This window comes from Centruroides sculpturatus, unplaced genomic scaffold (assembly GCF_000671375.1).
Source record: "Centruroides sculpturatus isolate CEXI.00-Female unplaced genomic scaffold, Cexi_2.0 scaffold1065, whole genome shotgun sequence".
In the NCBI taxonomy this organism is placed as follows: domain Eukaryota; kingdom Metazoa; phylum Arthropoda; class Arachnida; order Scorpiones; family Buthidae; genus Centruroides; species Centruroides sculpturatus.
In genome coordinates, this window is record NW_019385242.1 from 141,436 (window position 1) to 213,524 (window position 72,089).

General features: G+C 31.3%; 4 protein-coding genes across 4 annotated transcripts; 2 read left to right on the forward strand and 2 right to left on the reverse strand.

Annotated features, from left to right (window-relative positions):
* Positions 1-3,547: 3,547 nt before the first annotated feature.
* On the forward strand, positions 3,548-32,501 carry LOC111636632 (nose resistant to fluoxetine protein 6-like). Its single transcript, XM_023381914.1, has 15 exons — positions 3,548-3,809; positions 7,534-7,754; positions 14,600-14,708; positions 14,916-15,003; positions 19,311-19,405; positions 19,526-19,699; positions 22,265-22,358; positions 23,213-23,296; positions 23,363-23,525; positions 23,604-23,683; positions 25,034-25,153; positions 25,582-25,705; positions 28,239-28,425; positions 30,013-30,155; positions 32,159-32,501. Exons 1-15 carry the CDS (start codon positions 3,650-3,652, stop codon positions 32,327-32,329), a joined length of 2,013 nt encoding a protein of 670 aa, XP_023237682.1. The 5' UTR covers positions 3,548-3,649; the 3' UTR covers positions 32,330-32,501.
* Positions 32,502-34,599: 2,098 nt separating this feature from the next.
* On the reverse strand, positions 34,600-37,836 carry LOC111636624 (nose resistant to fluoxetine protein 6-like). Its single transcript, XM_023381906.1, has 3 exons — positions 37,719-37,836; positions 37,501-37,643; positions 34,600-34,871 (listed from the first exon to the last, which is right to left on the reverse strand). The coding sequence occupies exons 1-3, from the start codon at positions 37,795-37,797 to the stop codon at positions 34,689-34,691; spliced, it is 405 nt and encodes a 134-aa protein (XP_023237674.1). The 5' UTR covers positions 37,798-37,836; the 3' UTR covers positions 34,600-34,688.
* A 21,037-nt stretch (positions 37,837-58,873) lies between these two features.
* On the forward strand, positions 58,874-60,334 carry LOC111636626. The gene has a single exon (XM_023381909.1). It carries the CDS (start codon positions 58,874-58,876, stop codon positions 60,332-60,334), a length of 1,461 nt encoding a protein of 486 aa, XP_023237677.1.
* A 544-nt stretch (positions 60,335-60,878) lies between these two features.
* LOC111636627 lies at positions 60,879-70,364 on the reverse strand. Its single transcript, XM_023381910.1, has 8 exons — positions 70,226-70,364; positions 68,036-68,123; positions 67,201-67,295; positions 66,329-66,502; positions 65,269-65,362; positions 61,861-61,980; positions 61,023-61,146; positions 60,879-60,911 (listed from the first exon to the last, which is right to left on the reverse strand). Exons 1-8 carry the CDS (start codon positions 70,362-70,364, stop codon positions 60,879-60,881), a joined length of 867 nt encoding a protein of 288 aa, XP_023237678.1.
* Positions 70,365-72,089: the final 1,725 nt, after the last annotated feature.

Genomic DNA, 72,089 nt, shown 5'->3' on the forward strand with positions numbered 1-72,089 from the left:
TCAATAAAAATCTCTGCTGTAAAACAACAGTCATTAAATTTCAGAATAATAAGAAGCTTTGATTACATAGAAAACCTAGCAGGTAATGCCGCGTTGCCCAGGTAAATAATAAGAATAAATCTTAAGATTATGAGATTATTTTGTAATTTTAACTATTTTATTATATTATGCTATACTATTTGATTTATATAACTGCAAAGGTATTTTACGTAAAGGTTTATCGTACCAAATGATCAATCTAACACAGTATAAAATATTTTATTCCGCTGCTGTATACAATTCATAAGAATTTTACAATGAGTTAGATTGGTCATTCGATATGATAAACCGTTACGTAACATAACCTTTGTATTTGTATAAATTAAATTCTACGATATAACGAATATTTAAACTGATATAATGAGTTTTGTTTTTTTCAGCTTATCATTATTATCTTTATCCGATATTCGAATGGTACGAAATGGCACATTTCATTTGTCGAGTAGACACTAATTGAATATGCCATACCTTAAATTGTTTACGTATCATACTTTTTCCTAATGTTAGCTCTAAGAAACTTTCATTCACAACCGACTATTCATTGGCATGGTATTTCGCCAACGAATCAAATTTCGCAAAAAACCGTCCAAATATTTAAACTGGGCATCTCGGAAAACCACTTAAAACATACTTAGTGTAGGCAAGTAACCTCGCCTGGTTTCCATTATATACATTAATTTTCTTATTCGAATGTTACCATACCAATGGCTCCAATTCGAAGATAGGACTGTTCCAAAAAGAGATTGAAGTTAATTTGACCAAAATAGTCGTTGGTCTCTTCCTGGAATAGAGGAGGGTTAAGGACTACTATTTAATACCGTTATGCTATTAATATTTGAAAAGTGATCCGTGTTGGATAGGTTGTGATTGCCTCGCAAGTGATCGAAGTTGCTAAAATTACCCTCCGAAATACTTCATATAAAACTTGTTTCAATAAAAAAAACAACCCTGTAGAAATGAGAGAATAATTGCTGATGCAAAAATTGTTGAAAACGGGTTGGAAAATAAAGCTCAGCAAGAACATCTAAGTATAGGTAACTTTGGCATAAGAATATTGTAAACAGATTTAACAGTAAGACTCAGCATATGTATAAAGTGCACATGATACAGACTACAACTGCAGTACCGTGATAATAAAGAGGAAAAATAAATATCGGCACAGAGTAATAAAGAGACTTCTAGCTCTACTTTGTTGAACATACATTAATTTAGCTGAACATTAAAACTTTTCTTTATGCAGTATCACTGATACGTGAAATAAATTTAAGGCCATGAGCTTATGAGTTACTAAGGAGAAAAAAAATCAAGGTAGGTGAGAGGTATCGAGGTTTCGTGGAAGTAGGTCTTTGTAAACATCGCGTTTATAGAAATATTATTTGAATTGGTTTTGTTTATTTGGTTACGACGACGTAAGCGATCCGTTAAGGAGAATGAAATTCAGTAAGACTTTTGTGTAGAGCAGTCTCCTATTTAGGTGTTAATAAAACAAAGAAAACCCCCGAAAATTCCATGTGGTTAGTCTGTTGGCGTCGCAGAAACTCACGACTGACACCTTCCGCGGGTTTATTCACTCAGTTAATGGAGAGTATTTATTGGGCTGCAATTTAAAAAAAAAATGTATATCTATAAAGTTACTGTTTTGTTTGCTGTCTATTCGTAATCTCGAAAACGCAGTTAGATAGTTAAATGCCGAGACCAGAGATAGAGATCTTTTATAAATTTTCGTATACAAATAGAACATTAATCGTTTCACAGAAGATTTCTAATTACACAGAAGTTTACGATCAAAATATTTTCATGCTGAAATCGTGTTTATACGTTCAAGACATGTCTCACAAGTTTCAAATATAGAACATATCTGATTTCGAAAGAATTGCAACTGAATAATCGATCCTTTTCAAGTTAAAATGCAAAATTGAAACGTACGTTATTAATTTAAATTTAAAATTAAACTAATTTCATCTAAACCCAGTTTTATTTTTTCAGTCGTTACGTATACATAAAAAAAGGAAAGTATGGAAATCGTATTAGATTTGATCCTTCGAGTTTTTTACATATCTTCACGTTCTGAATTTTCTTGAATCCAAAAAAGTCAAAAACAGCAAAAAATTTCGTGGATGTCTGTGCGTGTTGTATGATTGTCAGCTATTTCGTATAATAGCTCAATACGGGGTAAACACTAAAAATCAAAATTTGGTAGGGTGGATTGTATATAAAGGCATCGATGCTATTAAATTTTTTGGTAAAAGGTCAAGAAGGTGAAGAAATAGAGGGAATTTTCATTTGTCATAACTTCTAAGGGGTTGGATTTTCATAAAAATTTCACTTGTTATTAGTATTTAAATTTTTTAAAAATAAAATTTAACAGTTGTCTCAAAAGTAAGCTTTTTGCCATTAGATAATAATTAATAATATAAACATTTTTATAATAAAATCTCCTAAGGCATAGTACCACATATTATTTTATTTGTTATGATTAATAATATAAACGTTATTTTTTAAAATATATTCTCATAACACCTGAGGAATTACGCAATTCGTTGCTGGATTCGTTTTGTTTTAATATTCGACTATATTCACCCCATGGATGGTATCAGGAGTTTTATTTTATATATACAGTGCTTTTTTGTTATTCCCTGCAATTGGGTTTGTCTGATAGTGAAAAACAGGATATTGTCTTTACTCTTTCTATTTCAAAGTTACAAAACGTAATTTTCTATGTAGTCTATAGTAAGTTCAACCAAGCCCAGGAAGGTTTTGCTATAAGTTCAAATAAGAAAAATTAGAAATTGCTATAAAATTTTTATTGTAGACAATGTCGCTGAAAATTAACGAACTTCTAACAATTATTCTACTTGGAACTGTATTGTACTACGAAAATACTTTTGGATAAGTATCTTAAAGTCTGAGTAATCCAATAAACATTTAAACCCTATAAACATATTTTATACCTAAACCACAAAATTAATATTCAGAACAACTTAATTTTATTAATTAATTAACAAAATTAAATTGTTGTGTTCTTAAATGAAGCATTGCTATCATGCACTTTATACAACGAAAACATAAATACTCTTAAATAATATTTTAAAAATTAAATGAGAAATTTAATTAAATTCTTAAAAAATTTTAATTAATCACTTAAATTCATCGAAGTTTTTAAATAAAAATAAAATTGAATGAACAATTAAAAACTATAACAAAAATTTATTTCATTATTTATTAACTATATTGTAATAATGTTTTTAATAATTATTATTAATATTTAATCTGTCAGTAATTTATGCACTTTTTCTTACATGTAATATTACTTTTTAGTTCAAAAATTCTGTCTAATTATTCTATTGTTTACAATTCGGAATAAAATTTTTTTCCTTATCAATAAATAGTCAATATCACAAAAATTTTCCTGTAGTCTCCTTGTGTAAGCTTGAACAATACTGAATCAGTTTTACACAGTCACAAAATGCGTACAAGCATACTTTCTCCACTTTCCATTTTACTATTTTCGTTAGTGTTTCCTGGGTATTTGTTATCCGTAAATGAATCACTTGACAACGAAACTCAACCACGAAACGAAAGTGAAGAAGTTTTACATTTTATTAAAGATATGGATCGAAAAATGAAAACATTAATAAGATCCGTAGTCAAGTCTAATTTACCTTACATGTTGAAGATGTCCGAAGAGGTGACATTATCTTTTTCGTGTAAGAGTAGTTTTATGCGATTCGTGCAAGATTTGATGAAAATGAAAGTCTGGACGTTCAGCTGTGAGTATGTTTTAAAAAATTTGTAATATCAACGTAGATTTTAATTTTTCTTGCTTAATATTACTGTTTTCTTACGATACATATTACAGAAAATAAATGATAATTTTTAATATAAAACAAAACTTTTGGCCTAAAGCAAACCAACATTACTTTTTGTTTATATTATGAATGTCTAAATTTATGTATTTAATTTTGCGTGTATATTAATAATATTTCTGTAAAATTATTGCTAAAGCTTAGCTCTACGTTACATTTAACTAAACTTAAACGTTATTATAGAAATTTCTTTTTAATTTTAAATTATTAGATTATCTTCGAAAAAGCGTAATATTAACCGGAGAAATATAGACTCGATAAAAACGTCACGCATAATATTGCTCGAGTTAAAGTAATCAAATTATTCACAAATTATGCCAGCACTTCTCGCTTAATTAATATATCAAGCAGGGTGGGAATTTTGCCTTTTCGATAGACGGAAGCACAATTTTCTCGTTTACTGTGTTAATTACTTTTCCAGTTATTATGTATAACAGACGACAGTACGGTGATTGATCAAGAAATAATCCCCTTTGTATGATATATTATCGAATTTGGAGGATTTTGAAACAAATGAGTTCGGGATTTTTTCCACATGTATGAATGCTGTGTGTGGAGGGAGCGCGTTCGTTCCCTTATTTTGAAGCTTAATAAATAACTTCTGTGTCTTTATTCGAAAATTTTGTGAAATTTTGCAAGGAAGTTTCTATATAAGAAAATTGACGCCAATGAATTTCGTAGTTGAAAATCAAAGAGATGAAAAGTGGGTCATATATCCAGTTGGGTCTTAAAAAGATCTTATTCGTTATTGACATTTAAATTTTTTTAGTTAGATTCATCTCTTTTTTTCAAAATTAAGCCTTTTACATTTATATAATAATTAACAAAAATTTAAGCAGTTTTTAATAAAAGATCATAACAGATGGCTCCACACAGTTTTCAATGCCTGTGCTATGTAAGTCACTTCACTCAACCTCTTCCTAGACTTTTTTATTACATGCATTAAGTGTAAAGAATCAAAGAATCATGCATTTAACAACTATTAACGTACTTTCTATTTTCTATATGGAAATATATATTAGCGAATAATTGTTTTATTAAAAGTTTAGATATAAGTTTGACTTAGCTACTCTTTACCAGTACTCTTTGGTACTAAAAAATACTTAATTTTACTTTTATGATATCAATCTGACAGTGGAATTATATCTTCATCTACGATTTCAGAACAGTCCCTAGGTGATCTATTAATTATCAGTTGTTCTACAACGTTGTCTATTCGAATTATTAATGATCTGCCTTTTCCAATTGGGCTTACATATTAGTTGCTCTTTTGACAGCATTTTCATACAGCGTGCTACTCATTCACCCAACTATATAATACATATTTCTTCATTAATAATAGTGATTACTAGCGAACATCTCATGTAGGAACATACCTTACCGGCAATATCAATTATCTTTCCGTTTTTTATTAGCAAAATATTACTGCACATTATAAATCACCTTTCTTGTCTAACTTCGAAGCGAACGTTCATTAGCTATTCATATTCCAGTGCCGGAACGTCAAGCTACCATGACACTGTTTTTAGTGAAGACGACACATATAACAACAAATTTTTCTAAACTGACATTTTACGTTAATTGCAAAGAGGAATCCAAAAATATGATAAAAATGCGGATTTATGACTGCGTTTTCGAGTAACAGTAGAATCAAAGGGATAAATAATGTCCATGCTACTTGCCGGAATTTAGGAGGAACGACAGTATTACTTGCGCCTTAAGAAAAATAAACAAGAAACTACGAAGAGTTAATCCAAGAAAAAATCTTTGTACTTGAATCAATTTCTCATGTGAAACACTGCATGGACCGACTTCTCTGTGGCTGGCAGGTGCAAAAAACGATTTTATTTTCTATCTCCAGCTCAATTACTTCGTGTCTGAACTTACAAGCGCAATGTCCTAGTTTTAAATTATACGCGATACAGTAGAGCGTCGTTTATCCGAAGGTCAGTTATCCGAAACGTCGGTTATCCAAAGGAATGCCAGTCGACAAATTTAAATTTTCGCCAGTGCTGTGGCGCTGTAATCTTTGGCTATGTCTACTCAAATATTTTACGTTTTTGATTCTAAATCAACTTCTGAAATATAACTTTTTATTGTTTTTATATTTTTCAATATATTTATTTTGTTCGTACAAAATAAAAAAATAATTTTTAACGATACAATAGTCTTCGTTAGGCTTAACATCGACGAAAATTCAACGCGAAGCGACACGCAACAAAGAAAAATTTCAACACGGAATAAATTAATATATTTTTCCATACATAATTGGTTATCTGAAAAATAAGTTATCCGAACAACCCCAGTCACCAATTGATTCGGGTAAACGACGCTCTACTGTATTTAAACAAATTTTACGTTTTGCATCAGTTTGAATTTATTTCTGAAACATTTTATGTTGAAAAAATGTTAGTTCATGATTTTGTTTAATCTTTAATGCTTGGCTCAAGCGTAAAACTGAACTTTTTATATTAAGTTTTTTCTGTTGATTTTTTATGAAAACATCAAAAAGAATGTTTATTATGTAGAACTCAATGTTTCTTATTATAAATAGTTAACGCGTTTACTTAAACTCGCTTTGCATCATGTGAAATCTTACAATGCAATTTTCAGTCATTCTTAATAAAAATAAAAAGTCAAAACTTTCAGGACATACTTCAGTCCAATGTCAAGTTAACTTATGTTTAGAGATGGTTTACTTGATCATCCTTCTCATATCGAAACTCGATAAACATAACAACACATACTGGACAAATTATTCTAAGCGTGTGCATGTAAAGACACTAGCGATGTTTAAACTGGGGATGGCTATAACTTCCATAATTCCTCATCTCATTCTTGTAGCACACGACCAACATAATTGTTTATTCAACAATTATTTAACTGCAAACGTTATAGAGCTGAGAACAGTTAAATTCTTTTTCCGCTTTTATACATAACACAAGGAAAGAATGGCAATCAATCAAAAATGACCCCTCAAGATTTTTACATTTTGGGATTCAGGAGACATTAAAATGTCTAAAAATGCTAAGAAATTCAAAGGATTTTTATTGTATGTATGGATGTTAGTATATGTGTGTGGGGGCACAATTTGTTCATCCTCTTTCAAGCTTAATAAGTCCTGTGCTTTTCATGGATAGATTCTGAAACTTTGCATAAAGCTTTATCTATTAAGAAAATTGATGCAAGTAAATATTAATAGTTGCAGGTCAAAGGAATAGGGAGATAGAGAAGATCGTGTCATATCTGAAGTAAAGTCAAACTAAATTAAGAATTTATATAATGAACATAATGAAGACTATAATAAAGAATTTTTTTATAATTAATCATAGTGAAAATGACGAAAATCTTAATTTTCAGGTTTGAAATGTATTTTATGAAAAAAATGTAAATGTATTAACATTTACAATTTTTTCGTAATTTGTATTTTATCAAATTACAATCAAGATTTGATTTTTTCATAAAATTTCATGAAAATTAAGGTTTTTCGTCGTTTTCACTATAATTAATTATAAGAATATTTAAATAAAATATTATAACAAATGTTTTCAGTATTTGATATTTCCGAAAATGTTAAGCAATTCGTTGCTAAAATTTTTTATTTATTTGTAGTTGTTTGTTGTTTCAGTATTGGATTCTATCGGTAAACCCCCCTCAGGATTATTAAAAGGAACACTGTGGATGCAAGGTGATTATGACCAATGCCTTGACATCGAAACCATGGAAAATAAAGTTGTCAGAGGAAAATTCTGTTCAGTTCTTATGAAATTGCCAAAGTTACAACAGGATACAATACAAAGAGTATCCTCATCTGACATCACAATTGTGCAATTATTGAAAAATCTCTTTGTGAGTATATAACGATAATTTTATAACTTATTTTTATTGAAAAAACTTAAGTCAGCATGCACATAACTGAGTAAAATACAGTATAATTTGTTGTATTGTACATTAAAGTTTAATAGTATTATTAATTTTAATTAATTAACATAATATGTAATATATTAAATTATATATTACGTTATTTTATTAACATAAAGTAATGATAATACGCAAGAATCAGCCACATTGAAAAATCATGCAAACTTTGTACCAAATTGTTATTTCTATTGTTAATTTATACTCATTTAGATAATAAAACCATTAAGTAGTAATGTTTCGATACAATTTGGGGTAAATGTTGTTTTTACCATAACAATTCTTTAAATTTATTTTATTTTTTTTTATCATCAAGAATGTTACACATATAACTAAGTTGACAATTTTTTCCAATTAACGTGTTTATATTCTATAAGAAAAAAATCATATTAGGAAAATATTTTAATAGAAGTTACAATAATAATTAATTTTATTTTTTAGTACAATTTCTAGATAAATATTTATTTATTACAATACAGAAACATACACATGGCATATATAAACTACAGAAAAGCATTCGACAGTTTTCCACACAGTTGACTGCTACATTTTATAAAATTTTTTAGCAGAGGTGTGTTTTACTACAAACACTGTGTATTAAGTTCGTTTTAGAATTTTGTTTTTTCTTGTATATTATTTAATATTCATATTGGTTAAAAATTATAGTTCCCAATTTTTAAATTTCCAGTTAAAGTAGACAGAAAACAATTTAAAAATTGTTAACTGTCAATAAACTTAAAATAATCTAAAGTAAATTTTTTCTAAATTTTTTGAAAATCAAATACAAATCATAACCTAGAAATTATAACAAAACAAGTCTACATAACGATTTATTTTATTCAATAAAATAAAATTAAAATAATGAACAGCATTTTTACGACATTGTGAGAATGAAACTCAGCAATTGCTTTTTTTCTACTTGCAGTAGAAATTTTTTTATATTTATAATTAGGATATACTTTAAATGTTTTAAAAGCATTTTTTTTACAAAATTTTCGTATTCTAAATTTGTTTGACAATTAGTCTGTTAACGTTTCTAATTAAAAAAGCTTACTTTTCTTGAAGTTAAATCTAGGTCTAAACGTAGTCTTGGTGTTTCTGTGGCAATGCATCCACAGACCACAAAAGCTGGAAAACCATGCCAACGAATAAAATGGACAATAGAAATGAACGCCTTTATCATGCATACTTACTATATTATCACAAGACTTTGAAACAAACATGACAGCGTACAGACAACAATTACACAATAGATTCAAACAACAATATTTTCACCTCACTGTCACCAAACTAAGGGTTGTTGATCAAAAAAGAACAATCCCACAAACAACACTTGAACTTATGAAACAACAGGTTGCTGATCAAATACATCGACAGCGGGATGGCCGAGCGATCAAGGCAACGGCCTACCGCTCTGGGGGACCTGGAAACGAATCCGAATGGGTCAAGAAATCCCCAGGAATTCTTCGATGGGTGGTCTGTTCAGATATATAGGGTTCTGTCCCTCACTACTTGGCTGCCCCATTGTGAGCCTGGCTGAACCCATAATGGGCCTGCTATAAGAGACCCTCTTATAGTAGGCCCATTAGTGCCTACAGGGCAGAAAGAGTATAAAAAAATCAAATACATCAACAGACAAAAATATTTAACATTAATAAAGATTACGTAACCTGTCAGGATAATCCAGCAACATCCACTGATTACAGCACACACACACACACACACACACAACTACTACTACTAATGACACTACAGATACTTCCTCACAAGCCACTGATAACATAGATATAGATTTAGTTAATACGCTTTCACTTTTATTTCAGAAAACACTGACTAAATATACAGGTACAGGTTCCACACAAAGACCACGAATACTAAAAATGAACAAGTCAAATGTAGTAGGAAAAACACTAAATTATGTAAATATTCACTTACTTCCACACTACGTTTATTCAATGCTCAGGCATTCATAGTAGTGATACACTGTGGACTGAAAATACAATCGCAAACAGACACAAACAAAACACAATTCTATCACAACCTGCCTGGCAGAGAAAAATATTGATAGAAAAACAAATAAAGGATATTAGACAACAATTAGGCAGGCTGACACAATACACTGAAAACAACATAACACCAAAATTAAAGAAACAACTCTAAAGCATTTCCAATAAAATCAAAACAAGCACAAAACATCATAACACACAAATTACAGAATACATTGATACACTAAAACAAAAAACTTGCAGCCAAAGCACAAGTATTTTTTAGCAGAGATTATTCCCCCGGCGAGCCGATTCCTGGACTGTTCGGACGATAGCACTATCGTAGGCGTATAGATTAGGATGTTTCAAAATTTTACAAGATATTAATATTTTTTATTGTGAAATTTTGCCGCCCCCTAAAAAGTGGCGCCCGGGGCGGACCGCCCTACGGCACGACTCAAACTATATAAAATATGAACACTACGAAAACAACAAAAAAAATTATTTACAAACAATGAAAAAGTCTTTTACAGAAAAATTAGTACCAAAACAAACACTGATACATAGCACAGTGGCACTCCAACAGAAAAAGAACAAACAACTTATTGGTCTTCTCTTTGGTCCAGTGCTGTTACCAATTTCTACAAATCAACAAAACGGTTGCCGTAAAAATCACAGGGGATGCGAAGAACTTACTCACAGATTTAGACATTTTATGGCAAGAACACGAACAACACAGAAACATATACATGGTTTACATAGACTACAGAAAAGCATTTGACAGTGTTCCACACAGTTGGCTGCTACATATTCTACACATGTACATAATGCATCTGTCCCTCATTGCATTTTTCCAAAACACTATGCAGCACTGAAGAATAACACTACATCTCAGGATATATAACACTTCCATACAAACAAACCAAATATTCATTAGGCAAGGAATTTTTCAAGGGTCCTCTTGATTCCTCTGTAACAACAACACACTATATGGTTACAATATCAGACATGAAAAGCAATGCAGTTTAAACTGTCACATCTCATGTACATAGACGACATAAAACTTTATGCATGAAACAAAAACTACTTCAGCAGCTCCAGGGGCGCCGCTAGCTGTTTGAACTCCCGTGTGCAATCCCGATTATTCCGCCCCCTGTTTAACTACAACTACCTATGCTGAGCTTGCCAGAAAGGCTCTTTAGTGTTTTCTCATAAGGGTGTGAAAAAAGAAAAGAAATACTTTACAAAGAAAAACTATTTATTATTACTAAGTTATTTTTGTTTACTTAAGTGTAAAACCATATAAATATTTATTCACAGAAATTGAACTCTTCTTGCCTTGATGTTTGCGAAATCTGCTGTCAATTTTCTTGTATCCAAAGCTGTCTAAGATTTCATGTTNCAAATTACAGAATACATTGATACACTAAAACAAAAAACTTGCAGCCAAAGCACATAGACTCAAACTATATAAAATATGAACACTACGAAAACAACAAAAAAAATTATTTACAAACAATGAAAAAGTCTTTTACAGAAAAATTAGTACCAAAACAAACACTGATACATAGCACAGTGGCACTCCAACAGAAAAAGAACAAACAACTTATTGGTCTTCTCTTTGGTCCAGTGCTGTTACCAATTTCTACAAATCAACAAAACGGTTGCCGTAAAAATCACAGGGGATGCGAAGAACTTACTCACAGATTTAGACATTTTATGGCAAGAACACGAACAACACAGAAACATATACATGGTTTACATAGACTACAGAAAAGCATTTGACAGTGTTCCACACAGTTGGCTGCTACATATTCTACACATGTACATAATGCATCTGTCCCTCATTGCATTTTTCCAAAACACTATGCAGCACTGAAGAATAACACTACATCTCAGGATATATAACACTTCCATACAAACAAACCAAATATTCATTAGGCAAGGAATTTTTCAAGGGTCCTCTTGATTCCTCTGTAACAACAACACACTATATGGTTACAATATCAGACATGAAAAGCAATGCAGTTTAAACTGTCACATCTCATGTACATAGACGACATAAAACTTTATGCATGAAACAAAAACTACTTCAGCAGCTCCAGGGGCGCCGCTAGCTGTTTGAACTCCCGTGTGCAATCCCGATTATTCCGCCCCCTGTTTAACTACAACTACCTATGCTGAGCTTGCCAGAAAGGCTCTTTAGTGTTTTCTCATAAGGGTGTGAAAAAAGAAAAGAAATACTTTACAAAGAAAAACTATTTATTATTACTAAGTTATTTTTGTTTACTTAAGTGTAAAACCATATAAATATTTATTCACAGAAATTGAACTCTTCTTGCCTTGATGTTTGCGAAATCTGCTGTCAATTTTCTTGTATCCAAAGCTGTCTAAGATTTCATGTTTAATTGAAACTATAGCTAAATTACTTAGTCTTCGCTGGTGCATTGTTGATCTTAAATAGTTTTTTTTAATAATTTTTAACTTTGAAAAGCACCTTTCACCAAATGCAACTGAAACCAGCAATGTAAGTAATATTCTTAGTGCTATTGCTGTGTTCGGAAATGTTGAAATTAAATCATTAGTAAAAAGATATTGTAATCAGTGGCGTACCGTGGGTGTCAGCCGCCTGGGGCGGGGGAAAATTTCGGCCCCCCTTATTTAGGTATTTCAATTTAAAAAACCAAAATTCAGTTTTGTCACAGAACAAGCAACGAAAAATTTGGTGGTAATGCAGCAACCTGTTTAAAATAGTTCTATTGGATATTAGTGGTGTATATGAACGCGAATTAATCGTACAACATGAACGCGAATAAATCGTACAAGAAAAAAAAAGTCAACAGGTTTCGCAGGAACTCCTCGGATGAAAAAGTTACTAGTTCACCCGGCGAGCCGATTCCTGGACTGTTCGGACGATAGCACTATCGTAGGCGTATAGATTAGGATGTTTCAAAATTTTACAAGATATTAATATTTTTTATTGTGAAATTTTGCCGCCCCCTAAAAAGTGGCGCCCGGGGCGGACCGCCCCCCTACGGCACGCCACTGATTGTAATAGGGTTTGTGGATCATTAGACTGGTTTTCTGGAAAATGCACCTTTAAAGTATTAATTTCATTAAACAAATCAATACCGTCAATGTCTGTTTCACTAATCGAATCGTCTTTAAGCTTCAGATTTAAATTTTAACCAAATTAAAATATCATTAATTATACTTAGACCCATGTCAGAAGAATTATTAACAAAATAATTGCAATTTGATATGCGACAGATCTGTTCGAATACGTACAAGTACAAATTGAGAAGAAAGCTATGTGGGGATTCCCTATTTTTGCCAGTCCTGTCAACTTCTGTCATAGAGCACGACTATGGGTACTTGGCTTTCGGGCGCTGCCGGATGGTTCAACCTGCCGACAGACGTTTCGCATTGCATCTTAATTCTGATAAATGCCAATAGAGGCGCTGTTAACGCTATAATTTAAATAAGAATACAGTATACAGTGATACCTCGACTTACACTACCCCGACTTACGCGAACCCGGAGTTACGCGATTTTCAAATCTCGCCGATGCGTCTTTTGTTTGAGCGCCACGCAACTCTTGATTACTCACTTCCCCACACTATTGTTCGGCTTACATATTCGGACGTGTCGCGCGGAATCGACATATAGCTACAATTTATTTTGTGTTATTTCTGTGTTTGTTATATCTACGGAGACTTGAGAGACTCTATGTGGTGATTTCTTGTAACTGTGAACGAATCAAAAGATGATATAAGATTAAGGAGAATATTTATTAGCTTATATACATCCGACTTGGATTTTACACAAATTGCGAAATTATACCCTGACTTACGCGAATTCGACTTACGCGGTTATCGCTCGGTCCCACCTATCGCGTAAGTTCGGGGTATTACTATAGTAATTGCGCGCCGGTCGGATATTTTTTTCCATTCGAAGGCATCTCTTATGCTATAAGTAGGGTGGGTATTATGACAATGACTTTGAATATTACGTGACCGATCGCTCGATTTTCCGCCCCCTGAACGTGCCGCCCGCGTGCGGTGCACGCCTTGCACGCCCGCTTACGGCGGGCCTGAGCAGCTCCTACAAATCACACATTCATACACCAAGAACATACAAACAGAATTTGGCCTAGACAAATGCAAAACACTTCAGAAAATATGCAGTCCTTAAAAAAATGCAGTCCATAAAATAAGAAAGAAGATTTTGCACTTGGAAATGAAGATGTTATTGAATCTATGGAAGAGGGCGACTTCTACAAATATTTAGGATTCCAACAGTCCAAAGTAACAGAACATACAGAATTAAAGCAAAGATTAATTAAATAATACCAAAGTAGGTTAAACTGAATGCTAAGATGGATTAGTGAAACGATTTGATATTCTTATATACAGCTTTATTGTTTCATTATTCTGTTTAATAGCTAGTATCTTTTACAATTTACATAGAACAAGATTCCAAAATCCTTTATCAGTATAAAAACGATTTTTACTAACCGAAAATTTTGAATTTTGCGTTTTTAATGGTATGCTTAATATCAATTATTTGCATCCTTTAAAAAGGCATAAATCAAACGAATTAAGAATTACTGCTTCCTAATCAAGCGTCAATGTGGCGTTCTCTACTGGTTTCGAAATGGTAAACGTCATTACTGCTGGTATACATAGCCTTATGAAGGATAATATGAAATAAAACTAGAAATAATTTTATAAAAGTAGTATAATATTGTTCAGAAAACATAAAAATTAATTACAATTCTTGCATTTTCAGAAACCAGCTTCTATATCCCAATTCCTGAGCAAATTAAACACGTTGCGTTTAGATGTTTGTATTCCAAATTCCTGTAGTGAAAATGACTTGGAAAATATTGGAAAATGGCGTAAGTTCTTTACAGTAAAATTTTCAAAACATTTAATTAATACTCATTCTAGACAAAATGTTTTCAAACATTTGTAAAAAATTTACTATAATTTCATAATTCAAAGATTTCTTTATTATAACATTATCAAAACATAAACTATTACCTGATAATTAATATATTTTACAATTATTTTCAATTTTGTAATTTATGCTGTTTTTTTTTAAGTAATAAGAAAATTTATAAAAGTTGAAGTAGAATTCTGTAAAACGAAAGAAGAGAAGAAAGAATATTCAATATCGCAACTAATTTGTTTGTAAGTTATTATTTTCTATTGACTTTTTATTTATTTTGCTGCAATTTAAAGGAATTGTAAAACTATAAATTTCCACTGGCGTCCATCCAGCCGTCTGACTGTCATTGCTAAATTTCGAGAACGGAGTTATGTAGATGAAATCTGAAAAAAGCTGTAAAAACCATATGGAAACAAGGCCCCGATTAACTATATAAAACTTCCAATACAAAAAATCATGTTATTTTAATCCAAATTTTTTCCTCTGGAATATGTTAAATAGATGACTGCACGACTCTACTGTCAAAGGAAAAGTATTATATACTGGGGCAAGCGACCACTAATTTGAATACTGTATATTTTAAATTAAATAAATTAAAACTATAGTTAAAAATCATAGCCCAGCGTTGTGATGATGTTACAATAAATAGTGAAACGTTATGTAATTTCACTTACATTTATTAATATATATTCTTATCAAAATTATAACTGAATTAGGTTAACTACCAATTTAAAAATTTAATAACTGAGTTATAATTCAATTTTTCTGTTTCTTCAATCTGCCATAATAAAAAAATGGCGAATGATTCTAAATAATGGGAATAGATTATGATGTGTTTTGAGTTTTCAACGTTTATTGGTTGGATTTTTGGTTTGACTTCCTTGTCTATGATGCCCTGGCTTAGGTGAAATGTTGCTCTCTTAGTAATGTTTGATTTTAGATAGTTGTAAAAACAAATTTTTCAATAATTTAGAGCCGTGCTATTCAATGTATGGGTCGCGACCCCAAATGGGGTCGCAGAAAGTTACCTTGGGGTCGCACTGTTAAAATGTTTGAAAACCATTGATTTAGAGAAATAAAAGTTATTTAAATTTTGACACATACACCTTATGATCAAAAATTTCCAGGACTTTGCACATAACAAATGGCAGAAAACAAATAGAAACGTTGTTCAGATAAAAAGGAACTTACACTGAAAACTATTAAAATACTTCTTTGTTTTCTATAAAATAATTCTTTGTTTCTATAAAATACTTCTTTGGTTTCTAGAAAAATATATATATATATATGTTTGATAAGATATATGTTTGAAGAATGGTTTTCTGCTTGTTTTCAAAAGTAAAATATAAGATCTTTGCTGGAACAACAGCAACGTTTTTGTACGCTTAAATTAACATAATGTTATTTATTTAATGTTCAATATCTAAAGAATCAAGTTAATACTATCAACAAATTAGTTGATTGAATCAATCATCAATCAATTAAAAAAACTTTAATACAAAAATCAAACGGTTTAAAATATTACTACAATTAGGGAAATGAATTTGCAAAATGTATGATAAAATTGTACTTACTTATTAGTGCAATCTAAAGATTGGTGACACTTTGAATTACGTAGCAATTGGTTTTTGCGACAAGCACGCCTATTTGTGGTACATTTAGATTTGCAGTCACATTTTCTGAAACCCTGCCCAGTACCAAGGGATTGTTTTATTGCTGTTTGACGTAAAGATATTTCTACAGCAGGGACATCCATCTTCTTTCGTTAAAAATCTCTCTTTGCAAACACTGAATTCAGATTTTGCATACAATTGTTTTAAAATACCTGTTTTAGTATCAAGTTTATAAAAGCCATCCTCTGTTTTACTAAGAACCACAGCTAAAATTGAACGTGCATCAGTTTTTGCTCTGTCTTCTTCGGGTACTTTAATTCTCACAGCGAAACCTTCATCGACGTTTGGGTGCTTTGCATTAGAAACTGCTAACATTTTCTTTGCTTGCTTTTCTAAACATTTCTTGGCTTCATCACGCTGTATTTTCTGATCCATATTCTTTTTACAGATGATGCACAATACATTCTTACCATACCCTTCCTCTTTAGGATCTACTTCACCACAAACTGCGTGAACAAACATATTACACGATTTACACTTGTGAGCACTTGATGCTGCTTTTGAGCAAACAATACAGACTATGTCTTGTATAGTGCTCTTTACAGGCTCCGTACGAAACTGTGATGGCGATTCTGCTGAAGTTGAGAGTAACTCAGTGATGACTTCTTCAACTTGCAGAGGCGATTCCTTGGAGGTGCAGGGTAACTGAATATTCTTCGTGACTGCATCATCAATCAACGGTATAGAAGGCAGTTTAAGATTACTATCGGTAAATTCTTGTATTTCTATAGGTGATTCTGTAGAAGCGGGGGATAACGGAATGTCCTCTTGAGTAAGATTTGACTGTGATCTCATAATCACAGTCTCTTGTGAATCTTCTAATTTTTCAAGGTCTTCTTCAGTTTTTATCGAATGTCAAACAATTCTCCGGCATGGACAAACTTTTTCAAACCTTTCTCGCGCATCTGACAACGGCTCAATGAGTTTTTCACAGCCTCGTACAGTCAACACATCACACCTTTGAATTATTTGATAATCTCGAGATGATTCTTTCTTCTTGGAAACTTTTATTTGCTTTACATCTTCAATTATGGAATCATACTTTGGTTTGTTATTAAAACACTACGTATTATATTTTAAATCTTCGCTAAAGAGGTTTGCGAAGAATCTTTTCTTGATTTTACTCACCAATTCGGTGCTTGCTTGCATTCTAGGATTTAAATTTATCTACGTAAAAAGAAGGAGTGGGGAAAGGAAGTGAAAGAAACAAACTTTTGAACTTCAACGATACGGAAGCCGTTAATGTGCAGATTACCTAGATACTCTGCAAATTACCTAGGTAATTTGAGAAATTGAACAATTTTCGCAGCTTTAACGGATCACTCTAGTTAATCTGCAGATTAGCTAGGTAATGTACACATTAACGGATTTCGAGCTTTAGCGGTAACATATATATATATTATATATATATATTTTTACTTTTGAAAACAAGCAGAAAACCATTCTTTTGCAGGATTCTCAAATTTTTCATTTGATGTTGTGAAAAGATAAAGAAATTGTTTTTAATTCTGATAGAAGTGAAATGAATTTGGGGCAAAATTTATCGATCAGGTTGATTTAGGAAGTATAGAAATGTTACTTTAGCGGGAAAAAAGAACTAAACTGCATGTTTGTGGCCGAACATTATCGTGACGAAAAAATCAATTAAAGAGTCATCACTTTCCCGGAATTTTATCTCATAGCTTTCACAATCTTTGCAAAATGAACAAGTACGTTTTCTTTTTGATTTTCACTCTTTCTGGCAGAAATTTATGAAAGACCTTTATTGTCAAAACACGATACCAGCAGGAAATTTATTTTGGACTTGGATTTTCTGGATTATTTCGCTTTTGGATCGCGGTCGACCATTCATTTGATTGGCATTTGCTTCGGGATCCTTGTTGAAGACTCAAGTCTGATTGCTGGTTATTACGTTACCTGTCCATATCTTTTCTTATTCAGTCATTAGGAGCCTGTTTTGCAGGACATTTGGCGTTTTTCTTTTCGCTACTGCATCAATATCTAAGGAAGAAATATGCCTACTTTTTTTAAGCCAAACTCTTCATGGATGATTGAGTCACACAGCGTGTGTGACACGCTGATTCTTTAACTTCTCAGATGATTATCTTAAAATTTTTAAATATCAAATACTTAATTTTTTCAGAATTTTTGTGTTGCCTCATCGTTATTGATTAAATCTTGAGTTAACATAATTAAGATAAAGTACAAGGAGTTTAAAGTCGGCCTGAACTGCGATCGTTTTTAAACATTTTGTACTTTTTAGACACTGTCGTTATTTTTATTGAAGCTTAATCAAAAGCATTTTGTGTCATCGATAAACTTTAACTGGAAGATTCCTTCAGATTAAAGCATAAATTCGTGTAAATATTTCATTGAAAAACGTCACAGTTATGTATTATGTATGCTGCAAATTTACGTGACATATAAAACATCAAGTAATTGATAAGCGTTTGGCATTAAGCTCAACCAACTCAAATCAACTCAAACATTTTACTTAATTTTTTTAATATGAAGTCAGTTCAGGAATTTTTTAATTATACATTTTATTTTATATTTAATTAATATATAAATACTGCTTTTACATCTGTTATTTAATTTAAATCAATTAAATGGTAAAAATGTTTTATTAAGAAAATTAGATTAATAAAGAATAGTTACGATTATTTTCATTTTACAGGTACTTAATTAATATTTCTTAACATAACTACTTTAATTTTGATTCTGTATATGACTAGAAGCCATTAATTTGTTATAAGTAATTGGCCCTTTTACATTTTCTACAGTTTTAATTGTTATTAAAAAATAATATCTTATTTTTTAGATAAGTGTACGAAAATTAAACAGAACTATTCACAAGAAATTTATTTTTATTTTAGAGCAGTGTTTAGCAGTTTAATAATTTGCATAATCTTAACTACGACCGTTGATGCTTTGTTGAAATTACATATAGTTAGCAAGAAAATGGTAAATGGTAAGTCAATTGCCTATATTTTATAAATAAATATATAGAAGTTTATTTTTTAAGCTAACTCAACAGATAATTTATATACTTTTCATTATTATTTAATAATTTAACAATTTAAATTTATAGGAAAAATATTTGACATTGTCGTATCGCTATCCGCACTAAGCACTGGAAGTAAACTGTTTTCTAGCAACATTTACGAGGAGACAAAAGCGCTAAGTGGAATCAAAATTTTAGTGATATTTTGGGTTATATTTGGTCACATTGTAACATCCTTCGATCTAATACCGACCGTTTTGGGTAATTATGTTTTCTTATAAGCAATACGTTATTATTTTTCTAACTTCCGAAATTAATATTCACTAAACAAGTGTCTTGGCAATTTCAGAATTATATTTTATGACATTATTCTCTTAATGTTGTTCATAAAGAGACTTCAGTTTATTCTTAGAAGTTAATAGGTTTGACAATTTGGTGATGCATTTATTACCAACTTTACCAAGTGGTTTCACTAAACTACTGGTCCAGTGTTCAGTAGTTTCATCCACTCAGCCGCGTTGGCTTTGCCAAGCTTCCACGTTCATAACACTAAATAGGAGTTATTTTCCTGTAGAAAGTTGTCCTTGAAGGCGTTATCCATTTGCAGATCGCCTACCTGTGCCGTTGCCGTACACAAACAGAAACAAAAAACAAATCTCTACCCATTCATAGTGTTGCTACGTAATGCCTCATTAAATTTCACAATATATTTGCTAACTTCGATAGTTTCGCATTGTCTATTTATAAATAATTTTCGATTGTTAATTGAATAAATTATTGTTAGAGAAAATTGCAGTAATACAACTTCTTTATTAGTGAAGAATTTCCTTAACTTCATTATACTAAGTCTATCTCAGTTTTGAGAATTAACGATACAAATTCCCAATTATAAATATTGGCATATCTGAAATCTTTTATCACCAGATGCTGTTTAATTAAGATTCCACTCATTTTGAATAATAAATATACACTAGTACCTCAGGATCCGAACGATCCAGCATTCAAAATTTTCAGGATACGAGATGAAATTCGAACATATTTTTGCTCCATGGTACGAACAAAACTCACCATACGAAGTTACATTAGTTCGCAGCGCAGATAAAGGAAATCTTGAGCTGTTATAAGAAAGTGACTGATTTTATTGAAAAGAAACATCCTGAAAAGGTTCATACTGGTTATATTGCTGCTCGGAGTAATGACATTTGCCTAAGTCATTTTAGAAACATTTTAAAAAGTAGGCAAAGTCAAACCTCTTTGAATAGATATTTTACCAAGCGACCTCCATCCGGTGAAAGTGCTGATGGAAGTGAAGGAAAGAAAACAAAAAGCAGTGAATAAAAATGAAAAAAAAATATAAAACAAAAAATATAAAAAAGATTAGTGTTAAGTTTTTTTAAGTGTTATTGTTACATTATGTTATTGTTACAGATTAGTGTTAAGTTTTTTTTAGTGTTATTGTTACATTATGCTATGTAAGTTAAGTTTTAGTATCATTTTCCTTCTCCCTCTCTTCCGCCACCAGTTTACACCTCCACTATCGTCTATCCTCAAAGGTAAAGTGCAAATAAAACTAATTTTTTTTATCAATTATTATTTTATTATGGTTATTTATACATTTATAACTACAAAACGCATTTTTCAATGTTTTCCTTACTAAAATTTTTTTTCAATGTACTACTTAGCTTTAATTTGAGTGTGTTTTTCGTGTTGCAACGGATTAATTGGTTTTACATGTAATCGTATGGGGAAAAATGGTTCACCTTACGACATTTTCATAATACGATCTGAGTTTCGGAACGGATTAATTTCGTATCCTCAGGTATCTCTCTACAATCGATCAATTATAATTGATCGATTGTAGAGAGAGCTTTGTAGAGAGAGCAAGACCAAAACAAAAAAAAAAAAAAATTGGAGACAATAAAACAAAACGTTAGTTCACTTCCGGATCCTCATTCGAACTCTTTTTTTATTCTTTTTAGCATTGCCAACCTCATTCCAAAAGAAACGAGATTACCAAAGCAAATTATACAAAATATTCAAAATTTACAAAAATTTAAAATATGTTATATATATATATTTGCTCCGAGATTATTACAGTACGTAATCGAAAACAAAATTCTGCGCTACATGATGTACAAATTAGTAAACATGGCCATCTACTATTTCATAACTGAATTTAAAAAATTATAGTAGTAAGTCCAACTGGCTATTTCGATTGCCAGCTACATTTTTAGTATTTCTTGTATACTTAGGCCTATACTAATTTTATTTATTTTATATTAATTTTATTTATTTTCGTCAACCTTAATATTGTTTATCTTCAGCATTATAAAGTATCGAATTATTAATTTTATATATTCTTCCATTTATTATCAATCTTTAACTTTTACTTTGTGGTTCTTCATATGTAATTTCATTTAGGTAACATTGTTAATCGGACCGAAGAATCATGTAACCTTTATAGCAGTATTCCTCAACGGGGGCGATACGGAACGGGGTCCCCGTGTGGGCGTTTTTCCCACACGTAATAGTAACAATTTATATTTTAAGAGTCGAAAAACATTTCTCTGGACGATACAGTAAAACATTATATTAAGAATAATTGGATATTTTATTCGTTATATCGTACAATAATTTAAACAAATAACATTATACTAGTCACAAGTCTATTCAATGCAGTACGAATTTGGCGTTACATGGCTTTCGGCATTGGAATTTTGAAGTGAAGGGGGCGATACTACGTGAAGGGGACTTTATAGTTTTAAAATATAAACGTCACGTCAATAAATAAATGATATTTAAATATTATTTTAAACTTTATTGCAGAAAAATATTTGAATTTATTTGGACTGTGGAATCACATACCAATGGAAATTGCATCTAATTCATTTGTATTAATTGAAAGTTTTTTCGTAATTAGGTAAGATACAAGCAAACGTGTTTAATTTTAAAAAAATGAAGATAATTTTACCAATTTAATTTTTTGCAATTTTATTTAAATTTTAACAGTTGTGCTTAACTTTATGTCTGAAATGAAAAAGCAGCTGACCGTAATTAGAGTATCCATATTAAAGAAAATTCCTAAAACAGAATTTTATCAAATGCAATTATAATTTTTACTTGTGTTGTCAGAGGGAAAATTTTAAAGATCTTCAAATTGATACAGACGAGTTGCATCTAATAAAAAGTCGACTCCGCCATGGAATTGCTAATTTTTTCATCTGTGTGTAAAAGGAAAAAGTTAAAAGACACATTTGTATATAATATCTATTTTAAGAATGTTTTCAAATTTTGTGTGTTTAAATATTTAGCAACTTTAATTCTATTAAATTTGGTACGGTGACATTACAAGTTATGTGATGAAATGTGCAAATCGAAATAATAACACTACAGCACTACAACCGAGTACAATCATACAATATGTTCTTCCTTAATCTCGAGAACAAAATTAGATAAGTAAAACTCGAGACCAAATATAGAAAGATTGAGGATCAGAAGTCTCCGATTAACTATATACTGAAATGTCACCCAACTAAATTTGGTTTCATTTTCACTACTAATTATCTTGGTAGACAGAGTGTTCAATAACGATACTCTAATTATAATCACCTGTACTTAATGTTTTGTAACTATTGATCTTCGTGCAAATACAATGATGTAATATAAATATTTCTAATAGTAGTTGTAATCATAGTGAATTTAAAGTATGATGTTATGACTTTTTGTATAATAGAATAGCTGAAAAAAATTATCTTTTCTATTTGTTTTAATTAGTGGATTTCTGACATTTTATACACGAAAACAAAAAGCAAATTCAAAAATGCAATATGTGCAATTCGTGATAAACAGAGCTATCAGGTAAAATAAATAACATTAAACTCTTGCATAAAAAAGCTTTCAGTAACATTCACGAACATTTTTCAGGTTAACTCTACCAGTTCTTTGTGTTGTGGCCACGATGATTATTTTACCTCTTTCTGGCGATGGTCCACATTGGGAATACACTAAACGTGAAGCTGAATTTGCAGAACGACATTGGTGGGCATTTGCAATTCATATTCAGACTTATATGGGTTATCCATATAACGTAATTGTTTCAATTTTCATTCGAATCAACATTTTTATTATATTTTTAATTAATCTATATATTTTTTTGAAATTACAGTTTCTGAATCATTTATGGTTTATGAGTAATTTGATGCAACTCACGATTATTACAGCACCATTGTTATTCGTGTGTGACAGGTAAAGAGATAGATTACTTAAACGGTTATTTAAATTTAAACATTTAATCAAGCAGTAATTAAAAGAATTATTTGCAAAATAATTAAAATTAGAAATTACTTCTTTTATTTCAATTACATACCTGTCATATAATTAATGTTAAAACTTTAAGGATATTTCTAAAAACAATCTTTGTAAATCTTACATTATAGAAATTAATAATTTACATAAGTATGTACAGATGAGCGTACACCAGTAATTAGATGCACAAATAAACTTGTCCAATAACTGAATAAAACGGAAAAGATTTTTCTTGGCCGGAATTATACAAGGGCAAAATCAAATACGTTGAAGAATTGTATGAGTTTTCCAGAACCAAATACTCAAGAACAAGGAGTATAGTTGATAAAAGACGATGGAAATAAGGTGGTACAGTTCTGCCAATTTATCTTGTGTGCAGTAGCTACTAACTAATTAGCATCGAGTATACGACAAGAAATTAATTATGATTATTGGTACTGATAAAGGTTGAAGTTAAGGAGTAGTAATTAGAGTATTAAAATGTCACTATAATGCGATTAAAATTATGCGACACTAGTTTTTAGTTTGGAATTGGCTTATTCGTTGGCATGTGTGCACATGAGTACTTTACGTAAAATGCACTCGAATACCTAGCCCAATTCTTCGGGTATAGCAGAACATTTTGCAATGAAATTGTTATCAATTCTTGTATTCAAATACTCTAATTTTTGCAGTTTCAGTTACCAGTAATTTGGATTAAGTCCAGTAATAATCTTTTGGGTTGTGTAAAAATGACGAAACTTATGACATTTATGTTGTATATTTGAAAAATGTAGAAGAAAAAGAAAAATTTTAAGTTGCGAAAACCTGTTTAAAATGAAAAACTGCCAAAACGAAAAAAGTATTCAGTACTGTGCTACTTCAGTACGTGTTTTAATGAATAACTAATTTACTCGTTGACGATCGTTTGCGTATTTACAAAAAAAAAAAAAAAAATTAGAGATATTTAGTTTTATTCATAAATGTTACGAAAAATATAAGGCAACTATATTATTTGTTTCTTGTACAGGTCTAACTGGCCGGAGTACTGTTCCAGTATATATCGTTTTAGAAATACAGCATCTAAAAACATTTTGTCTTTTTCGAAGTTGAGAATTTCTTTTCTCAAAGATAATATTAATTATTTTGTAGGTTTCTGCTTAATTTATCTTCAAGAAATACGCAATTATATAGAACTTTTTTCTTAACAGTTTTGCTTTTTTCATACAAACCAACTATAGACAAATTGGAAACATTTTATTAATTTCTTATTATTTTACTGATAACATTTGTATATCTTTTTACTTTCAGATGGCCAAAACATGGTCTACTTCTAATATTTATGTTAGTTATTGTTGGCATTGCCTCATACGTGACTAACACGTTAATGTCAGACATCTTCCCTTTCTTTGGATACTCTGTTGACAGGGAGTATGTTTTAGTGATATTAAATATTTAGAATAAACTATTTTATATTTTATATTTAACTAGATTTATCACATTGCGGCATATTACCATAATAAGTAAGATTTATGTACGTATATTTTTATTTACGTACATAAATCTTACTTATTATGGTAATATGCCACAATGTGATAAATCTATTTAAAGCACGTTTATTTTCTTATGTATGTGTTACTCATTTATACAAAAGAGTTTTGATGTAATATACTGTACATGATAAATTTCTGTATCAATCAGGTTCATACAGAACATAAAGTTAACTCTGTCAGGCCATAAATTATTTTTATTAGTTTGTTAAAATGTGTAAACAAAGATAAGAATTTATACATTATAATATAGTTAGTATGCTATTTGGGAAAAAAATAATACAGTAATTTTATGAATTTTCCATACAGAAAATTTTATTCTTATGTACATAATAACTATCAAAGACCGTATTATTCGCATCTCAGCTCCTATTGCACGGGTTTACTAATTGGAATTATTCTGTCAAACAAAGTGGAGCTGAAGATTAAAAAAGTAAGTAGCTTTTTTATATTCTCTATTGTAATATAAATGATATTATAATTAAGTAGTTATAATGGCAGTAAACGTTAACTTGCACAAAATCATTAGTCAAAATATTAAAATTTAGAATATTTCTCATTATTTAATCAACTGAATTAAATACAAAATTTGACGATTAATAAATTTTATTTATTAAGTAATTTCAGTTCTTTTATAATTAAATTATAAATAAATTCATAATTGAAGTTTAGGCTATTTACAAAAAATATCACATTTTTGAGTATATCTTAATCCTTTTTATACAACCCCAGAAGTGACAGTTAACATGGTTTTTTGAAGAATATACTTCTTAAAACGAAGGTAAACAATAATGGATAAGGACAATGTGGTGAGAAGAATTCTTTGTGTTTTTAATGTAAAAGTGTCAGAACCTATAACAGAAGGCTGACACTTTATCGTCTTTAACATTGTGAACCTTTTTTTACTTATTGTTTACCTTTGTTTTAAGAAGTATATTCTTCAAAAAACCATGTTAACTGTTACTTCTGGGGTTGTATAAAAAGGATTAAGATACACTCAAAAATTTGATATTTTTTGTAGTCTAAACTTCAACTATGAAGAAATGTATCCTGAGTAATTACAGAAATAAATAAATATTTTTAAATGCAACAATATATATGAATTTTAATATTAACGTGAAACCTATCTAAGAAGAGTGACACCCCTGGAAACGAACAATATTTGTGGTTTTGCATTCGGGTTCCTGGGTGGCAATTTGACATTCTTACGGTGTACCAATTTTGACTGCTGGCGTTTGGGTTTAACAGTGGTTCACTTAATGGTAATCATCTGGTCTTAGGCTTTGAAATAAAAACTCTCTTAGAGTTACTAGTAGTCGGATACTGATGTTTTCCTTTTTTTGTTGATAGGTTTGTCGAGAAATCCATCAATCAGTCCTAAGTGATAGTCGCTGGGGTCAATATTGAAAAAACTAATTTATATACTAAACTATTCTTTATTTTGTATTTATTATATTACATTCCCAACTTTAATATTATATTATTTATTTTTATTACATTATCTCGCTCAATCACGTTTCTTATTTTGTTTGATAGTGATATAGTAGTAAAAAAATGTTTCTCTTCGACATGTTTTCGTGCATCACAAATCCACTTTATGACTTCTCAGTTCTTCTTCAGCTTGCATGTCCTGGCAAGTATAGGAAATACAGAATAAAGAATTTGAGAAGAAATAACCACAGGAAAGGATTTAAAATGGTTATTTAAAAGTCTGTTCAGAAGATAAAAAACGCTAATATATATAAAGTAAAGTCTGCTCATAAGGGACTTTAGCCTGAAATGCTGAAATATAGTGGCATACAGGATTATGTTACAATAAAGGTGTTTTACTAAGAAATTTTGTGATTTACTACACTCGGAAAAAAAGTCGTAGCTCATAAGTAAGTCCAAACTTGACAAAGAGATAATACATCCATTTCATTTATTCGATACTTTAATTACACACACAGATTATTGTGTTACAATTGGAAAAAATATTGTAGAACTATAAATTTCCACTGTCGCCCGACTGTCTGTCTTTCTTTACTCTCGAGAATGCTGTTTGAGAAATGAAATTCACGACCACCACCAGAAATCCTACGGATGGTATTCCCCGATTACATATATAAGATCCTCTCATTTCTACAAAAAGTCAAGTTATTTCAATTTAACTTAATACATATTGTCGGGATAAAAATCGTCTGCCGCACGGTTTTCCCGCGCTTTTCCAATCGTTCGACGGTTGTGATCATAGGAACAGCAATCGGACCACTTTTGAAAACTCGACCACTGATTGGTTGAGAGACATCGAACAATCGGCGGACGTCTTGTAGCGCTGCTAAGCGCTAATTGGTGGAATCCAATTCTTCTTCAATCCTATAAAAGGATTGAGTTGTGGCGGGAAGTTCAGTTCACCGTGGATTCAGAAAGTGGACTCAGTTCGCCTAAGCTGGTATCGAAACTTGTCTCGTCTCGTTGGGCTGTAAAGGACTTTAGAGTTAGTTCGTTGCAAGGTGTCTTTTCGACGGACCTGTTGTAGTGGATAAATGTGTTGAACTTTGTTATAATTAACGTTTTGTAAATGTTTGTTTTGTGAACTTTGTAACTGTACATACGTTTATTTTCAATATATATATAAGTTTTGAATTTAATCGGCGTAAGTGGGTGTATTTGAACTTTACTCATATTAAAGTAGTTGGATAGATCACCGGCACGACTCTATTGATAGCAGAAAAAGTATAATGTGCAGGAGCAAGACACTGCTAATTTGAGGTGGAAAGCACATAACTGAAATTAAATAAATTAAAAATATAATTAAATATTGCTGTCGGGCATTGTGACCATGTCAGAATAAATAATTTACTGTATTTTACATAATATGTTTTCGACGGCTTTTTCAATTTTCAAAAATTAAGTTGGCCACATGCAAAGTAAACGTAATAAAATCGAAGAAATACTTTAATTTAAAAAAAGGTTTATTTTTTCAGATATATCGTGTAATCTTCTGGATAATTTCGTTGTCTTTATTGATGTGTTCTACTTTTGGATTGCACAAACAGATCACTGAAGTGTCTCCAAACAAATCCCTTATTCTTATTCACAGAGCTTTGTCGCCGTTTATATGGATAATTGGGCTTTCTTGGATATGTGTAGCTTGTATAACTGGATATGGAGGTACGTTAATTGCACAACTTTATATATGAAACTTTTAAGGTATAGTGAGAATGTATATTTTGGATTTTAGAAGTTAAAGTAGAAACTATCGTTATGAATTATTGTATTTAGACAATCAAATACACTGCGACAGTTTTGAATTGTTAGAATAACTGTGATATGAGATAAGGCCATTCATTTCATCAAATTCATTTGAAATATAAAAAAATCTAGCAACGAGTTGCTTAACTTTCCAGGCAATCTTTGATGGTACAATGTGTTATGATATTTAATTTTTAAAAAATCGCTATATTTTTCACTGTTATAAAATGGAAAAAGCTTCATTTTCAGAAAACGAATGGGTTTTACAAAAATTGTAAATCTTAAATACTAGTAAATCGTCATTAAATTTGACCATACTGGAGATACACACGACCCACTTGATCTTTCCAAATTTAATCGCATCGATCCCTCTAACAAACCTCCCTGCAAAAATTTAAAAATCTTCGACAAAAAGCAAAGAATTGTTAAGCTTCAAACAGAGTGATGAAAATCGTGTCACACACACACACACACACACACACACACACAGTAATGTCCATACATACTGCACAGAAAAAGCCCCGAATTTTTTTGCATTTATCGAGGTCTAAATTAGAGTTCTCGACTGCAAAAATGTAAAAATACTTTGGTGTAGTTAGATGACCGATTTTCCTTTGTTATATATAACAGCTGGGAAAGTAAAATAGAAATAATAACGTAAAATATCACAGAAAACTAGAATTAGAAATTTCATATTTTAACTTAACTTTTCATTTCAGGTTTCACTTTCACTCTCTATTGTAAACATTTTAAATAAGTTCTTTTATGCAAAATATACAAAACTACATTTTTGTTTTCTAAATTCAATCATGAAAATTGTTAATAGAAAGACTAATTGACTATAATATTTCGATATGCATAAATTATTTATATAATGATTTTGTACATTTGTAATTATTACACTTTATTCAACAAACAAACACTACAATATTGTAATAATAAGTGAACAGTATTAGCTTATTTTTGAGACATAATATTTCTTTTATGCATGTTGAACGGAATTCATGTACATACACTGTTTCGCTACATTAATTTAATTAAATTATTTCTTCATCTGTTTTAAAGAAGTGATTTATTCTTATTTTCTATCAATATTAATTTATCTTTATGCTTAACAGAAAACTAGTATTGAACAAAGTGCAGTGATTTTTAATAAACTAATATATTTTAATAGTACTTATATTACTAGAGAAATTTAATAATTGTTGTTTTGCTATTCATTATTTGTAAGGGAAATAACAGAAAATGTTATAAAATAATACACATGAAATTCTAATTAAGCGACCTTTCACAGCACCTAGAATTAAGAGGAAAAAATTTACTACTGATTATCGCTCAATTTATCAAAAATATTTAATAATTTAATCATTTATATTTCAGAAAAAGATACGTTCATATTTATTTCACATGCTTAACACATAGTTATTTTTGCAGTATATAAACGTGTAGAACGTTACTTTTATCTGATATATTTTTTAAGTTTTCGAATTTATTTTTTATTTTTAGGTGTTGTTAACAGATTCCTGTCTATGAAAGTCTTCACCATTTTAGATCGTTTGAATATATGGATTTACGTGCTTCATCCTCTAGTTATACTTTATATTTACGCTCAGCTTAGAAAAGGTGCAATGATGACTGAACTAAATATGGTAATTTTATATTACTTTTTAAATAGAAGTAATAATAACTAATGAATTTTCCTATAAAATAATACATACATAGATACATGTTTTATTCTGTCATGTTTATTTATATACTTTTGAATCACATCAGTGTAATTTTTAGATTTAAGATTATTCATAGTGTTATACAAATGAACAAGGGCTGTGGAGTCAGAGTCAAAATTACAGAGTTTTTGGTGTTTTAGTCGGAGTCAGAGTCAGAGTCGTCAAAAATCCGCCGACTCTGACTCCTTTTTCTTACCTAACTTGTTATGTGTATAATGCGGAAAGATATTGAAATCCTGTCAAATTTGACCCTCCGAATTTTTGCAAATCTACATGTTTGGAGACCTCCTCAACCCAAAAACTGTCAAATATAGGGGGAAAATGTATTTATTCTCTGTTCTGAGATGTTTGTTTAATATCTGATAACAGAGAATAAAGAGATATTCTTTATATCTCAGAATGGGTGAAGTTTAAAAAACAAAATTTGGCATGGTAGCTACAGAGATATTAATGCTATTAAATATTAGTTCTTACTTAAATTTCCACAGGATGGTGACATAGAAGGTGTCATGGGTCGTATCTCCAGTGTGGTCGGACTTAATAAATATTTTATTCGTTATTAGTGTTTACAATTTTTTATAAAACTCATCACTACTCTGAAAATTATTGACTATGTCATTACTTAGAGGAGTTTTTTATCTCTTGAATAAAAAGTTTCTACGTTATATCTTTCTCAGAACACTATTTATTGAAGTTTTTATTCTAAGGTCACGTGATGACATCAGAATTTCCGGGCCTATTTTGTTAACAAGTCTGTCCACGATCGGACTCGGAGTAGAAGTCGGTAGATTTTTACAAAACTCCACAGCCTCGTATTAAAAACCAAAAATACTGATTAAAAAGTGAAATATAATTAGATTAATTAATTAATAATGTTTTTCTAAAACTATTTTAAAACTGTTAATACAATAGCCGAATATAAATAATAAATAAGCTTTCATTAATATTGAACTTGATCTGTGTGAGAGAATGTTGTGTATGCCGGATAATTAAGGTCATGATTAACGAGAGTATATTGTATATAATTTAAATTTAGAACTCATATACTTCTATATATATATATATATATATATATATATATCAAGTTTATTAATTACTTTTTGCAACAAAGAAGAAAGAAAAATATCTAAACAAGCAAGCGACAGTTTAGATTATTTGAAAATTGCTTTGAATTTCAAATAATTCAAATAATATTCAAATAATTTTCAAATTATTTGAAAAATACTTCGGAACTTAATATAAAATGGCAATGACTCAACAATAAATGTTTGTCTATATTAATGTTCATAATTATTTTATAGATAAGAAATTTATAATTTAGCCTAAGCTATTATAGTTTATATTCTCGTATAATTTACATTAATGTTATTGGGCTGAAATTTGAATAAAAATTGTAGAGCTATAAATTTCCACTCCCGTCCATCTGTCTGAAACTTAATTTCAATTAAAACCCCTTTTTTGGAATGATGGTTACATAAATGACCAGCATGACTCTATTGTTAAAAGTAAGGTACAGCAGCAAGCCACTACTAACTTAAAGTGGAGAAAATATATTTTAAATTACATAAATTAAAAATATTATTAAAAATTGCATCCCCGAATTGTGAGAATATCACGATGAATATTTGCTCGTTCAAGTGAAACACACATTTAAAAAATTCTGGGATTAGAAATTATTTAAAAAATGGAAATTGCTAAATAAAATTTAAAATTTCATTTTAAGTATTTATGTTATAGTAAATAAGTGTCCGGTGGCTTAGAATTTATTGAATAAACACTGTTTAAGTTGAAATGATAGATAATTTGCGAAAAAAAACTAAGTACAGCAAAATAATTCAGAAAAAAGAGGATTTGAGTCGTATTAGTTAAACATTTTCGATATATTCAAACTTTAATTGTATTGTTAATATTATTTTTCATTTCAGTGGATGCTGTTCACATTGGTGCTGTTCCTTTCGGTGATTGTATCTTTTTTCTATTACATCTTTATCCAAGCTCCTCTCGACTTTCTGGCCCTCAAATTATTACGTTCAAATTCAAAGAAGAGAGCTTCAGTCAAAAATTGTCAATTGACAACCATAAGTATGCGGCTTTAATCCGGTCGATATATGAACATGTTATGAAAAGCAGGTTATTAGCTATATTGAAATGTGTATAACCGATGTTTTAAGTACTTATATTATGTAAAGAAATTTAACACACATTAAAATGTATTTACATGTTATAGCAATCTAGTGATAATGAATATTTAGAAATTTTGATTTTGCATAACCGGAATGAAACATTGTATGACTATATATTTTGTATACGAACTTTTAAAGTATTTCAGAGTTAATAAATTACATAAATGCTCATAAGTTTTCAGTTTTTAAGACATATTTAAAATAATATAAATTACGAGTGAGTATATACTTCATACTATTTTGGAATTTTAAAAATTTATATGAATATTAAAGAAATAATTTTAAGCATCTAAGATTTTAAATGCTTTTAACTATTCTGCAGTGTAATTCCAGGAGAGTTAATTAAGTAGTTATATATATATACTTCTGCATACATACTTATTGGTAATAAATTATCTGTGGGTTTCTGAGATATCTGGAGAAGTAAAATAGCATCAAAGGGGTCAGGAAGAGAAACAGTAGGACACAAAGGTACCGTTCTTATCTTCTATAGAAAAATTATTATAACATGACATGGTAAATCTTGCCAATTAGAAACTTTAAAAACACATGCTAACAAACTGTTATTTTTTAAACGAAATTCTTTAATTAATAAGGATAAATGACTTATCACACTAGTCTGCTATTAATCTCACTAAAATTAGAGACAAGCGGACTGCTATGATAATTCTTGTAAGACAGTGGTCCATGGACTTCCCAAGGAGTCCGTAAGCTAGAAAAGGTACAACTCAACGTTAACTTTCATAGATTTTAAATATACTGTATTGTTAATTATTGTGTTTAAAACAAGCATGTATATTACTGTATGTTTTTATCGCAATAAATATTTGTATTTTTTTCCAGGAAATTTAAGCTACTCGTTGCTGGATAACAAAAATTTTAAGTTACGTTTTTTAACTAAATTCTTCACTGTTTAAATGTAATAAAGTTTTAAATAAAGTTTATTTTTATAATTTAGAAAGGAGTGTGTATACTTATATGATACGAGTGTATAATTTATATGTCATGTAATCTGAATATTAATCATAGTAAAAGAACATGAAAAATTAAGTTTAATTTACTTTATATCTTAAATCATATATTTATAGTAATAATAGTTATATGTTTTTTTCCCTTACAGTAGATGCTCTATGTATTCGTAAGGTTTCTGTAGTTAATCTGTTTCTTTTTCTCTTATTTAATTCTTGAAGCTCCTTTCAATTCCATTTTGAAGAATTTATTTTTCAAAAGTAATTTAAATGAAACTGAAAATTCGAAGATCCAACACCAACTCCAAACAATGGAAGAAATTGCACAATTCGGAAATTTTAACAGAATTGTTTCGAATTGTACTTTTTGTAAATATCTAATCATCTATGTTTGTGTACAGGATCGAAATAAATATTAAATATTACTTATATGAAAAATGTTATTGCCGTTTCAAATATCTGTTTACATGCAAGACATACTTAATTAATATACGTTTATGACGTGTTGCAATGCAGTTGTTAAGTGTATATACTGCACTCCTTATGAACAGCAAAGTCTTTGTCTTTCGGTTTAAGGAAGATTTTTTAAAATTAGTTCCCCATATTTAGTGTCTACTCTTACTGGTTGAGGTGACGTTGATTGATCTCATTTTAAGAGCAGTACACTATTAATTCAGTAAAAGAGAATTAAAAAATTAAGCTCACGATGCACATGCACGGGTGAAGAGTGAAAAAAATGGCTTTTTCATAAAAAATACGTCAGTTTTCTAAAGTGGACGATAATAAAACAGCAATTGTTTGAAGTTAACCGTTCAAATATGCTTCGGATCCGGTGTGTTATCTGGGTTTCTCTTCGCGTTTTTTAATACCTGATTAAGGTTAATTTCTTATCAAAAGGCCTCTTGGAAACACACTCATCCTGACAGATTATGTGTTGCATTGCCTAGCATTACATCTTACATTATTTTGCTTATTACTTTTTAAATTTTTAAATTTATTGAAATTTTTAAAAATTTTTTCACAGTGTTTACAAGTTTTATTTTTGTTATTTATATTTACTACATTTATTGTACTCGGATCAACAAAAATTATATTTAAATTAACACTTATTAAAACAGTTTAAACAAGTCATAATCAATCTGCAACAAAGATATAAGGCAAATATCGCTTACGAACAAGGCGCAAGAGTTGTTTTACATCTCATTATATCGACATTTCTAATTTATACAATTTATTTGCTATAACAGCAGAAGCTTTTTTGAAAAATAAATGGATTGGAGCTGGCGTGGATCTGCTTCGATTTCTTACAAAGACGTCCTCTCCGTAATTGACGCTGTATTAAATTCTTTCATAGGCGATTCCTTTATCTTACAAAGTGTATTTTTAGACAATTTTAAAAAAAGAAAATTCAGGGGCGTTTCCAAAAAAACATAAAACATCGTAGATGCAATAAGAGTGAGACTCATTACAAAAATGAAGATGATCCACTGAAAAGAAAAGATAATGTTTAGTCTTGCAATTCGTATATGTAATTTATAAAAATTAATTTATTAATATTGGAATTTCAAAAGAATTTCATGCAATATAGTCAAAATATCTTATGTACGCACTTCCATTAATTATTATGTAATTAGGAGATTGATTTCAACAAAATGAACGTTGCGGAAAGTAAATATTTGAAGATCCCAGACGATTTATACATTTAAATATGTAAAAACATATAACATTGAAGAATTATGCAAAAAGAAAATTATTATCACAGTCACTAATACACAATCAACATTGAAAAAGGTTACATTCGTTAACAGGCTCTTTCCTCGCCTGCATATTGATGCAAATTGTTCGAAAGTTCCGTATCGGGTCTCTATCTCATTGTGAAAAGGCGTTTAAAATGGCTTGAACCCATCTACAGACGACAACATGAATCCAGTACCAGACATAGAGCAAATACCTAAAAAACATTTTGCATGTTTTGTGTGTTCAAGGTTGTATATTTGTACAGATTTTAACCATCATGTGCGGTTATCATAATGTATACATGGAAGAATTAATTAAGCAACTTTAAATTAAATATTGATTCTGAAGATATTCCCCGAATATCAGACGAAAAGTTTAGAAAATTTGAGCAAATCTGTTGACTTAGGCTTGGACTTTACACAACCTGAAAAAAGAATCGAGAATGACGCAACTTCCACTTTGTGTTTGAGGGAATCTCATTTGAAAGCTACACTATGACGTTAGCACATTACAATTGCGAAATTCACATGAAAGGTACAACATACTAGGTGATCAAGATTGCTTTTCAATTTAATGATTAAATTTTAATCATGTTTTTCTTTCACTATACTGTAGGTGAACAACAAACATGATTCTTCTCTTTGCTTTCCTTCCTAGTGTTGAAATTTTAATTAATTAATTAATGGCCAACAGTGTGTATTTGAATATAATAAAAAATCTCTTTGTTGACCATTATCTCTTGAGAGAATTTATTTCATGAGTGTTTCATTTCATTAAGATTATTAGATGTGAGTAAAAAATAACACTTATCTAAGTCATTATCTATATGTTATTATTCGTTATATAGTTAAATTTGTGAATTAAAACGTTAAAGTTTTAGTAAGTGTTTTGTATTTTGTGTTTCAATGCTAACTTATAACAAAGCTCTAAAATAAACTCAATACAAGTATATAATAATATCAATAAAATATAAAGAATTTCATATCTCACTTAAACGTCGATATGGTTTTTGTTTTTTTTTTTGGCATTTATCACAGAAACGAGAGAAATAGAAAGAGAGAGGGAATCAGGAGAACTGTAAAAGACTCTTAGTAAGAGGATTTTCTGTGAGAAACAGGTTCCCATTTAGGTTTTTGATACGTGAGGAAAACCGAAAAACTCCATGTTGTCAGCTGTCTGGGAGATACGAATCTGCGACTAGTTACTTCAATGGTCCACTATCCGAGTGGACCATTGAAGTAACTACTCGGATAGTGGAGAGCAAGAAGAGTAAAACTATTATTTTCAACATTCTCAACAAATTTTGTCATTTATTTCTTACAATAGAAAATTATATAATAAAATAGTAATAATGATAAAGTATAAATTTAACGAAAATTTAGAAATTTGAATTACAGTAGACCATCATTTATCCGAATCAATTGGGGACTGAGGTTGTTTGGATAACTTATTTTTCGGATAACCAATTATGCACGAAAAAATATATTAACCTATCCCTTGTTGAAATTTTTTTCTGTTGCGTGTCGCTTCCCGTTGAATTTTCGTCGATGTTAAGCCTAACGAAAACTTTTTAAAATAATAATCGTGGCTATTGTATCGTTACAAATTATTTTTTTATTTGTACAAATAAAATAAATATATTGAAGAATATAAAAACAAAAAAAATACTTTAGAAGTTGATCTAGTTTCAAAAACGTTCGATTCAGCACGACACAGTCCTCAGAAAAACACCACACAAAAGTGCCAGTGCTGACAGCTAAAATACACACACTCACAAAAAAAATATTGGAGTAGCCCAAGATATAGCCAAAGATAGTAGCGCCACAGCACTAGCGAAAATTTAAATTTGCCGACTGGAATGCTTTCGGATAACCGACGCTCTACTGTAATAGGAAATTTCAAGAAATGTATATTTTCTTCAATTTCAGTCAAACTTTTACATTTAGTTTTGAATTATTATTATAATTTTGTATCAATTTTTAACTTGTGTTTTTATTAGTTGTATATTTTACATACTATTGATATATTAACAATTTTTGCTTATTCTCTTTTTGCATAGAACATTACAACACACCTTCACAGTTTATTCTTACTTTTTACTTACCAGTAAATAGCATCGAAAGTACGAATATAAACTGCTTGAACATTTTTACAAACTCAATGTCTCCATGAGACATTGAACTTCGATGTCGTGCTTATAAAACACATTAATATAAATGCAGTAACCACTCAAATACATGAAAAACGTAGATTTTCATGTACAGTACTGTACTTAGTTGATTATTCAGAACTATTCGTAACTGTCAGAATATGGCCTTTAACCTTAAGTCACTAAACGTACCCAAAATAACAGTAACATAAATGTATTTTCCAACTTACCAAATTCAGTTCGGTGAAGATTATGTTGCTTCTTGTATAACTGTAAATATAAAAGATGCATAAAGAATGAAGCAAATAAATCCACAAATTTAAACGATCGAGCACTACAAATATCTTCAACGATAAAAACTGATGAATAATTCCTAGAATATAAATGAATTTTTTATTGAAAATAAAGAAAATGTATTACGCTTTTCATTTAAGTACACAACACTAACCACCGTATCCGGAAATACATGCTACACACAGCCAAACGTTTCCAATAGTCCAGGCATAAGACGAAAAAATCCTATGCATGAGTATGAAGTTCTGATTTGGTGATGCATCGTTTATGACTCCATGCAAACCAAATATTGCGTATCCCATCAAAGTTAAAGAGGCGATCCAGAAAAATATGACCTTGTTCTGAAAAAATTGCATGCATTAAATTATGCATGTCGTGGTAAAACATGAAATTACAAAAAACGAAAATTCGTTCCATCATTTTATTTGATTAATGGACATACAGTAGTTAGATGTTTGGTGTAGTTTATTGGTAGAATACAGAAATTTAAGAACCTCTGCTATAGATAATCGTCCAAAGGACCAGAACTCTCTATGGGGAAACTGGCCCTTAATTATGTGTTATATAGGTTAAGAGAAGCAGAAAAATTAGATATTTGGGAGAAGATCGTCGTAACAATAGCTTTTACAAATACGATCAAACCTGGATATAAAGCTAGCCTAATATAACTTCAACCTCTTTAACATTTCAGTATTTGTGAACTATTGAATGTACGATTTAGGCAAAATACATTATTATCACTAAATCACTTGCGTTTCGATGGTTCATCGTTTATGTGACTTTCAATTTAGCGTCACACGCAATTTAGTGTTGATTTCAGAGGCAAAGAAATAATAGCACTAAATCGAACGTATTTAAAAGTAAGACAAACAAAATCACCAATTATTATTTTTTTAATCTCTTGTAACTTGAAATAATATGTTTCCATTCAACAATCTTTTACAATAGTTCTTCTATATGAGGTAGATCAAACAGATCGAACCGTGATTTGCAACGAACAACACAATTACAGTAGACCCTCCTATAACACTGTTGATAATTCCTTGTTATATGAATTCCATATTGTACGAGTCACTTAGATTTTACAAATACATGAGCCGTTCACAGCCCGGCACACGTATTTGTAAAATCTAAGTGACTCGTACAACATGGAATTCATATAACACGAAATTATCAACAGCATTATAGGGGGATCTACTGTACTCTGCAATACACCAGGCGCATCATAGAAGACAACATCGAGCACATCTCAACAGCCTGCAAACTCTTTATTCCGCAGACCCCTCCTAAGGGCAGGCAGGTGCCGTGGTGGAACTCCACACTTTCAGAACTGAGAAAAACAAATAACCTACTACGCAAAAGATACCAAAGCACATCCAGTGAGCCTGAACGTTCCAACCTCAAAACTCAGTACTTACAGCACCAAAGAATCTACAAACATGAAATTAGAACATCCAAGCTCAATTCCTGGCGGGAATTCTGTACCAGTGCCTCTGGCAATCCTTGGGGCTATATTACAAAGTTGTGCACCAGGAAACTGAGGCAACACCGCATCCTTACTACAGTCTCTATTAACAATACCTTCACCACCAACTTAGAGGAAACCCTAGAAGCTCAAATGAATAATTTCTGCCTCGATGATTCTCCTAACACCGACAATGACTGGCAAAGTAATATCAGACACAGTCAACAAAATAGCATCAACACTACCGACATGCCTCCCTTCAACCATGAAGAAACTAACCAGATCTTTAACACCCTTAAGCGCGGTAAGGCTCCTGGAATGGACAACATCACTGCAGAAATTGCCAAACACATTTGGACTTTAATCCCAGAAAATATTCTTAAAATTTTCAACAACTGCCTTAGACATAGTATCTTTCCCAGTGCTTGGAAGATAGCTAAAATCATACCTATCCCTAAGCCAGGCAGCAATGAAGATCTTCGACCAATTTCCCTTCTGCCTACCATGGGTAAAGTTCTGGAGAAGTTAATTAATAATAGACTCATTTGGCACTTGGAAAATGGCAATTATCTTAGCGAACACCAGTTTGGCTTCAGGCCACAAAGGTCTGCTCCGCAAGCTATCAACATGGTAATAAGCAAAATCCACTCTCTTCTTAAAAATAACAAATACATACTGGGAATCAGCTTGGATATTTCTAAGGCCTTCGACAGCGCCTGGTGGCCTATTATCCTCAAACATCTCAGAGATATTAACTGCCCAGCTAACATATATCATCTGATCAAGGATTATCTTACAGATAGAACTGCCATACTACAATATGGTGACTGCCAACAGGAAAGAAGAGTGACACGTGGCTGTCCTCAGGGGTCTGCCTGTGGCCCCACTCTTTGGAATATTGCATTTGACACGTTCCTTCGGACAGACTTTGGGCAAGACTCCATCACAGCTTATGCTGATGATGTTTTTATTTTAATTGGTGGAAATTCCAGAGCTGCCCTTGAGCACAGAGCAGAGCTTGTTATTAAAAACATTTGCATATGGGGTGAAAATAACAAGCTATCCTTCAATGCAGAGAAGACCAAATGCATCATGTTCAACAGCCCAGGTAAAAACAACCTCTACGCACGTGTTCCGACCATCAGAATGTATGGGAAATCTGTCAAGGTGAAAAAGCATATCACTTACCTGGGCATTACTCTCGACCCCACTCTAACCTGGACCCAGCATATTAAACATATAGCTGCTCGCACGGGCCTCATCTTTCATACCTTTGCCAAGTATGCCAAAAATAAATGGGGCCTCAATTCAGAGGCAATGGGGACCATCTACGACCACATATTTATTCCTACCATCACTTACGCTTGCGGCACCTGGGGTCAAGCCGCTCAAAAAGTTCATCCTAGACGTGCACTCACCTCTGCCCAACGTAAAGCCCTACTACTCATAACAAAGGCCTATCGCACCGCCCCAAATGCAAGCCTTCAGGTGATGGCCCTCAAACCGCCAATTGAAAAAGTTATTGACTTATATTACAAACAGTGGAATGTCAAGTGGGGACAAAACATTAACATCAACCCTTCCTACACAATTAATGCCAATGACTTGGAGAAGTCCACTCCCTTTCACCTTACTCATTACCCTGGAGATCTTAACCCAATTAAATTTAATGGGAACTTTAATAACAACTGCAAAGTGTTTACGGATGGCTCCAAAGTTGATAATCATGTTGGATGCAGCTTTGTGGTATATAGGGACGAAGATGAAATCTTCCACAAACAGCTCAGACTTGCCGACCATTGCTCAGTCTTTCAGGCTGAGCTCTTTGCTGTAAATGCCGCCATACACTGGTGTGAAAATAATTTCTCTGGCCTTAGTATAAACATCGTCTCTGACAGTCAAGCCACAATTGCCAGCATTAAAAACAAACATCCACACTACCTAGTTACTGATATTTATTGCACTATTCGTCATTCCACCAATGAATATTTCTTGAACTGGACTCGTGCACATCAGGGTAATCCTGGTAACGAGCGGGCAGACGAACTAGCAAAGGAGGCTGCCACTGACCTCACTCTCACCACTAGTTATAATAATATGAGCAATTCCACCTTAAAGCACATCCTTTGGAACAATCTCCTCGAAAACTGGCAGAATGACTGGAACAACAACCGTCAATCAATTACCAATAACTTCTTCCCGCATATCTCAGACATTTATAACTATAAATGGTTGAAACTCAACCATTCCACATCGCAATTTTTTACCAACCATGGTAATTTCCACTGCTATCTTAACAGATTTACCAACTACTCGAACAATACATGCTCCCTCTGTGGCACTCAGGATGGAGCACTTCATTATATTTTCAACTGCCCAATGCTCGATGCTGAGCGGCAACATTTAAAGATTATAATCAACTCTCGGGGAAAGGACTGGCCCTGTAGTTGCAACGAGTTGATCAACGAACATTCCACTTACGTTTACTTCAATCAGCTAGTCAACAAATACTGTAAACTTGCAGCTCTCAACGTTTCAACTAGCACCTCCTAGCAACATAAATACCACCACTTATAACTTATTCATATTGCTATGCAATTCCACTATGTATTTGACCGTTGACATGTACTTGTCTTGTATATTGTGTTCCAATTCAATGTCCTGTATATAAAGTCATTCTTATTTGTTACGCGATCTCTAGTATGCAATTAAACTGCTTTGTATATCATGTTATGTATATAGTGCTCCGTATCTACAGTCCCATCTTTTATTTCATACCATGTATATAATTGATTTTTATCGAATATCATGTTATGCTATGTTATGTACTCTATTCCTGTAACTTTACTGTTGTATGCGTTTTCAAACCGGTTGTGCTTATGCGGTACCGGGCTTGTACCTTTGTACGGCAATAAAGAACCTGAACCTGAACCTGAACATGAACCTGTACTCTGCAATATGTATGTAAGTAATGTGTGCTGTCCCAAACGGAAACTTAACCCGAAAAAATTTCGGTACCGTGCGAATCCAGTTTACACAGATTTTACGTATGTAAATCATATTTAAAGAAGTAATATCAATATACTCATCAATGTTCTTATGGTGTCAGTTCAAATAAAGGCTTTTTCACCTAACCATGTTGCAAAATTACCTTTTATTTAAATATAATTTGTAATATTTTAGCGAAATAAAAATATCATAAAAATTTGAATTTTTAAATTAAAAATTATATAAATTTTACCATTTTGAATTTCAATTCTTGTCTTTTCGATAGAAAGGATCCAATTAGTAATCCAACGCAATAAGTACTTAAATGTGTACAGTACGGTTTTCGATAATTTTCAAGAAAATATCTTCTCAATTTCCTGAAATGATAAATACTAAAATACTGTGTATTGTTATGTTGCAATACATGTACAATAATAGATATAACACTTATTTGTCACATGCGAACATAAAAACAATATAATTTATGGATTTTAGGTAGCATAATATCAAAAATTATATACACTATGTGTTTCATAATAAAATTTAAAATTTCTATTGGAGTAATATATTTTTGTTTTACAATAGTTTAGAGGATTATCACGTTAAGATCCGAATCTTCTGTATCAGAGAAGGGATGGACGAAGACGAGTATAATTATGATTATCATTATTCAGCTGGTCTTCGTCCACCTTTGATAATCATTAGAAATTTTTATTGTACATGTAGAATAATTATTCACGAATTTACTTTAAAAAGAATAATATTTCATAATCTGATACGTAGTTTCAGAAGGGTTTTCAGCATCGTGATAACGCGACAATGCATATTGAACGAATTCTTGTTCAGTTATACACACAGAGGAATTCAAAAGAAATTCAAACAAATCTGTGAATATTGTGTTTTTTAAAATTGGCAAGTTACGTTTTAATCTTTATTTTACCATTTTGCGTTGGTTTATAGGACATTATACTTTATAATTTCAATATTTCTTCGTTTTTGGGCTGAAATTTTTTAAATTGCACATACATTCTCATTGTCTTTCCGTAATATATTTCGTTAGAAAATCGATATTTTGTTAAATGTCAACTTACCACAAATCGATTGAAATGCCAGCCATTGTATAATTTCCAGTAATAAGTAAATGAGTAACGTTTGATATAAACCCTGCAAGTACGAAGACAAATAAAATGATATTTGCAGCACTTGGCCATCTGAAATTTTGAAAAAAAAATTCTTCTTTACGAAAACATTTATGTCAACAATTAAATGAAAAATGTGATGTGTAATCGATTTTCAAAAGTTGTAATGAGGAGGAATTATTCATTTATAAGCGCATGAATATATAACAGTGTAGTCGATATCGCTGATCTGAATATTCTTTAATATTCAGATCGACGTGAAAAACTTAATCAGAAATAATTATTGTTCGATCAATAAATGATTCAACCTATCAGAATCAGAAATTGGTGAAAGAATTCTGAAAATTTAGATCGAAATACAGTTCAAATTTCTAAAGCGATGGACAGAATAAAGCAATCAACAAGAAAGAAATTATTCAGTGGAATCATTTACTATAGACAAGAAACTTGTTAATACATCCATTCCCTTCGAGAAGAGGAGTCTGAATAGCGAGGATATTGAATTACTTTGCGTGTAGGCAGTGAATGATGTGACCTGATGCCCATGAATACTAAAGTTTTTGGAGGAGTGTGCCAAATAAAACTGACATTTAATTTTGCAGGCAAAAATTAAACCCGAGTAAAAAGATATATGATGAGATTAATCTTTTAATTGAGAAAGAAGGTAATAGGCATTCACGATGGCTGGAATTTCGAATAACTAAGAAACCGAATTATAAAGGAACAGATTAGCAAGTATATGAAGAACCAGACAAATGGCAAATCTTTATTTAATTTCCAGAAAATTATTTCATAAACTCTGATCCTTTGGATATTTTGCAAATCTTCACGTTTCGAGAACTGAGAATTCGAACAAGTAAAAGAAAAGCACAAAAGAATATTGTGAATATGTATGTGTTTGTGTGTGTGTTGGTGTCTATTCTGTTTAATATCTCAGAATGGGGTAAAGGTTAAAGATCAAGTAGTATAGATCATGCACAATATCTCGACAAGAGTCATGTGACTTAATAGTTTAGTCATTATTAGCATTTAGAAATTTATTAAATAAAATTCATCACTATACTAATAATTAAGCTTTTTTGCCATTTTAAAATAATTAACTAATAGAATTGAAAATTTTTCAGGATAAAATCTCATAACAGACGGCGTCATACAAAATTATGTTATGATTAATAAAAAATAACTTTTATGTTATACATAAAAGTTATTTTTTTAATAAAATGTCTTAACCGCCGGGAAAGCTACGAAATTGATTACTAGATTTTTGAATGTTTCAGGACATTAACATAAATAGACATCACTTAAACATTTGCTGAAAAGTACCAATAAATTTGTTGATTTATGAAACAGTTTAGTTATTTATTACAAAACGTAGTTTTATTCCTCATCATTTTGTCCTGTGGAAACAGACTATTTTACATCCATTGTGGGTTTTTCCAGGTTGTTAAGTAAGACGATACTGTCGGAAGAAATATAAATTCACATATCCGGGATGGACCCTTATAAACAATTATTTATTTACCTGTCTTTTATGAAAAGCAATGGAAACGTCAGCAAATTTAGCTGTACCAACACATGAAGGAACCACAGAAAATCTATATACTGAAAAGAAACGTTACAAATTGTTATATTATATTAAGAAATAAAATTAATAAAAATTATTATTATTAATGTGTAGTATTTTTCACTTTAATAAAGTACACGATTAAAACACCTTAATGTGGGATTCTTCAAAATTCTGCCAATGGAAAACGTATTTCAACCAATTTTTTTCTGCAAATTTAGCTAATTGTTGAATGAAATGCCAATGCGGACCATCGCCAAATAATGGAAGAATAATTATAGTAGCCAATACACATAAAATTGGCAAAGTTACTCTAGAATAAATTTTAACGTACAGATTATTCAAAATAATTAATATCTGAATATTTTATAATGAAACCATACCTGATTATTCTTTTCATAATGAAGAAAAAATTTCCCAAATAAGAATCACTTCTTTTAAAATAGAATGTTAGAAATCCACTAGAAATAATAGAAACGATTAAATAATAATATTTATATTGTGTTTGTTCAGCAACGCGAGATATAAGTGATGTGTCGATAAGAGATTCCTCCTGAGAGAACATTCTATGAAAAACTGCCTCTACTTAGGTGTTACAAACGTGAATAAAATATGGAACACTACAGGTTGGCAACGTGCGAAACCACGATCAATTACTAATGTTCAGCGGCGAAAACAATTGAAAAGCTAAGTAAAACATATTATATAATGTCACTCAAACCACTGAACACTGGGCAGGNTCAAAAACGTTCGATTCAGCACGACACAGTCCTCAGAAAAACACCACACAAAAGTGCCAGTGCTGACAGCTAAAATACACACACTCACAAAAAAAATATTGGAGTAGCCCAAGATATAGCCAAAGATAGTAGCGCCACAGCACTAGCGAAAATTTAAATTTGCCGACTGGAATGCTTTCGGATAACCGACTCTCTACTGTAATAGGAAATTTCAAGAAATGTATATTTTCTTCAATTTCAGTCAAACTTTTACATTTAGTTTTGAATTATTATTATAATTTTGTATCAATTTTTAACTTGTGTTTTTATTAGTTGTATATTTTACATACTATTGATATATTAACAATTTTTGCTTATTCTCTTTTTGCATAGAACATTACAACACACCTTCACAGTTTATTCTTACTTTTTACTTACCAGTAAATAGCATCGAAAGTACGAATATAAACTGCTTGAACATTTTTACAAACTCAATGTCTCCATGAGACATTGAACTTCGATGTCGTGCTTATAAAACACATTAATATAAATGCAGTAACCACTCAAATACATGAAAAACGTAGATTTTCATGTACAGTACTGTACTTAGTTGATTATTCAGAACTATTCGTAACTGTCAGAATATGGCCTTTAACCTTAAGTCACTAAACGTACCCAAAATAACAGTAACATAAATGTATTTTCCAACTTACCAAATTCAGTTCGGTGAAGATTATGTTGCTTCTTGTATAACTGTAAATATAAAAGATGCATAAAGAATGAAGCAAATAAATCCACAAATTTAAACGATCGAGCACTACAAATATCTTCAACGATAAAAACTGATGAATAATTCCTAGAATATAAATGAATTTTTTATTGAAAATAAAGAAAATGTATTACGCTTTTCATTTAAGTACACAACACTAACCACCGTATCCGGAAATACATGCTACACACAGCCAAACGTTTCCAATAGTCCAGGCATAAGACGAAAAAATCCTATGCATGAGTATGAAGTTCTGATTTGGTGATGCATCGTTTATGACTCCATGCAAACCAAATATTGCGTATCCCATCAAAGTTAAAGAGGCGATCCAGAAAAATATGACCTTGTTCTGAAAAAAATTGCATGCATTAAATTCTGCATGTCGTGGTAAAACATGAAATTACAAAAAACGAAAATTCGTTCCATCATTTTGTTTGATTAATGGACATACAGTAGTTAGATGTTTGGTGTAGTTTATTGGTAGAATACAGAAATTTAAGAACCTCTGCTATAGATAATCGTCCAAAGGACCAGAACTCTCTATGGGGAAACTGGCCCTTAATTATGTGTTATATAGGTTAAGAGAAGCAGAAAAATTAGATATTTGGGAGAAGATCGTCGTAACAATAGCTTTTACAAATACGATCAAACCTGGATATAAAGCTAGCCTAATATAACTTCACCCTCTTTAACATTTCAGTATTTGTGAACTATTGAATGTACGATTTAGGCAAAATACATTATTATCACTAAATCACTTGCGTTTCGATGGTTCATCGTTTATGTGACTTTCAATTTAGCGTCACACGCAATTTAGTGTTGATTTCAGAGGCAAAGAAATAATAGCACTAAATCGAACGTATTTAAAAGTAAGACAAACAAAATCACCGATTATTATTTTTTTAATCTCTTGTAACTTGAAATAATATGTTTCCATTCAACAATCTTTTACAATAGTTCTTCTATATGAGGTAGATCAAACAGATCGAACCGTGATTTGCAACGAACAACACAATTACAGTAGACCCTCCTATAACACTGTTGATAATTCCTTGTTATATGAATTCCATATTGTACGAGTCACTTAGATTTTACAAATACATGAGCCGTTCACAGCCCGGCACACGTATTTGTAAAATCTAAGTGACTCGTACAACATAGAATTTATATAACACGGAATTATCAACAGAATTATAGGGGGATGTACTGTACTCTGCAATACACCAGGCGCATCATAGAAGACAACATCGAGCACATCTCGACAGCCTGCAAACTCTTTATTCCGCAGACCCCTCCTAAGGGCAGGCAGGTGCCGTGGTGGAACTCCACACTTTCAGAACTGAGAAAAACAAATAACCTACTACGCAAAAGATACCGAAGCACATTCAGTGAGCCTGGACGTTCCTACCTCATAATTCAGTACTTACAGCACCAAAGAATCTACAAACATGAAATTAGAACATCCAAGCTCAATTCCTGGCGGGAATTCTGTACCAGTGCCTCTGGCAATCCTTGGGGCTATATTACAAAGTTGTGCACCAGGAAACTGAGGCAACACCGCATCCTTACTACAGTCTCTATTAACAATACCTTCACCACCAACTTAGAGGAAACCCTAGAAGCTCAAATGAATAATTTCTGCCTCGATGATTCTCCTAACACCGACAATGACTGGCAAAGTAATATCAGACACAGTCAACAAAATAGCATCAACACTACCGACATGCCTCCCTTCAACCATGAAGAAACTAACCAGATCTTTAACACCCTTAAGCGCGGTAAGGCTCCTGGAATGGACAACATCACTGCAGAAATTGCCAAACACATTTGGACTTTAATCCCAGAAAATATTCTTAAAATTTTCAACAACTGCCTTAGACATAGTATCTTTCCCAGTGCTTGGAAGATAGCTAAAATCATACCTATCCCTAAGCCAGGCAGCAATGAAGATCTTCGACCAATTTCCCTTCTGCCTACCATGGGTAAAGTTCTGGAGAAGTTAATTAATAATAGACTCATTTGGCACTTGGAAAATGGCAATTATCTTAGCGAACACCAGTTTGGCTTCAGGCCACAAAGGTCTGCTCCGCAAGCTATCAACATGGTAATAAGCAAAATCCACTCTCTTCTTAAAAATAACAAATACATACTGGGAATCAGCTTGGATATTTCTAAGGCCTTCGACAGCGCCTGGTGGCCTATTATCCTCAAACATCTCAGAGATATTAACTGCCCAGCTAACATATATCATCTGATCAAGGATTATCTTACAGATAGAACTGCCATACTACAATATGGTGACTGCCAACAGGAAAGAAGAGTGACACGTGGCTGTCCTCAGGGGTCTGCCTGTGGCCCCACTCTTTGGAATATTGCATTTGACACGTTCCTTCGGACAGACTTTGGGCAAGACTCCATCACAGCTTATGCTGATGATGTTTTTATTTTAATTGGTGGAAATTCCAGAGCTGCCCTTGAGCACAGAGCAGAGCTTGTTATTAAAAACATTTGCATATGGGGTGAAAATAACAAGCTATCCTTCAATGCAGAGAAGACCAAATGCATCATGTTCAACAGCCCAGGTAAAAACAACCTCTACGCACGTGTTCCGACCATCAGAATGTATGGGAAATCTGTCAAGGTGAAAAAGCATATCACTTACCTGGGCATTACTCTCGACCCCACTCTAACCTGGACCCAGCATATTAAACATATAGCTGCTCGCACGGGCCTCATCTTTCATACCTTTGCCAAGTATGCCAAAAATAAATGGGGCCTCAATTCAGAGGCAATGGGGACCATCTACGACCACATATTTATTCCTACCATCACTTACGCTTGCGGCACCTGGGGTCAAGCCGCTCAAAAAGTTCATCCTAGACGTGCACTCACCTCTGCCCAACGTAAAGCCCTACTACTCATAACAAAGGCCTATCGCACCGCCCCAAATGCAAGCCTTCAGGTGATGGCCCTCAAACCGCCAATTGAAAAAGTTATTGACTTATATTACAAACAGTGGAATGTCAAGTGGGGACAAAACATTAACATCAACCCTTCCTACACAATTAATGCCAATGACTTGGAGAAGTCCACTCCCTTTCACCTTACTCATTACCCTGGAGATCTTAACCCAATTAAATTTAATGGGAACTTTAATAACAACTGCAAAGTGTTTACGGATGGCTCCAAAGTTGATAATCATGTTGGATGCAGCTTTGTGGTATATAGGGACGAAGATGAAATCTTCCACAAACAGCTCAGACTTGCCGACCATTGCTCAGTCTTTCAGGCTGAGCTCTTTGCTGTAAATGCCGCCATACACTGGTGTGAAAATAATTTCTCTGGCCTTAGTATAAACATCGTCTCTGACAGTCAAGCCACAATTGCCAGCATTAAAAACAAACATCCACACTACCTAGTTACTGATATTTATTGCACTATTCGTCATTCCACCAATGAATATTTCTTGAACTGGACTCGTGCACATCAGGGTAATCCTGGTAACGAGCGGGCAGACGAACTAGCAAAGGAGGCTGCCACTGACCTCACTCTCACCACTAGTTATAATAATATGAGCAATTCCACCTTAAAGCACATCCTTTGGAACAATCTCCTCGAAAACTGGCAGAATGACTGGAACAACAACCGTCAATCAATTACCAATAACTTCTTCCCGCATATCTCAGACATTTATAACTATAAATGGTTGAAACTCAACCATTCCACATCGCAATTTTTTACCAACCATGGTAATTTCCACTGCTATCTTAACAGATTTACCAACTACTCGAACAATACATGCTCCCTCTGTGGCACTCAGGATGGAGCACTTCATTATATTTTCAACTGCCCAATGCTCGATGCTGAGCGGCAACATTTAAAGATTATAATCAACTCTCGGGGAAAGGACTGGCCCTGTAGTTGCAACGAGTTGATCAACGAACATTCCACTTACGTTTACTTCAATCAGCTAGTCAACAAATACTGTAAACTTGCAGCTCTCAACGTTTCAACTAGCACCTCCTAGCAACATAAATACCACCACTTATAACTTATTCATATTGCTATGCAATTCCACTATGTATTTGACCGTTGACATGTACTTGTCTTGTATATTGTGTTCCAATTCAATGTCCTGTATATAAAGTCATTCTTATTTGTTACGCGATCTCTAGTATGCAATTAAACTGCTTTGTATATCATGTTATGTATATAGTGCTCCGTATCTACAGTCCCATCTTTTATTTCATACCATGTATATAATTGATTTTTATCGAATATCATGTTATGCTATGTTATGTACTCTATTCCTGTAACTTTACTGTTGTATGCGTTTTCAAACCGGTTGTGCTTATGCGGTACCGGGCTTGTACCTTTGTACGGCAATAAAGAACCTGAACCTGAACCTGAACATGAACCTGTACTCTGCAATATGTATGTAAGTAATGTGTGCTGTCCCAAACGGAAACTTAACCCGAAAAAATTTCGGTACCGTGCGAATCCAGTTTACACAGATTTTACGTATGTAAATCATATTTAAAGAAGTAATATCAATATACTCATCAATGTTCTTATGGTGTCAGTTCAAATAAAGGCTTTTTCACCTAACCATGTTGCAAAATTACCTTTTATTTAAATATAATTTGTAATATTTTAGCGAAATAAAAATATCATAAAAATTTGAATTTTTAAATTAAAAATTATATAAATTTTACCATTTTGAATTTCAATTCTTGTCTTTTCGATAGAAAGGATCCAATTAGTAATCCAACGCAATAAGTACTTAAATGTGTACTGTACGGTTTTCGATAATTTTCAAGAAAATATCTTCTCAATTTCCTGAAATGATAAATACTAAAATACTGTGTATTGTTATGTTGCAATACATGTACAATAATAGATATAACACTTATTTGTCACATGCGAACATAAAAACAATATAATTTATAGATTTTAGGTAGCATAATATCAAAAATTATATACACTATGTGTTTCATAATAAAATTTAAAATTTCTATTGGAGTAATATATTTTTGTTTTACAATAGTTTAGAGGATTATCACGTTAAGATCCGAATCTTCTGTATCAGAGAAGGGATGGACGAAGACGAGTATAATTATGATTATCATTATTCAGCTGGTCTTCGTCCACCTTTGATAATCATTAGAAATTTTTATTGTACATGTAGAATAATTATTCACGAATTTACTTTAAAAAGAATAATATTTCATAATCTGATACGTAGTTTCAGAAGGGTTTTCAGCATCGTGATAACGCGACAATGCATATTGAACGAATTCTTGTTCAGTTATACACACAGAGGAATTCAAAAGAAATTCAAACAAATCTGTGAATATTGTGTTTTTTAAAATTGGCAAGTTACGTTTTAATCTTTATTTTACCATTTTGCGTTGGTTTATAGGACATTATACTTTATAATTTCAATATTTCTTCGTTTTTGGGCTGAAATTTTTTAAATTGCACATACATTCTCATTGTCTTTCCGTAATATATTTCGTTAGAAAATCGATATTTTGTTAAATGTCAACTTACCACAAATCGATTGAAATGCCAGCCATTGTATAATTTCCAGTAATAAGTAAATGAGTAACGTTTGATATAAACCCTGCAAGTACGAAGACGAATAAAATGATATTTGCAGCACTTGGCCATCTGAAATTTTGAAAAAAAAAATTATTTTTTACGAAAACATTTATGTTAACAATTAAATGAAAACATGTGATGTTTAATCGATTTTCAAAAGTTGTAATGAGGAGGAATTATTTATTTATAAGCGCATGAATATATAACAGTGTAGTCGATATCGCTGATCTGAATATTCTTTAATATTCAGATCGACGTGAAAAACTTAATCAGAAATAATTATTGTTCGATCAATAAATGATTCAACTTATCAGAATCAGAAATTGGTGAAAGAATTCTGAAAATTTAGATCGAAATACAGTTCAAATTTCTAAAGCGATGGACAGAATAAAGCAATCAACAAGAAAGAAATTATTCAGTGGAATCATTTACTATAGACAAGAAACTTGTTAATACGTCCATTCTCTTCGAGAAGAGGAGTCTGAATAGCGAGGATATTGAATTACTTTGCGTTTAGGCAGTGAATGATGTGACCTGATGCTCATGAGTACTAAAGTTTTTGGAGGAGTGTGCCAAATAAAACTGACATTTAATTTTGCAGGCAAAAATTAAACCCGAGTAAAAAGATATATGATGAGATTAATCTTTTAATTAAGAAAGAAGGTAATAGGCATTCACGATGGCTGGAATTTCGAATAACTAAGAAACCGAATTATAAAGGAACAGATTAGCAAGTATATGAAGAACCAGACAAATGGCAAATCTTTATTTAATTTCCAGAAAATTATTTCATAAACTCTGATCCTTTGGATATTTTGCAAATCTTCACGTTTCGAGAACTGAGAATTCGAACAAGTAAAAGAAAAGCACAAAAGAATATTGTGAATATGTATGTGTTTGTGTGTGTGTTGGTGTCTATTCTGTTTAATATCTCAGAATGGGGTAAAGGTTAAAGATCAAGTAGTATAGATCATGCACAATATCTCGACAAGAGTCATGTGACTTAATAGTTTAGTCATTATTAGCATTTAGAAATTTATTAAATAAAATTCATCACTATACTAATAATTAAGCTTTTTTGCCATTTTAAAATAATTAACTAATAGAATTGAAAATTTTTCAGGATAAAATCTCATAACAGACGGCGTCATACAAAATTATGTTATGATTAATAAAAAATAACTTTTATGTTATACATAAAAGTTATTTTTTTAATAAAATGTCTTAACCGCCGGGAAAGCTACGAAATTGATTACTAGATTTTTGAATGTTTCAGGACATTAACATAAATAGACATCACTTAAACATTTGCTGAAAAGTACCAATAAATTTGTTGATTTATGAAACAGTTTAGTTATTTATTACAAAACGTAGTTTTATTCCTCATCATTTTGTCCTGTGGAAACAGACTATTTTACATCCATTGTGGGTTTTTCCAGGTTGTTAAGTAAGACGATACTGTCGGAAGAAATATAAATTCACATATCCGGGATGGACCCTTATAAACAATTATTTATTTACCTGTCTTTTATGAAAAGCAATGGAAACGTCAGCAAATTTAGCTGTACCAACACATGAAGGAACCACAGAAAATCTATATACTGAAAAGAAACGTTACAAATTGTTATATTATATTAAGAAATAAAATTAATAAAAATTATTATTATTAATGTGTAGTATTTTTCACTTTAATAAAGTACACGATTAAAACACCTTAATGTGGGATTCTTCAAAATTCTGCCAATGGAAAACGTATTTCAACCAATTTTTTTCTGCAAATTTAGCTAATTGTTGAATGAAATGCCAATGCGGACCATCGCCAAATAATGGAAGAATAATTATAGTAGCCAATACACATAAAATTGGCAAAGTTACTCTAGAATAAATTTTAACGTACAGATTATTCAAAATAATTAATATCTGAATATTTTATAATGAAACCATACCTGATTATTCTTTTCATAATGAAGAAAAAATTTCCCAAATAAGAATCACTTCTTTTAAAATAGAATGTTAGAAATCCACTAGAAATAATAGAAACGATTAAATAATAATATTTATATTGTGTTTGTTCAGCAACGCGAGATATAAGTGATGTGTCGATAAGAGATTCCTCCTGAGAGAACATTCTATGAAAAACTGCCTCTACTTAGGTGTTACAAACGTGAATAAAATATGGAACACTACAGGTTGGCAACGTGCGAAACCACGATCAATTACTAATGTTCAGCGGCGAAAACAATTGAAAAGCTAAGTAAAACATATTATATAATGTCACTCAAACCACTGAACACTGGGCAGGTGTTCATACCTGACCAACGCGCTGACCGCATGGAATTTTCGGGGGTTATCTTTGCGTGTTTGACACATAATTAGGGGCCAGATTTTCATAGCATATCCTCTCGGAAAGTACTCCTCTTAGCACAATGTCTAATTCTTGCATTGTTTTATTTTACGAATTCTCTTTTACTATGTAATTACCATTACAAACACCAATATAGTGAAACTTTTAAAAATATTATAACTGTAAATATATCCATTTTAATTACATTGTTGTTATACTGAAATACTAAGAAAAAATTGTGTCTTTTCATGCGACCTTGCTTCACTGAATGATAGTTTTAATTACAGCAGGTCAATAAGATATGTCAAAATTAATGAACAGCACTGGATAGGGAGTATTGCCAAAACAATAAGACCTGATAATTTGGCTCCACATCGGGTGTGCAAGTGTTTGATATACAATATAGTAAATATCAGCAGATACTTTATCAATTTTATAATGGATAAAGTTACAATGAGATTACGATTTGTCTCCAACATAAACTACGTAAATGGGTAAAACATCGTCGTTGAAACTGATATGGAATTTTTTACACGATTAAACTTGTTATGCAGGAAATTTTAACACATATCTTATGGTGTATAACCAGAAAAATTGGACTTCTAATGCAAGAGAAAATGCAATGAATAATACTGGGGTAAATAGGAAAATTGTGGTGTGACATGAATAATGGATTCAATTTTACTAGCGCTATGACGGCTTTTCTTTTCCGCAAGACTTATTACACCATCAACTAGAAACAGGACAATCTTTAGAAAATAATATTTTTACTTATTAGAGTATGCATTACGGACTTCGAGTTCCTTTTCAACTGTTTGTGATGTAAATGGTTATGAGAAGCACAGAAATGATGACGATTGATAACATACGGATGATAATTATTAATTTAATAAGGGAAGCGCATATTCTATCAAATTGGAAGTATTCCGAAAACTTGAGAGGCCGGTGTATTAATTATTAGTAGAAGGATTAACAAGACGGCGCCAAATATATATATTAATTCCAATAAACTTACCTGATAAAGAAAAATGTTTCAATCATAGTCGTTGCATTAAAGGAAATTTCGACAGGGAGATCGTTAAATAATTCAGCTAAATTTTTAGTATATACTGTAAAAATGTAATTATAATTTATTATATCAAACACAAAATAATTTGCAAAACACATTAAAAAATATTTCCAGCAAACTGCAAAGTAAACAAAGAGTGTTACATGCTTTAATAAGTGAAAGACTGCATTTTACGAAGGAAGTTTCCGCAGGAATATATAGGCCTAAACGTAAATTCTTTTGCCCATTTACATAATTGGTATATTAGGTTTCTAAATGAACTGTATAGAAAAGTAAACAAATTAATGATGTTACAATCGTAGCTGATGCAATAATTAATACCGTATTTCTGCAGTTTCACAGTGATGCCTCATATAACCCTAAGATACCAGCATGATTGAAAACCCGGGTTGTACGGGCATTTCGGTTAAACTGCGACTAGAAAATAAAATTAATCAAATCAAAAAAGTTGAAACAATTTACTAGTTCCTAAAATTTGATATGTTTAACTTTGCGTTTGTAATCAAATTATAATAAATAAATATACAAATGAACATTTTTCATTTCACATTGTCAGAAAAATAACAAATTTGTGATTTTTCATAATTTCTGCATTTCATCATAGATTACGTGTGATTCTTGGGTGACATTAAATTGTACAATTTTACGATTTTAGAATAAAAACTGGCCTCTTTAGGCGATTTGGAAAGCATCTATAACATCAATTAAACACGCATGCCAGTTTTTACCATTAAAAAGTATATGATTTCATGGTCTCCCCGTATAAACCGACATCCCTACAATTCGCGAAAACATGTCTATTTCTTTCAAATATAAACCGTATAACTAACATATAGTGTTTACCTGCACTTTACAACAGAATTTTAAACATTACGATGTTGATTGTCTGTATTAGTCAGGTTTTACTTTATATGAATCAATAAAATGTTATATGGCTGCTTTTACATGTAACTTATTTAACCCTTAACGCACATTTACGAATAAACATTAATATTTGAGTACTTACCTGCCTTATTCGGGAATGCACTTACATATATTAGAACATGAGCAAACACGATTGAGATGATAACTAAGGATTTTATTCCACAGAGTGATGATGTTTTCTTATTTATAGCCGAGGACAAAAGCTTTCTTCCGGAACTTAAAACAGAAACCGAGGTAATTGTTTCCAGAAATATTTCTGAAAAAATAATTTATTTCTATTTCAATACATAAATTTAGACTCTAGAACATTTAAATTGATATTCTAAATATGAAACTTTGGCTTCTACTTCAATGTGATAAAATATAAAACGGTTCTATTATGGATTTTGAATTACGAATGTTTGTTTTTTTTACTCTTTTTTACTCTTTCTGCCCAACAATGGGAAAATGGAAAAAAATCACATAATGTATTCAGTGGTGGGTTCGGACCAGACAAGATATATGATATTTTTCTACGTTTCTCTATATGTCTAACACCTAAATATGGGACAGAAATAAGATAAAAGAAGATTTGAAAGCCAGTTCTCCATAGTCCTATTGGCAGATAGAACTTGCAGAACTTGCTCTGAAAACCTGAGTGATGTGCTGAGACATTGTTTAATTGAATACAGAACTCAAGTGATGCTATGTCTAATCTAACCGATTTTGCTTCTATTCAACATATTTTCCTACACATAAATGAATCTTCTGTATATGTATTTTGAACGTTACCTTATAAGAAGCTGTCTTACGAGAACCCTCTAACAAAGGATGTGTCTATCGATTAAAAAATTTACCCTATTTCTATTTAAGATATTCTAATAATAATGTATGATCATAATAAACTAATTTTAAATTGAAAACATTAACGTAATTAAGATATCTATGTAATTCTGTTATTAATATAAAGATGTTCTTACCTTGTATATTACTGGACGTTATGATATGCAATTTCAACAGTACATCTACGACAGTTGCAATTAATATCCACAGAAAAAATAAACAAAATGTAATTCTGGAAGAAAAAAATTAAAATGAATATAGAAATACTTTTCATATTACTAAAATCATTTACTATTTTATCAAATAATATATAACGTTATAAAATTAATAATTGGTAAAATGTAATAAAATATTTCAGGTGACGTCAATTAAATCATTACTATTTTATGCTGACTGAAAAAATATTCAGAAGTTGAAATGCAACAAAATCTGCTATGAGGACATTCCAGGACGTTCTTCAAATATTTCCGTACAAAATTAGTAATAAAACTCGCCAAGATCGCTATTTTTGCGCTACAAGTAACAAATGTTTTAATTGTACAAGACATTTACTTTATATAGAGATCTGGAGATGAAAGAATGCTGTCGGATGTGGTCTCCATTCTGACTTTTTAAAACATGGNCAGACCCCTCCTAAGGGCAGGCAGGTGCCGTGGTGGAACTCCACACTTTCAGAACTGAGAAAAACAAATAACCTACTACGCAAAAGATACCAAAGCACATTCAGTGAGCCTGGACGTTCCAACCTCAAAACTCAGTACTTACAGCACCAAAGAATCTACAAACATGAAATTAGAACATCCAAGCTCAATTCCTGGCGGGAATTCTGTACCAGTGCCTCTGGCAATCCTTGGGGCTATATTACAAAGTTGTGCACCAGGAAACTGAGGCAACACCGCATCCTTACTACAGTCTCTATTAACAATACCTTCACCACCAACTTAGAGGAAACCCTAGAAGCTCAAATGAATAATTTCTGCCTCGATGATTCTCCTAACACCGACAATGACTGGCAAAGTAATATCAGACACAGTCAACAAAATAGCATCAACACTACCGACATGCCTCCCTTCAACCATGAAGAAACTAACCAGATCTTTAACACCCTTAAGCGCGGTAAGGCTCCTGGAATGGACAACATCACTGCAGAAATTGCCAAACACATTTGGACTTTAATCCCAGAAAATATTCTTAAAATTTTCAACAACTGCCTTAGACATAGTATCTTTCCCAGTGCTTGGAAGATAGCTAAAATCATACCTATCCCTAAGCCAGGCAGCAATGAAGATCTTCGACCAATCTCCCTTCTGCCTACCATGGGTAAAGTTCTGGAGAAGTTAATTAATAATAGACTCATTTGGCACTTGGAAAATGGCAATTATCTTAGCGAACACCAGTTTGGCTTCAGGCCACAAAGGTCTGCTCCGCAAGCTATCAACATGGTAATAAGCAAAATCCACTCTCTTCTTAAAAATAACAAATACATACTGGGAATCAGCATGGTTATTTCTAAGGCCTTCGACAGCGCCTGATGGCCTATTATCCTCAAACATCTCAGATATCAACTGCCCAGCTAACATATATCATCTGATCAAGGATTATCTTACAGATAGAACTGCCATACTACAATATGGTGACTGCCAACAGGAAAGAAGAGTGACACGTGGCTGTCCTCAGGGGTCTGCCTGTGGCCCCACTCTTTGGAATATTGCTTTTGACACGTTCCTGCGGACAGACTTTGGGCAAGACTCCATCACAGCTTATGCTGATGATGTTTTTATTTTAATTGGTGGAAATTCCAGAGCTGCCATTGAACACAGAGCAGAGCTTGTTATTAAAAACATTTGCATATGGGGTGAAAATAACAAGCTATCCTTCAATGCAGAGAAGACCAAATGCATCATGTTCAACAGCCCAGGTAAGAACAACCTCTACGCACGTGTTCCGACCATCAGAATGTATGGGAAATCTGTCAAGGTGAAAAAGCATATCACTTACCTGGGCATTACTCTCGACCCCACTCTAACCTGGACCCAGCATATTAAACATATAGCTGCTCGCACGGGCCTCATCTTTCATACCTTTGCCAAGTATGCCAAAAATAAATGGGGCCTCAATTCAGAGGCAATGGGGACCATCTACGACCACATATTTATTCCTACCATCACTTACGCTTGCGGCACCTGGGGTCAAGCCGCTCAAAAAGTTCATCCTAGACGTGCACTCACCTCTGCCCAACGTAAAGCCCTACTACTCATAACAAAGGCCTATCGCACCGCCCCAAATGCAAGCCTTCAGGTGATGGCCCTCAAACCGCCAATTGAAAAAGTTATTGACTTATATTACAAACAGTGGAATGTCAAGTGGGGACAAAACATTAACATCAACCCTTCCTACACAATTAATGCCAATGACTTGGAGAAGTCCACTCCCTTTCACCTTACTCATTACCCTGGAGATCTTAACCCAATTAAATTTAATGGGAACTTTAATAACAACTGCAAAGTGTTTACGGATGGCTCCAAAGTTGATAATCATGTTGGATGCAGCTTTGTGGTATATAGGGACGAAGATGAAATCTTCCACAAACAGCTCAGACTTGCCGACCATTGCTCAGTCTTTCAGGCTGAGCTCTTTGCTGTAAATGCCGCCATACACTGGTGTGAAAATAATTTCTCTGGCCTTAGTATAAACATCGTCTCTGACAGTCAAGCCACAATTGCCAGCATTAAAAACAAACATCCACACTACCTAGTTACTGATATTTATTGCACTATTCGTCATTCCACCAATGAATATTTCTTGAACTGGACTCGTGCACATCAGGGTAATCCTGGTAACGAGCGGGCAGACGAACTAGCAAAGGAGGCTGCCACTGACCTCACTCTCACCACTAGTTATAATAATATGAGCAATTCCACCTTAAAGCACATCCTTTGGAACAATCTCCTCGAAAACTGGCAGAATGACTGGAACAACAACCGTCAATCAATTACCAATAACTTCTTCCCGCATATCTCAGACATTTATAACTATAAATGGTTGAAACTCAACCATTCCACATCGCAATTTTTTACCAACCATGGTAATTTCCACTGCTATCTTAACAGATTTACCAACTACTCGAACAATACATGCTCCCTCTGTGGCACTCAGGATGGAGCACTTCATTATATTTTCAACTGCCCAATGCTCGATGCTGAGCGGCAACATTTAAAGATTATAATCAACTCTCGGGGAAAGGACTGGCCCTGTAGTTGCAACGAGTTGATCAACGAACATTCCACTTACGTTTACTTCAATCAGCTAGTCAACAAATACTGTAAACTTGCAGCTCTCAACGTTTCAACTAGCACCTCCTAGCAACATAAATACCACCACTTATAACTTATTCATATTGCTATGCAATTCCACTATGTATTTGACCGTTGACATGTACTTGTCTTGTATATTGTGTTCCAATTCAATGTCCTGTATATAAAGTCATTCTTATTTGTTACGCGATCTCTAGTATGCAATTAAACTGCTTTGTATATCATGTTATGTATATAGTGCTCCGTATCTACAGTCCCATCTTTTATTTCATACCATGTATATAATTGATTTTTATCGAATATCATGTTATGCTATGTTATGTACTCTATTCCTGTAACTTTACTGTTGTATGCGTTTTCAAACCGGTTGTGCTTATGCGGTACCGGGCTTGTACCTTTGTACGGCAATAAAGAACCTGAACCTGAACCTGAACATGAACCTGTACTCTGCAATATGTATGTAAGTAATGTGTGCTGTCCCAAACGGAAACTTAACCCGAAAAAATTTCGGTACCGTGCGAATCCAGTTTACACAGATTTTACGTATGTAAATCATATTTAAAGAAGTAATATCAATATACTCATCAATGTTCTTATGGTGTCAGTTCAAATAAAGGCTTTTTCACCTAACCATGTTGCAAAATTACCTTTTATTTAAATATAATTTGTAATATTTTAGCGAAATAAAAATATCATAAAAATTTGAATTTTTAAATTAAAAATTATATAAATTTTACCATTTTGAATTTCAATTCTTGTCTTTTCGATAGAAAGGATCCAATTAGTAATCCAACGCAATAAGTACTTAAATGTGTACTGTACGGTTTTCGATAATTTTCAAGAAAATATCTTCTCAATTTCCTGAAATGATAAATACTAAAATACTGTGTATTGTTATGTTGCAATACATGTACAATAATAGATATAACACTTATTTGTCACATGCGAACATAAAAACAATATAATTTATAGATTTTAGGTAGCATAATATCAAAAATTATATACACTATGTGTTTCATAATAAAATTTAAAATTTCTATTGGAGTAATATATTTTTGTTTTACAATAGTTTAGAGGATTATCACGTTAAGATCCGAATCTTCTGTATCAGAGAAGGGATGGACGAAGACGAGTATAATTATGATTATCATTATTCAGCTGGTCTTCGTCCACCTTTGATAATCATTAGAAATTTTTATTGTACATGTAGAATAATTATTCACGAATTTACTTTAAAAAGAATAATATTTCATAATCTGATACGTAGTTTCAGAAGGGTTTTCAGCATCGTGATAACGCGACAATGCATATTGAACGAATTCTTGTTCAGTTATACACACAGAGGAATTCAAAAGAAATTCAAACAAATCTGTGAATATTGTGTTTTTTAAAATTGGCAAGTTACGTTTTAATCTTTATTTTACCATTTTGCGTTGGTTTATAGGACATTATACTTTATAATTTCAATATTTCTTCGTTTTTGGGCTGAAATTTTTTAAATTGCACATACATTCTCATTCTCTTTCCGTAATATATTTCGTTAGAAAATCGATATTTTGTTAAATGTCAACTTACCACAAATCGATTGAAATGCCAGCCATTGTATAATTTCCAGTAATAAGTAAATGGGTAACGTTTGATATAAACCCTGCAAGTACGAAGACAAATAAAATGATATTTGCAGCACTTGGCCATCTGAAATTTTGAAAAAAAAATTCTTCTTTACGAAAACATTTATGTCAACAATTAAATGAAAAATGTGATGTGTAATCGATTTTCAAAAGTTGTAATGAGGAGGAATTATTCATTTATAAGCGCATGAATATATAACAGTGTAGTCGATATCGCTGATCTGAATATTCTTTAATATTCAGATCGACGTGAAAAACTTAATCAGAAATAATTATTGTTCGATCAATAAATGATTCAACCTATCAGAATCAGAAATTGGTGAAAGAATTCTGAAAATTTAGATCGAAATACAGTTCAAATTTCTAAAGCGATGGACAGAATAAAGCAATCAACAAGAAAGAAATTATTCAGTGGAATCATTTACTATAGACAAGAAACTTGTTAATACATCCATTCCCTTCGAGAAGAGGAGTCTGAATAGCGAGGATATTGAATTACTTTGCGTGTAGGCAGTGAATGATGTGACCTGATGCCCATGAATACTAAAGTTTTTGGAGGAGTGTGCCAAATAAAACTGACATTTAATTTTGCAGGCAAAAATTAAACCCGAGTAAAAAGATATATGATGAGATTAATCTTTTAATTGAGAAAGAAGGTAATAGGCATTCACGATGGCTGGAATTTCGAATAACTAAGAAACCGAATTATAAAGGAACAGATTAGCAAGTATATGAAGAACCAGACAAATGGCAAATCTTTATTTAATTTCCAGAAAATTATTTCATAAACTCTGATCCTTTGGATATTTTGCAAATCTTCACGTTTCGAGAACTGAGAATTCGAACAAGTAAAAGAAAAGCACAAAAGAATATTGTGAATATGTATGTGTTTGTGTGTGTGTTGGTGTCTATTCTGTTTAATATCTCAGAATGGGGTAAAGGTTAAAGATCAAGTAGTATAGATCATGCACAATATCTCGACAAGAGTCATGTGACTTAATAGTTTAGTCATTATTAGCATTTAGAAATTTATTAAATAAAATTCATCACTATACTAATAATTAAGCTTTTTTGCCATTTTAAAATAATTAACTAATAGAATTGAAAATTTTTCAGGATAAAATCTCATAACAGACGGCGTCATACAAAATTATGTTATGATTAATAAAAAATAACTTTTATGTTATACATAAAAGTTATTTTTTTAATAAAATGTCTTAACCGCCGGGAAAGCTACGAAATTGATTACTAGATTTTTGAATGTTTCAGGACATTAACATAAATAGACATCACTTAAACATTTGCTGAAAAGTACCAATAAATTTGTTGATTTATGAAACAGTTTAGTTATTTATTACAAAACGTAGTTTTATTCCTCATCATTTTGTCCTGTGGAAACAGACTATTTTACATCCATTGTGGGTTTTTCCAGGTTGTTAAGTAAGACGATACTGTCGGAAGAAATATAAATTCACATATCCGGGATGGACCCTTATAAACAATTATTTATTTACCTGTCTTTTATGAAAAGCAATGGAAACGTCAGCAAATTTAGCTGTACCAACACATGAAGGAACCACAGAAAATCTATATACTGAAAAGAAACGTTACAAATTGTTATATTATATTAAGAAATAAAATTAATAAAAATTATTATTATTAATGTGTAGTATTTTTCACTTTAATAAAGTACACGATTAAAACACCTTAATGTGGGATTCTTCAAAATTCTGCCAATGGAAAACGTATTTCAACCAATTTTTTTCTGCAAATTTAGCTAATTGTTGAATGAAATGCCAATGCGGACCATCGCCAAATAATGGAAGAATAATTATAGTAGCCAATACACATAAAATTGGCAAAGTTACTCTAGAATAAATTTTAACGTACAGATTATTCAAAATAATTAATATCTGAATATTTTATAATGAAACCATACCTGATTATTCTTTTCATAATGAAGAAAAAATTTCCCAAATAAGAATCACTTCTTTTAAAATAGAATGTTAGAAATCCACTAGAAATAATAGAAACGATTAAATAATAATATTTATATTGTGTTTGTTCAGCAACGCGAGATATAAGTGATGTGTCGATAAGAGATTCCTCCTGAGAGAACATTCTATGAAAAACTGCCTCTACTTAGGTGTTACAAACGTGAATAAAATATGGAACACTACAGGTTGGCAACGTGCGAAACCACGATCAATTACTAATGTTCAGCGGCGAAAACAATTGAAAAGCTAAGTAAAACATATTATATAATGTCACTCAAACCACTGAACACTGGGCAGGTGTTCATACCTGACCAACGCGCTGACCGCATGGAATTTTCGGGGGTTATCTTTGCGTGTTTGACACATAATTAGGGGCCAGATTTTCATAGCATATCCTCTCGGAAAGTACTCCTCTTAGCACAATGTCTAATTCTTGCATTGTTTTATTTTACGAATTCTCTTTTACTATGTAATTACCATTACAAACACCAATATAGTGAAACTTTTAAAAATATTATAACTGTAAATATATCCATTTTAATTACATTGTTGTTATACTGAAATACTAAGAAAAAATTGTGTCTTTTCATGCGACCTTGCTTCACTGAATGATAGTTTTAATTACAGCAGGTCAATAAGATATGTCAAAATTAATGAACAGCACTGGATAGGGAGTATTGCCAAAACAATAAGACCTGATAATTTGGCTCCACATCGGGTGTGCAAGTGTTTGATATACAATATAGTAAATATCAGCAGATACTTTATCAATTTTATAATGGATAAAGTTACAATGAGATTACGATTTGTCTCCAACATAAACTACGTAAATGGGTAAAACATCGTCGTTGAAACTGATATGGAATTTTTTACACGATTAAACTTGTTATGCAGGAAATTTTAACACATATCTTATGGTGTATAACCAGAAAAATTGGACTTCTAATGCAAGAGAAAATGCAATGAATAATACTGGGGTAAATAGGAAAATTGTGGTGTGACATGAATAATGGATTCAATTTTACTAGCGCTATGACGGCTTTTCTTTTCCGCAAGACTTATTACACCATCAACTAGAAACAGGACAATCTTTAGAAAATAATATTTTTACTTATTAGAGTATGCATTACGGACTTCGAGTTCCTTTTCAACTGTTTGTGATGTAAATGGTTATGAGAAGCACAGAAATGATGACGATTGATAACATACGGATGATAATTATTAATTTAATAAGGGAAGCGCATATTCTATCAAATTGGAAGTATTCCGAAAACTTGAGAGGCCGGTGTATTAATTATTAGTAGAAGGATTAACAAGACGGCGCCAAATATATATATTAATTCCAATAAACTTACCTGATAAAGAAAAATGTTTCAATCATAGTCGTTGCATTAAAGGAAATTTCGACAGGGAGATCGTTAAATAATTCAGCTAAATTTTTAGTATATACTGTAAAAATGTAATTATAATTTATTATATCAAACACAAAATAATTTGCAAAACACATTAAAAAATATTTCCAGCAAACTGCAAAGCAAACAAAGAGTGTTACATGCTTTAATAAGTGAAAGACTGCATTTTACGAAGGAAGTTTCCGCAGGAATATATAGGCCTAAACGTAAATTCTTTTGCCCATTTACATAATTGGTATATTAGGTTTCTAAATGAACTGTATAGAAAAGTAAACAAATTAATGATGTTACAATCGTAGCTGATGCAATAATTAATACCGTATTTCTGCAGTTTCACAGTGATGCCTCATATAACCCTAAGATACCAGCATGATTGAAAACCCGGGTTGTACGGGCATTTCGGTTAAACTGCGACTAGAAAATAAAATTAATCAAATCAAAAAAGTTGAAACAATTTACTAGTTCCTAAAATTTGATATGTTTAACTTTGCGTTTGTAATCAAATTATAATAAATAAATATACAAATGAACATTTTTCATTTCACATTGTCAGAAAAATAACAAATTTGTGATTTTTCATCATTTCTGCATTTCATCATAGATTACGTGTGATTCTTGGGTGACATTAAATTGTACAATTTTACGATTTTAGAATAAAAACTGGCCTCTTTAGGCGATTTGGAAAGCATCTATAACATCAATTAAACACGCATGCCAGTTTTTACCATTAAAAAGTATATGATTTCATGGTCTCCCCGTATAAACCGACATCCCTACAATTCGCGAAAACATGTCTATTTCTTTCAAATATAAACCGTATAACTAACATATAGTGTTTACCTGCACTTTACAACAGAATTTTAAACATTACGATGTTGATTGTCTGTATTAGTCAGGTTTTACTTTATATGAATCAATAAAATGTTATATGGCTGCTTTTACATGTAACTTATTTAACCCTTAACGCACATTTACGAATAAACATTAATATTTGAGTACTTACCTGCCTTATTCGGGAATGCACTTACATATATTAGAACATGAGCAAACACGATTGAGATGATAACTAAGGATTTTATTCCACAGAGTGATGATGTTTTCTTATTTATAGCCGAGGACAAAAGCTTTCTTCCGGAACTTAAAACAGAAACCGAGGTAATTGTTTCCAGAAATATTTCTGAAAAAATAATTTATTTCTATTTCAATACATAAATTTAGACTCTAGAACATTTAAATTGATATTCTAAATATGAAACTTTGGCTTCTACTTCAATGTGATAAAATATAAAACGGTTCTATTATGGATTTTGAATTACGAATGTTTGTTTTTTTTACTCTTTTTTACTCTTTCTGCCCAACAATGGGAAAATGGAAAAAAATCACATAATGTATTCAGTGGTGGGTTCGGACCAGACAAGATATATGATATTTTTCTACGTTTCTCTATATGTCTAACACCTAAATATGGGACAGAAATAAGATAAAAGAAGATTTGAAAGCCAGTTCTCCATAGTCCTATTGGCAGATAGAACTTGCAGAACTTGCTCTGAAAACCTGAGTGATGTGCTGAGACATTGTTTAATTGAATACAGAACTCAAGTGATGCTATGTCTAATCTAACCGATTTTGCTTCTATACATTTTCCTACACATAAATGACTCTTCTGTATATGTATTTTGAACGTTACCTTATAAGAAGCTGTCTTACGAGAACCCTCTAACAAAGGATGTGTCTATCGATTAAAAAATTTACCCTATTTCTATTTAAGATATTCTAATAATAATGTATGATCATAATAAACTAATTTTAAATTGAAAACATTAACGTAATTAAGATATCTATGTAATTCTGTTATTAATATAAAGGTGTTCTTACCTTGTATATTACTGGACGTTATGATATGCAATTTCAACAGTACATCTACGACAGTTGCAATTAATATCCACAGAAAAAATAAACAAAATGTAATTCTGGAAGAAAAAAATTAAAATGAATATAGAAATACTTTTCATATTACTAAAATCATTTACTATTTTATCAAATAATATATAACGTTATAAAATTAATAATTGGTAAAATGTAATAAAATATTTCAGGTGACGTCAATTAAATCATTACTATTTTATGCTGACTGAAAAAATATTCAGAAGTTGAAATGCAACAAAATCTGCTATGAGGACATTCCAGGACGTTCTTCAAATATTTCCGTACAAAATTAGTAATAAAACTCGCCAAGATCGCTATTTTTGCGCTACAAGTAACAAATGTTTTAATTGTACAAGACATTTACTTTATATAGAGATCTGGAGATGAAAGAATGCTGTCGGATGTGGTCTCCATTCTGACTTTTTAAAACATGGAGGGTAATAAACATTGTGTTTAATAGCCGACCGTGACGCTTTGTGATAATTGAAATACATTGTGACGATGTATTTCAGGGATTCCAAGTCTATAACATTTTCAAGAAATCACATGTTTTTCAGCGCCCAAAACCAAAAATTACACGGATCCAACATCTGATGCATCAAAGGAAACAAAGTGGTGAGTTTTGATATTGTTTTGTTTTCTTTATACATAAATATTTTTGGCATGTCCTGAAATGTAACCATTTCAGATTTGATTTGAATTGAACTGCAAAATATCTTCTGATATAATATTGAATAGGGTTATTTGAACAATATTCACTTAGTATTTGAGGCAATATACTTACATGCAAATTAACTGGGCAGTTGAAATGTCATTTTTATCATCCTTCGAACTGCAGTAATTAACTTTAACAGAAAATTTTTTAGGAAGTACTAAAAAAATATAAAAAAATTTATAAATTTAAAAGAACAGTTACACATAGCTATAACTAGAAATCACAAATCAAAATAAAAACTATTAACTAATTACAGAATTTTCACTATTCTGTACTCAATAATTAACTTAATACACTAGGTTGTTTCCCTTGAAGTATAAAAATCAAATTTGAAATTGCTCATGAAATACTGTAGTTGTACCTGTCATAGGTCAAGAAAGACCTTGACACTTGCCCCTGTGAGACCTAAGTATAAATTTTATTGTTTTTAAGAGATAAATTTTACTGGAATAATACAGCAGTAAAGTATACAGAAACTGATAATGTAATTCAATGAAGGAATTCAAATGTATATCCTAATAAACGAAGAACAATACAACAGCATAATAAAAAGTTCTCGTCTATTTCGTAACATTCTTTCACAAGTTTAACTGGTACATTCTATATAATAAAAAAATTCGAGTGTAGCTCTGACGTATAATAAGATGCAAAGGGTCGTCTGAATTGGTTTCAACATGCCATATAAAAAGAGATTATGCCCCATTCCGATAAGTTGAAAATGTAATAATTAAACGAATAAGGGCTGAAGAAACACCAACGATGGGATGCTGCAAAAGAATAAACATGGTATGTGGATTAACAAAAGTGTTAGGAAAATATAAAAAGAAATGAAAAGATACGCTGTCACTTGCACTTAAACAGACAAGATGAAGAATAAACAGCTACCAGTAATGCTCTTATTTGCAAGCAATAAGGCTCTTATTCGACTTAGGAATAGTATAGAAGTAAAATGGATATTAGGAAACTTGATAATATTTAATTATACTAGGTTATAAAATGTAAGTAATAACAAAAGTTAAAAGGAATAATCATGTGAAATTATAATACCAAAATCATTATTAGAAAATATTTAAAAATCACTATGACACTAGCTTATAGTTAAAATCGAATATAACACCATCCACAGTATTATGAGAAGTTATTACAAAAAAATTTTATATTATTAATTATCATAAAAAACAAAAAAGTCTTTATATATGTATTTCAAAAATATTGTAAATGCCAATAAGAAGTAAAATTTTTATTTACTCCCACATTACATGAGATATTACACATAACACCCTCTATCTCCTCACTACAAAGAGTTCAAAACTCCAAAATTTATTAGTATCAATTCCCCTTATATACATATTCCCATGCCAAATTACGTTTAACAATATTTTTATTTTATTTTGATATGTTAAACGAAATACATCCCAACACAACTTCACTCACATATACATACATAATATCTCTTGTAATTTTTCAATTTCACATTCGAGTATATTGGCTCAAAGGGTCTCATAACTTAGATTTGCAAATGACACAAAAGAATCAAATTACAATAGTTTCTCGAGTTGTGCATAACAGGCGAAAAAGTGAAAGTATCAGTTAATATAAAAAAATACAGAAAAACTACAGTAAATACACCCGTACTGTACATTCTAAAAATACAAAAAAATTATCATATTTCTTTTGTTATATATCTTGTTCCATTATTTTCAAAAATTATTATTTTTAATAAGTTCAACTGAAAATTACTAATAAAAGAGAGAAAATATTATAACATTTACTTCTGAGCACTATATTGGCCTCTCTTTATTGCTACATTTATCACCCCATTAGCGTTATGAAATCACTTTATTATTTTCAGATTAGCGTTATGAAATCACTTTATTATTTTCGAAATGCATTCTTTTTGAAATAATAAAGTGATTTTCTAAAGCTAACTGATGTCCTATGGTGGTGTTAATAAGTCTACAAATAAAGAAAGGCCAATATAGAGCTCACAAGTAAATACGATGACTACACAAGGAGCGTATCATAGAACTCTGTAACAGTTTTTGACATGCCGGATTAGCGTGAATATACCGTATTCAGATTACTGAATATATTGTCCTATCGATCAACCAATTTTTTAAAATATATTATTTACAAAAATATAGAAAATGTAGAGAAAACTGATCATGTCTTACGTACACAAAGATGTAATATGGATCTATATTAAATTTTTCTTGATTAAAATATAACAAATAATAAGAAATAGCTTTAATTTCTTACCCAATTTAATAATATTTATTAAATCATTTTCATTGCAGTCACTTGGAATACAGAAATCGATATATAGTCCGTTTTTCGTCATAACCATTATATGCAACATCTGAGCGATAGGAAATGGTTTCTGAAAGGTACAGTTCATTTAATATTGCATTTATTTATATTAAAGCATTTTGCGAAATTTTATTTATATAGCATTTTGTTATTAAATAATAAGTATTTAATACGATGAATACATAATTAAATTTTACATTTATTTCTTGTTCGTTCCTGTACAGAATATTAAAATATCCTAGTTTATTGAATGATAATTTATCAAATAATAAATCTATTTTGTAAAAAAGGGCTGAGGAATTTACACTTTAATAAAAAAAAATACGTAAAAAAGACTAAAAAATGTCTTCACTTTTCGCCATATCAATCACCAGGAACAATAGCCTTCCACAGCAGAGACGACCTTTCTCTACAGGATATGCCTCTGCAAAAATATGCAAAACAGTCTAAAAGTTTACCGGTGACGATCCCAGAATAATTAAAAATAAAAAAAATTAAATTAAAAAAAAGTTGAAGATTATTGTTCTTGATGATTGGACATGGAGAAAAGTGAAGCAATTTTTTGTTTTTTATGTATTTTTTTATTAAAATAAATTTATTTATTTAGGTTAGTTAGGAGTGAAATGGTTTACATTAGTTTCAAGATTTGCAGGTAGAAAATTAATTCCTGATTTAAGAACTCTATGTCAATCTAAACCATTTTCCCTCGACACATTTCCCGATTAATTATTTTTCGCTGAATCATATTTCTTCATGACAAATTTATTCTTTAACCGATTTTCTCTCTACCATTACTTCCTTCATTCATTTCCTCTTCATCAATTTCACTTTTTTCTCATTCTCCACTGACCCATAATGTTCACTTTCAATTACTCGAATTGTTTAATTAAATATATGTATGGATTCAATAATTATAAAATTAATTGAGAATGTTTATAATTTATTTTCGAGCAATTTCTAAGAAACAGAGACAATCCATTGTCATCCGTGTTGTTAATCTGATTACGAAACAATATATAAGATTTCTTATTATTATAATTTTTAAATTAAATATAAATATTTTAATTTAAATAATTGTTAATTAAAATATAACGTAAGATTGTACATATTTTCTTTGTAAATTCATATAAATAACATTTAGAAAGCTAGCGATTTCCTAAGCGTTTTTACATCTTTATTAAATACAAAACTTACAAAATATTCCCAGTAGAACTGAAGGCTTAAAGTATTTTATTTGTGCGCTTAATTGTTAGTACGTATTGCCAATACTATTTGTATTTACATGAACCTTTCCGAAGAAAAACCTTTACTACACAAAGCAGTGATAATGCATTAAATTCTTTGTATTTTTAAAAGGAATATTTCGGATTTCGTATGTCTCAAATCCTGGATGATTTTTTTTTAACAGGAGCAAAAGATGGCTCGAGTTGACGTTTAATAAAGTAAAAAGTTGATAAGATCTGTTTCTGTTAATTTGGAAAAATTTCTTTTTTATTTTGCTCATAGATTAGACATTGAAATTCATTTTATCTTACACATCTATATACACTACAAGCACATGATATTATAATATTAGAGTTGTTCTAGTTTTTGAAGTACAGTTTGCGACGAATTATTCTAAAAATAATAGAGAATTGAGTTGCCTGTTTTCAAAACATACCACGCGATGTTTTCCATAATTGCGATAAAGAATTATTTTGGAATCTCAACCGAAATCTATACCATGTGATAAAAGTCTGGATTCCAAATATTCATCAGTTTCCACGAAAATTAAATGAAAAATTGCTCTTATTGCATATTAAACGATACGTAA

Excerpts from the sequence above, each read along its gene's own strand:
- LOC111636632 (XM_023381914.1), top strand. The coding sequence starts at position 3,650 with ATGGATCGAAAAATGAAAACATTAATAAGATCCGTAGTCAAGTCTAAT. Across the intron at positions 7,755-14,599 it reads AATTATTGAAAAATCTCTTT|AAACCAGCTTCTATATCCCA; the intron begins GTGAGTATATAA and ends TTGCATTTTCAG. Across the intron at positions 23,297-23,362 it reads GTGATAAACAGAGCTATCAG|GTTAACTCTACCAGTTCTTT; the intron begins GTAAAATAAATA and ends AACATTTTTCAG.
- LOC111636624 (XM_023381906.1), bottom strand. The coding sequence starts at position 37,797 with ATGCATAGGATTTTTTCGTCTTATGCCTGGACTATTGGAAACGTTTGG. Across the intron at positions 37,644-37,718 it reads ATGTATTTCCGGATACGGTG|GAATTATTCATCAGTTTTTA; the intron begins GTTAGTGTTGTG and ends TTTATATTCTAG. Across the intron at positions 34,872-37,500 it reads TCTTCACCGAACTGAATTTG|TGGATCATCTTCATTTTTGT; the intron begins GTAAGTTGGAAA and ends TTTTCTTTTCAG.
- LOC111636626 (XM_023381909.1), top strand. The coding sequence starts at position 58,874 with ATGTTCAACAGCCCAGGTAAGAACAACCTCTACGCACGTGTTCCGACC.
- LOC111636627 (XM_023381910.1), bottom strand. The coding sequence starts at position 70,364 with ATGAACTGTACCTTTCAGAAACCATTTCCTATCGCTCAGATGTTGCAT. Across the intron at positions 65,363-66,328 it reads TGCATTCCCGAATAAGGCAG|TATATACTAAAAATTTAGCT; the intron begins GTAAGTACTCAA and ends ACATTTTTACAG. Across the intron at positions 61,981-65,268 it reads GAAACATTTTTCTTTATCAG|ATGGCCAAGTGCTGCAAATA; the intron begins GTAAGTTTATTG and ends TCAAAATTTCAG.